The 72,089-nt window shown below is 35.5% G+C and overlaps 1 protein-coding gene across 1 annotated transcript; it reads left to right on the forward strand.

The window, feature by feature from the left end:
- Nucleotides 1-15,914: 15,914 nt before the first annotated feature.
- On the forward strand, nucleotides 15,915-39,791 carry plpp3 (phospholipid phosphatase 3). The gene is made up of 5 exons (XM_073816567.1): nucleotides 15,915-16,086; nucleotides 19,238-19,518; nucleotides 20,952-21,009; nucleotides 28,899-29,075; nucleotides 37,930-39,791. The coding sequence occupies exons 1-5, from the start codon at nucleotides 15,934-15,936 to the stop codon at nucleotides 38,056-38,058; spliced, it is 798 nt and encodes a 265-aa protein (XP_073672668.1). The 5' UTR covers nucleotides 15,915-15,933; the 3' UTR covers nucleotides 38,059-39,791.
- The last annotated feature ends 32,298 nt before the right edge of the window (nucleotides 39,792-72,089 follow it).

Raw genomic sequence — 72,089 nt, forward strand, 5'->3', positions numbered from 1 at the left:
TATAAAAATATATTTAAATAGAAAATGGATGCTTTAAAATGTAACAATATTGAACAATTTATATTTTCACTGTATTGTTATCAAATAAATGCAGCCTCAGTGAGTAAGAGACTTTTTATAAATTAATAAAAAAAAAAAAAAAATGAATTACCAACCCAAAGTTTTGAACAGTGTTATTAAAAAAATCTAGCTTTTTCATATTGGTGGTCCCTGGTTTGACAGACATCGGAAACTCACATGAGCAGGGCTTGAACTCTAGTTGTCTGAAAGAGCACCGTAGCTTAACATATTAGAGGCTGCTACAATAGCAACCTGAAGTAATAAGCTGCAAGATTAGATCTGGATAGAAAAGTCGACATTTAGTGAGACTTATTGCAGACAACCTTCTGCAGATCAGTCCTCTGTGGCTTTTTCCAGCAACTTTATATCAAGGAATGACAAAAGAAATCACCCTTTCTGCATATTACATAATGGCATAGTGACATATTAGATGATAAAATAACACCCACTTTGCCATTAACCTAAAATCAAGCTGGGTTCTGCGAAACATAAAACAGAATTTCAGAAGTCATTCCTCTGAATCAGAAGCTGCCACAGATCTTTGGAAAGCGATGTTAGGAGTCTCCGGAGGGAGCTGTATTTTGTAATAGTCAGCATTAAGGTTGGAAGGTTACAGTGCGATGTTAGGAATGGTTTCCATATGAGTGCACTTGGAGTACAGTAAGTCATCTGGGCCTCAGATGGAGTCACAGACTGCCTTGCCTCGGCTTCACCGCTGGTAATGACGCTGTCAAAACATAGTGCCCACGCTCTGTATTTGTGTATGTCTAAGTGCACATGTGCAATACTACGTGTTCGACTGTTTGTACAAGAACCTGCGAGGGTGTTTGTGTGCGTCTGAGAGAGCCTGGTTTTTGAGGTCACTGCCATGTGGTTTAATTACATGCTTGTAGAGTTTATGCGACGAAGTGGGCTGCCGTAGGTAGCAATTAGACAGGCAGACATGAGCACGAGTGACCATCAGCTGGCTGTTTAGACTGTGTGTGTGGTTAGACAGTCGGGTACAACTTTATCACATCTTGGAGGGCATACTCGTGATAACACACTCTTTGGGTTTGTTACGGTCACTAAATTCCTCGCTGTTCTTTGTGATCTGCGGCTGCATATCTTTAGCGATTTATGGCTCTCTGGTTGCGCTCAGAACAATAGCGTAAGATCTTCAGGAGAGTGGAAGCAAGTATTGGGAGCCCCTGCTGGTTACGAGGTAAACACACAAATGATTTGTTTATTTATTCTCAGTCGAATTGTAGTCTGTTTCCTCTCGCTAGTCTATATTGTATCCTGTCAGCTATTGTTTTAGCAAATGAGGCTTTTGTGTGTGTACGAGTCTGTGGGATGCATCAGCTGTAGCTGTCAGCGAGGAACAATCGTCCTCAGTTCGCTCCGCTTGATTGTAATTCCAGGGTGTTGGAATTTTTCTGGAGTGTGTGCATGTGTTTTCTGGAATGGGATTTCTTCAAATCCAGTGTGGGCATCTCTTCTAGCACCGAAAGGCCAAGGGTGACCTCTGCAGCCTTCACACGACAAGCGCTCTTTCACTTTTTCTGGGTCATATGGATTAAGTCCAGGGTGCGCAGCATTCCTGAGTGTAAGCCTAGCTGGCCCCTAAAGGGCAGTCACCCTGCGCGCGCATTCATATGCTAATGAGACCTGCGTCACCGAGGGTAATATTTTAATGTGATGGATAATGCGCAAACAAATGATGTTGCTCAAATGTAGATGTTGGTTTCAGTTTCTAACCCCATTAGAGAAGGAATCCTCTTATGAGTTACAACTTAGTAGTGTGTAATATTTTGAAAAGGTATGGTGAGAAGAGGAAGGAAATGATGGAAATCAACTCTGCATATTAAATCCGTTTCAGCAGATGACTCAAGTGTCAGCGCGTTTATATATAGCAGTGTTGTTATTGTTAACCGAAACAATTATAAAAGTAGTTTTCATTATTGGAAATAAAGCCTAAATATTTTATTATATTACATGAAAAATGTTAACTTAACTTAACAATCAAAACTCATAAGTTTATAGTCACATTTTATTTTAAGGTCAAATTCTCACTATTAACAAAACATTAAATATGACTTTTGGGTCAATAATCTTCTAATTAGCTGCTTATTTGTAGATATTTAAGTAGTTGTTAAGTTTAGGTATTGAGTAAGAATTAATAATGTAGAACTAGTAGTAACTAGTAGTGACAATTGGTCCCTATATTAAAGTTTTACCAAGTTTACTAGTATAAAGTGACAAAAGTACATGACAAAATACTTGTTCTGTTTTTGAAATTGGAAAACCAGTCGTTTAATTTGTTTGTTTGTTTATATATATATTTTTATTAGTTTGCAGTAGTCATAGTAGTACTATTACTACTATTATTAAGATCATTGTTATTGAAATTTAGCTTTTTTGTTAAATGTTGCTAAAATTATTTTAATTTAGTTCATTCCAACAGTGATGCCGGAGCTGTGGCATAGTGGTTAGTACATTCAGTTGTGGGGCTCAAATGGGAAATATAAGCTTGAGTCTGGCTTGCAACATTTCCTTATCCTATTCTCCCTATAATTTATTTTTTTCTGTGAGTTAAACACGTCATGTGTATATACACATACATGTGACAAAACCAGTTATAAGGGTCAGTTTTTCAAAATCGAGATTTGTGACCCTGGACCACAAAACCAGTCTTAAGTCGCTGGGGTATATTTGTAGCAATAGCCAAAAATACTAGGGCTGTAACGTCCCAGTCGATTAGTCGATTAATTGGTCGATACGGTCTGGTTCGACCAAAATTCTGATTGGTCGATTTTTTGCCGCGCTCATTTCATCAGTTTGGCCGTGCTTATTTCATCAGGTGGAAAGCACTAATTGCTAATGGGGGTGTTTCCAGAGCACCCCTGTTTCACAGGGAACAGTCTGTTTTCAGAACACCCCCATTGTTTTCACTTTTTTGGATTAGCCCAACTCACTGGAGAAGAGAGACAGATAAGTAGGCTTTTGGGGCCGTTCACATTTCAATGTAGATGCGCGTCTTGCGCGCGCATTATGGAAGCGACGCGCTCGCGGTGCGACGCGCTCGTTTTTTCCGCTTCATCAGCTTCCTCACGTTTTTCCGTTACATTGAAACCTCAGCAGAAACAGCTCATCATTGTGGTCCAAGGATTTTCTGAACTTTATGATTTGTCAAGCCTCCATTATTTTGACGCTAATAGAAGCAACAATGCATGAGACGCATATAGGCTGGCTTGGAGCTAGAGCGCAGCTGATGGTTGCTTAGAAACGGCAGACGCTTCCGGAGAGCAAGCGCCCGAGCGCTTTGTTGACAAGGAAGAAAGCATCGCGCCTAGCGTTTTCCACGTGTTTTTAGGCGCGACATGTGAACGGCCCCTCATCCAAACGGAAAAATAATATCACGGAAGGAATTGTTAAGTCTATTCGTGTCTCAGCCGCGTAGCTGAGCTCTAATGTTCAGCCTCGCTCTGTGCGAGCTGCGCAGAGCGGCTGAAATGATAGTGTCTGACAGTTATACTTATAACATGACAAAAATAATTTTCTAAATTATGTTGCACATTCCTCAAAAGTTCTTGTGATATCACTAGTTGACAACATAGTACTGTTTTCAGAAATCACAGGCTATGATATTGCGCAGGTGCACGTGATGCACCGCTGTCAGAGACGACAGATTCGCGTGTCAGACTAATTTCAGTGCAAAATAATTAGGTCAAAAACGATTAAATATACTGCAAAAAGCCTATAAGTTTTTTATGTTTATTTATAATTAATTTAGGCAGACAACAAGGCTACCAAGTACTGAGCACAGTACGTATCTAATTAATGTAATGTACGTTTTTTTTTTCCTCCACAACGTCATTTTTAGTCGATTTTTAGTCGAAAGTTTCTGGACTTCAGTCGACCAAGATTTTCTTTGGTTGATTACAGCCCTAAAAAATACATTGTATGGGTCAAAATTATTGAACATTTTCTTTTATGCCAAAAATCATAAGGAAATTAAGTAAAGATCATGTTCCATAAAGATATTTTGTAAAATGCCTACTATAAATATATCAAAATGTAATTTTTGATTAGTAATATGCATTGTTAAGAACTTAATTTGGGGAACTTTAAAGGTGATTTTCTCAGTATTTAGATTTTTTTGCACCCTCAGATTCCAGATTTTCAAATAGATGTATCTCGGCCAAATATTGTCCTATCCTAACAAACCATATATCAATAGAAAGCTTATTTATTGAGCTTTCATATGATGTGTACAGTGGTTAGGACAGGACAATATTTGCCCAAGATACAACTATTTGAAAATCTGGAATCTGAGGATGCAAAAAAATCTAAATATTGAGAAAATCGCCTTTTGAAGGCGTAAAAAATTACGTTTTGATTTATTTACGGCAGGAAATATAAAAAATATCTTCATGGAACACGATCTTTACCTAATGTCCTAATGATTTTTGGCTTAAAAGAAAAATCGATAATTTTGATCCATACAATTTATTTTTGGCTATTGCTACAAATATACCTGTGCTACTTAAGACATGTTTTGTGTTCCAGGGTCACATATGTTATATGTATCACTGCGTCGGTTGAGCATGTGAACACAATGGCAAATACTTAAAAAGTTAGCTGGGAATGCTGCTGTTGTCACATTTTAAGTATTTCAGTGCCGACGTCGTTAGTTCAGACAACACTACTTTATAGGAGTTGTGTCTTTCTTTTTCTCCGGATGTTTCCTGGTGGGTGGAGTAGGAGCAGGAGAACAATACTGTGATCGTTTACACCTTCACTGTTATTGTAACCGTTTCATTGCAGGAGCACACACCCACAATAAGAAGTGCTGCTTACACAAACTTGTCAATATACATAAACTCATAGACATAATAAACACATTTAAACAGTGCCATTTCCATGATCTCATTCTCATACACACCACACCAAACGCTTAAATGCAGCTCTCACACTCTAGTAGAGCGTAGATTGCTATTTTCAGATGATATGGTCGTAGTGTTAAGTCTGTGGCAGGTCTTTCTCTTGAGCTCCAGGGCAGGGTGGAAGATGGGAGCAGTTCCTGGGCTCTATCCAAATGAAGATGCTCACAGCAAGCTGTGGTGGCCTAGGCTAACCCCTAAATGCACACACCTCCACAATCATAACACACCACTGGCTCTAGGGTCTGTGAAGTGGCCGAAAGGGATGAAAGGATTGATGGAGGGGAAAAAAGGATACGCCAGTCCAAAGAAGCCACTTCTCCTGAGCGACAAGTGTTTATTACGTTATTTTATGACCTTGGTAAAGAAATGCAAAAAAAGAGGCAGAGAGACAGTTGGTGTTCATTTGTTTAATTACACTTTACTGTGAGAAGAAAAAGGCTGGGTTTGACCTTTGACCTAGGGAGACTGGCCAGCAGTTGTACATTTCCTCACCTAAAGGCAAAGTAAACAGACCTTCCAAAGAATGTGACACACTTGGCACAGTGACTTTTTTAGGGGAACCTTTGCCTTGCTTCATTTAGTGGAATCGCCGGACTTTTATTATGACATGCTTGGCCTATTTACAGCATGATTTAAATAAACACAGAAACACTTATTTTTTTAGAAGAAACCACTGTAAATGCTATTTGCGTCCTCGTGTCTTCTGTTAGTTAAATATATTTGGTTTGCTGGTCTCCTCTAGGGGCTGTTTGTGGGTGGGGAGGAGATCAAAAAGGTTAAATAACAGAGCGGCTTCGACACGTTTCCATTACACCCCCGCCCACTGTGATTTTACTCTGAATGGGTGATATGTTTATATATTTATGATTTTAATAAACATCTCATTTGGGAGTGTTTGTTAAACACAGACAGTTTGACTCGAAGCTCTGCTAATAATTCTCCTCTAGTAAACACTTTTGACATGTTTAGGAATTGGAGGACTTTTGTATTGTTGCAGATCATCCTAAATAGAATGCAAAATAAGAATTACTGCATCAGTATGTTGATGCAAGTAAGCTAAATGGGCCTCAATGATATACTTTATTTAGTACATGTTCTTTTTTAGATGTACTACCCACAACCTTTTGCAAGTCAAGTAGACTTCCCTTAAACTCAAGTGCAGAGGAATGCCAGGTTGAAGCTGCCCCAACATTTTTTTTTTTAATATGCATTCACCTGAAAGTAAAGAAACACAAGTACACCTATTGATTCTAGATATAGCCTAGGGTTGTGTTTCATCACCTATACTCTCCTACATATAATCTCCTACATTTGTTCACTAATACAGTCCACTTGAAATAGTGTCTGGATTTGCTCACTCGTTTTCATTTACTGAGTTTCCCAGAAGGGCTAGGGATGCCGCCAGCTGGAAGACGCAAGAATTTATTTGGCAGGACACTCACATTACCTAGCCGTTGTGTACATCAGTTGTACACTCTTTATTATAATGCATTGTGGGATTAAATGAGTGCATTCGAAAATGTCCACTACGGTCACCAGTACAAATGGGTGTCTCTTTAAAGAGTGCACTATGGTTATGGGGGGTGATTTTGGACATGACTCTAGGCTTTTGCACACAGTGGTATCAGCCCCCTTGCAAGGCTGCCCACTCAGATGCCCGTGTGAAAAGCCACGACCCTGGCTTCGATTTCCGTGAGTTAAAATTGCTGTGCGTAAGCACATGTTTTGAGCTGGGCCCCAGCCCCAGAGCCTATCTAATGTATTGAGAGAGTGAGAAAGGTAGGATTGCCAATGTGCACGGCTTTGCTGACCACAGCAGCTTGCATAGACAAAGCTAACGGAGCAACACTGGTGCATGTGAGAGAGCAGAGAACAGTGACAGCAGGGGTCCCTCTCACATACAGTACTTAAAAACACAGTGAGGTTTGGTCATGAACCAAACAAACATTTCCAAATCAATTTTTCTTCTAAATTGCACACTGTGTCCTAACCAGGCATGATGCTCCTGCAACAAGTTGAGAACCAAGGTTCGGACCAGTACTGTTGGCATTGTGCTTTTGGAGACAACAAAATATGTGATGCACAAAAAGTTGCCTGGTGGTATGCACAACAAGTGTGGCAGTATTTCGAATTAGTCGAACTGAGAGACACAGATATAATTAGTATTGATTAGTTGACCCTGGTAGGTCAGATGGAAATGGGGTTAGTAGATCTGAGTTTGCCCACATTGATCTGTATTGGACTCTTTGTCAGAAATAGTCTCTTTCTGACATGGATATTTGTAAGTGATGGGTCACGGGTATGGCTTTAGTGTTCGGGTCAGTGCTTCTGTACCGTAGTAGGGGCAAAGGAGAGAAAAACATGCAGGGTGCTACTGAGACCACACATTCCAGAGGTCAGGGTGCATAGGTCAAAGGTGACAGAGAACGTTAATCTCTTTGTGTGTACTTCTGTGTGTGTTTTAGTGTTTAGTCTAGGTGGGAGCTAGAATGGATCTGTGTGTGTTTCGGAAATGTCAATCAAGTTTGAAATGCACCTCTGACTTCTGAAGAATCCCACACAGGGCGTTCTCATTCCAGTGAGCAAGTGCAGAAACTTGGTATGTCCTCACCAAAGGGTCAAGGTCTGACTGGTTAGCAAGGGTATGCTATATACATACCAAGTTATACTAAGGCCCTGTTCCAAATGGTGCACTTGATCGGTCGATTACAGACTTGCATTTCTTGGAATGCCTGTGAGGGGCGTAGGGTGTCCCATTTCTTGCTTTGTGCCTTGATGCACAAGTTTAGACTTGGATGAGCCCCGCAAAGTTTTAGGGTGCCATTTGGGATGGGGTGTAACTCAGAATAGTCACTAGTGAAGGGTTTGGCCCTGTGCATGTTCTTGTGGTGACATCATCCAATCAGAATTGTCATGACATCATTCCGCCTCACAAAGCATTTTATGTCACAGGTGATTGGGTCATAACCAATTGCATCCAGAAACTTCAAATCAAGGTCTTCTTGAAGGATCCTGTGCCAGCAGAGCAATTGGCGTTGAGATGAATGGGAATGCTGGCATGGCTTTCTCTAGGTATTATAGACCTCTGTCTATAATACCACACAAACTTTGTTCTAAATATACCTTATGCTTCCTGTTTTGGCATTGCATTAGATTTCAGTGGCCTTCCTCTCGCTCTGTCGCCCTCCCTCCATTTACCTTTCTCCCAGTAATTAATGAAGCCTTCCTCTTACGTTTCCCTTGTTCCCAGCAGGGGTGGCTTTCTCTTTTGTGTTCGGCTTCAGTCTTTCAGTCAGTGAGAGTCTCATGAGAGTTGGCAGTGAGCCACTCATTCTCAACAGATTCCCACAGGGGTTACCATGCCCGTTCTCCCTCACTCTGCATCCTCCACAGGCTCTCGCATTGTGTGAAGGCCCTGGCCACAGGCCCTGTGCAGATCACTGATGATAAAGCCATCAATGGAGCTAAACAACAAACCCTCATGTCACCCCTCAGTGGCCTCAGAGGACATGCTTGTATCTAAAATGATTCTATTCTTGCACACTGTCATCTGTGCATTGTTTCCACAAGGTGTAGTCCTGATTGCTGCTATTGTAGATTGAAAATGGTTGGAAAGGTCTTTCCTCATATCAGGTTTGTTATGAATCACGTTCACCCCAGACTCATTGTGTCCAATTGGGAGTCAGGTTGCAGGAGCTGCACGCTCATGTTCTCCAGCCAAGAACCTGAGAAGAAAGTTCTGGCCAAGGAGGTCTTTTTAGTACCTGGAGAAAGAAGCCTGTTAGCAGTCCTATTCAGCTCAATGGCAGTTAAGTTGGCTAATAATGGGACTGTTAACCAGCCAAATCTTGAAACCTTAGTTCTAGCATAAAGAATCACATTCACCCCAGACTCATTGTGTCCAATTGGGTCTCAGGTTTAAGGAATTTGCATGCTCATGGGTCGGTGACCAATATGTTCTCCAGACAAGAACCTGAAGTGCGAAACAACATTTCCATCCAGCTCAATAGTAGTTGAGTTGGCTAATAATGGCTCTATTAACCAGCCAAATCTTGACACCTTAGTTCTGGCACAAGGTGCAACCTATGAGTGAAGTGAATCACCAGAAGTAAGCATTCATGGATCAACTTCCTGTACACGTTATCTAAAACCACTTCCTTTATTGAATCATTTACTAATGTAGGTTATTGTGTAATCAAAGGTGTGTCATTGGGCAATTTATCTTGTAGTATTAACAATTCCTTTCTCTTAGCGTGTTTTAGCATGTTTCTGACTTATGACACTCATCATGTGGTATCTTTGCACACTAGCAACAGGAAGACTTGATATGCATGACTCAACGAGGGCCACATAATGAAGAGATAGGCTGGAATATCTGTTGTGGTAATTGTGGTTTCTATTTCGGAGAATCTTTGTTTCTGTGTGTGTATTTCTTCTGCCACATTTTAAATACGTACTTGTGCTAGCTTACCTCAGGTCTCCTGCACACAGACGTAGTCACGCTAACTTGCATCCGTGTTAGCACCTTGGTGCTGTGTGCATCTAAGGGAACCTTAGACGTAAATGTGTTTCATAATGTTTATGCTTATGCACAATATGTTGTTCTCTCAGTGCAGTCATTGTTCGAGGGCAGAAGGTCCCCATCGAGAGAAGGCCTTTCTTGCATACGCATCTCTTCACAAAGCCTTCTTCCCTCTTCATTCCTATTCAGCAATGCATCTTTGTCCTAACAATGACAGATCGGCCTTTAATAGTCATTCAGGGCTTCTGCTTCACAGTGCAGTTCACTTTCACTCCATCACACAGTCAATACCGCTACTTCCTTTAGAGCGAGAAGCTTTCAGAAGATTTGAAGGAAAGGTCAAACATTTCACATATTCTGACTGCAGTATTGTTAAGTCCTAATGGTTTAGGATTCTGAACAGATGTCTAATAAATAGAGTAGCCTTTAAATTTTGCGCTATTAGAAAATAGTTTGAACATCCCAAAGAGCCTGACCCAGCAATAGTGATTCTGTCAGATTGCATTACTTCCAGTGGCTTTTTCTAGTGGATGTGACCCAGTTGGACAACATGAACACTTAAAGTCAATCAAAGCTGATTATGCCACAATCTTTTACACATTTACACAACTTCACATAAGATTTGTCAATGCAATCTCGGCGGCAGACACACAAAAACGTTTTCCCTCCAGGGTTCAGCCAGCCTCCAATAGTCGATAGTGTCCGATAAGAATCGTCCCATTTCTTATATAAACATTGATTTCTACAACTGATTTCCGTTCTGGCCTATCAACAACTGCGGCTGTGAAGTGCCGGCTCAGTGGTTGCTCATAGCGACTGACTGGCGTCTAGCCGTTCCCCTTCTGAGAGCATAAAGACTGCATGTCCACATCTGATAACGCAAATATAAAAATTTCCTCCACAATGCACCACTCTGCCACCCACTTATAATTGTTTTGTGAGTGTGTCTGGTATATGCGTGGTGCTTGAGGTCCCAATAGATTTTGGCCCTATTGTTTTTCATTAAGCTCATATTGAGCGTTAAGTCAGAGACTCAGTTGAGAGTTCATACACAGTAAACCTAGTGATCCAGAGCTATCATATGATGAACTCTCTGACTAGGGTTTTGGATGGGGGCGTATGTTCAGCTTAATTTTTTACTTGTTTAATATGTAAAACCATCATATTTTTAAAAACAATGAGAAATATTGATTGCGTCATTGTACAATTTGCACCTTGACTTTGATCATTGTAAATTGGTTACATCTTCGCGTCAAGTAAATACGTCTTGTCAAGGACACTGTTCTGTTTGACATCAGTTAAGCTTTTAATATTTTTCACATGGCTCCCTTGACACGAGGATGCGATAAGAGCTGTTTAACTTGGACAGCTCCCTCTTTGTGTCTGTAGGTCACCACTCAACACTCTTTATTTGTGGCCATGGGTTCATTGTGAATCCGCCTGAATTTATTTCTATTTAATTAACTTTGCACAGACCTCAGGCTTGTGGTTTCCTCCCTTCCTTCTTTCGAAGTTACTGAGCCACATAGTTACTATTGTACCAGGAAGGTTAAGTAGAGAGAGTTATAGTAGATATAAAACACCAACAAATCACATCTGATCTAGTCCCATCCTCAGATTCTTGGTGGTGTTAAACCTTTGGAAGACCTTCTGAGTTAACTAGATGAGAGATGAGATGAATTCTAAATTTTATTTTTTCTCTAAGCACCTAAGCATAAGTACCATGGCTTAATGTTAACTGCTAGTGTTTTGAGTAAAGTTGCTCTTTAGATTGTGGCAAGAATATTATTGCTGATGAGTGGGAAAGAAAGCTAAAGATGATTGAGGAGAGTCTCAACATACCAATCGTTTCTCATGGTGATGGCATGGGTGGCAGAACAACGGCATGCTGGCATGATGCGGGCTTTCAGCCAACATTATTGGGCACAAACAGAAGGCTTTTCACAAACACATGGAAGTAATGTGGAGGTCTTCATACACAAACACATTTTAGAACTATTTAGGTTTTATGGCTGCTTAGTGCTCCTTTTTCAGTTGTGCTAAGTTTATACTATAGTGACCACAAAAATGATGCCCTGCAACTAGGGCTGGGCGATTCTTTCGATTATTTTTTTTTTTTCCGATTAATTCGAATTTACGTTTTAAGACGATTTAATTTTTTATTAAATCGAGGTATCGCGACATATATATATATATATATATATGTATATGTGTATGTATTCAGAACGGAAAACAACGCGTTCTGGTAAAATAACGCGAGTCACTAAGGGGACATGATTAGCTGCTTGTTAGCAAGTTAGCCTGTTACATTACAGCACATACAATTTCACTTACCACATAAACAGAGTAGAGAGATGATTGAAGACAATGGCGAATTATTTGCATATCAGGGCTCTAGAGTGCGACCTAATTTCTCAATGGTGCGACCCGCCGTTCAAGGGCAAAAAGAAACTACTACGTGCGACTATGAAAAAATATTTAGGAGCACTATGTGCGACTGACCCGACCAGCATATTTGTGTTTGCGCTGAGTGGAGCTTCAAAGGTTTCTATGTGTTTTGCACGTTGACTAATGTATCTCAAGTGTAGAGAGAGTGTAAATAAGAGTCTGAATGGGCAGTAGCTTCGTTTATTATAATAGAGCTTTGTGAGATTGCGAACTAAGATGAGGGACAGCTTTTAATCATCTTTAAGGGAGTTTGTAAACAAGATATACTGATTTATTACAACAGATAAACAAGAAGTTATTATTAAGTGACTTACATTGTCTGACTATAACACTATTGCCTGATTTTGCTCTATTTCGTCGTCAAAAGTAATCTGAAACAAGTCACATCTGAGCCGCTGCGCATCTCCACTCAAACACAGCGGTGTTTCGTTTATGAATGAACGTGCGTTTTTAAACGAATCTAGTGAAATGATTCAATTCCCCATTCATAAAGAGTCACTTGCTTTATTCTTGAATGAACCATCTGTTCAAACGAATCAAATGGATGAAATGATTCAGTAATTAAATCAGTGTCTTACCACCACCTGCTGGCAGATCGTTTCAGTTTTTTAAATCATTTAATATTTCTGTGTTCAAAATTGTATATTTTTGTATACGATATAAGTGCAAGAGAAAAGCATGGCAATATATATTTTCCTCCCGTCTCATATTTATTTGTCTTACAAACATTTACTGTGTCTGGTATGATAAGAATGGGGCCTGGTGGAAAGTGATCACTGATGCAGTTGCAATGTATATTGCAAAATATATGGTGCCCATATATATTGTGGAAAAGCTGGGGTTTCTTTACATGCTAAAAGAAGTAGGGGGGAAAAAATCGATTTAAATCGTAAATCGGATTTTTTGTGAAAAAATCGGGGATTTTATTTTTAGGCCATATCGCCCAGCCCTACCTGCAACATATTTAAACCCCCCCAATACTACAATAGATCATTTTATAAATTTCTATTTTTGCTGTCTTTCCCACTAAAAATGCATTGTACTCTAGCTTTGAGGATCAGATCACTCATCTAACAAACGTGTGCAGATATATACACACCCTAACAGAAATGTATATGGTTTGTGTTGTCTGTACACTTGGTTTTTCCAGACACTCTAAGCAAATTTGACCTTGTGGTCAGAACAGATCTGAAAACGTCACAAGCGGTGCCAAGGAGGAATGTGCGTCCATGTCTGCATGTGTATTCCCTCCACCCAGTTTCATACTCTGAGGTTGAATTAGCTAAGTCAAGTTTCTTTGAGCGTCCCCAACTCAAGCACCCGTGATAACACTTTATACAAACCCCTGTGGCTCGAAGCACTATATTTTTGCAGGTGTGGAAAGTGTCTACTTCCTTAATTCTGGTAATGCCCATCTGTTTAAAAAGTAGAGAGCGAGGGAATAGAAGAAAGACTGAGGTGTTTGACCGCATGTAGATGAAGTAGCTTATGTTATGCATGACCTTATGTCAAAAAGCCACAACTTCATGTTCCTTTGAATATTATTCACTTAAGAACGTCGTCATGAAGTTTTTGGAGGTTGAGGAGAAGAAGTGAAAAGAAGCAAAGAGGCCTGAGGGTAGTTGTTTTTCAGAACGTTCTGATTCCCAGCGCTAGTATGATCTTACATCTTAAAGGTTTGGTTTATTGTATGTATACATTTGTGTGTTAGAAAGGATCAGTCACCACGGCTGCAGCCTCCCCTCTCTCCAACCACAAAAAGCCCAAACGCCCCCTTCTCTCTTTCGCTCCAAACACCGTTCCAGACGTTTGGGTGGTCGGCGTAAGCTAAGCTTTGTTTTTCTTGCTATTCACACATTTTACAATCCTTCAAGGGGAACGTTTCAAAGCTCCCACCACAACTTTGAGTCTGATGTTTAGTTTGCTTTGATTCGAAAATATGTATTTATTTTTCCCGCCTTTGGCTGGATGATGACAGCTGACGTGTGTTTTGCAGGACGTGTGACATTTTAATGAGTCGGCCATTTTGGGCTGAGGTCCCAGCCTGGCACCTTACAGAAAAAAATACACTGGTTTAGACGCATGCCAAATAATGTGCATGTAGTTTGTTGTTCATTTCTATACCAAGGGAAACCCTCCACGACATAAGTCTTTGGGTTTTTGCTTTTAACCACAAAAAGTGCTTCCATCATTGTTCCCTCGTAAAACAGATGGACATAAACTAAACTGCTGTGAAAATGTTGTAGCAAAACCACAAATGAACCTGAAGAATCCATAACCTGTCCAGAGCCAGGGCATTTTTCAGTATAACTCCGATTGTATTCATCTGAAAGAAGAAAGTCATATACACTTGAGGGTGGATAAATCATGAAGTAATTTTCATAGCTCATGAGGTGAACTATCACTTTAAGATTTAACCCTTAGGTTTTGGAACAAGACTTCACCAAAGGTGTCACTAAACAGGCACGTCACCCTTGTTTTTATTAATACCTTACAAATAAGTTTGAATTACTCAGCGTAACTATAAAACCAAACAAGGACTTTGATGGGTTTGGTGTTCATTATAAGGTCTTATCTGTGTTGAATTACTTCTGTGAAGCTCTCCATACAGTATTGTTTGCCGAAAAGCTTTGCTTAATGCCATTAGGCTGCATTGTCTTTATCTCTAAGCTACTTTGCACTGACAATAGCCCTAAACCCAAGCCAAAAGGACGGGAAGCTTCTCTCGCTATTGTGTCGCTTTGCGCAAATTACTTAATTAGCAAACGCGCAAACTGTTACTTCAAGACAATGTGTATTGGATACACAGCACATTATGTGCGCTCTCTGAGGGTTTGTGTACACAGCTCTTGTAGTAGCAACACTTTGAGCTAGTGCTTTGTTCCGGAGATTAGATAAAGGCTACAAGAACTTCCTAGTTTGCCTACTGGTGTCGGTTTTAATACATTTCCTATGACAGTTGCTTTAATTTTCAATGCCATTTGCTCAGTTTTAAGGGAGAAGTTCACTTCCAGAACAAAAATGTACAGATAATGTCTTGTCGTCCAAGATGTTTATGTCTTCCTTTCTTCAGTCCTAAAGAAATTGTTTTTGAGGAAAACATTTCAGGATTTTTGTCTATATAGTGGACTACTATGGTGCCCCGAGTTTGAACTTCCAAAATTAAGTTTAAATGCAGCTTTAAACAGTCCCAGATGAGGAAGAAGTTCTTATTTAGCGAAAGATGATTTTTGAAGTTAAGAAAATGAGATGGATGAGAGTTTTTCGACATACCCTAACTGTCATGAACCGGAAAAAACTTCAGTTCAGGCAGAGCAAGACTAGTGTTTGAGGTTAAAAAGTATATAAATTGTAATAAAAAAATAATAAAAAAAATACATGATTGTTTCGCTAGATAAGACCCTTCCTTGGCTGGGATAATTTACAACCGCATTTGGGATCTTACAAGCCGCATTTAAACTGCATTTTGGAAGTTCAATCTCGGGGCACCATAGAAGTCCACTATATGGAGAAAAATCTTGAAACTTTTTCCTCAAAAAACAATTTTTTTACAACTGAAGAAAGAAAGACATGGATCTTGGATGACAAGGGGGTGAGTATGTTATTTGTAAATTTTTATTCTGGAAGTGAACTTCTCCTTTAATGCTTTTTGCACTCGATTTTCATGCTTTTTACACTGAAATCAGTATTTTTCAGTATGTTGTTCTCTAATAAAAATGTCTTGTTTTTAAAGAATACATTTTAAAAGCAGTTTATTTTTTTCCTATGAAGCATAAATCTTAATTTTAAGGCAAAAATAATTATACGAAATGCTTTAAAGCAAGAAAAAAAAGCCAAAATACTGATTTTGCAGTGTGTTTTTCATTATAAATTACGCTTTATGAATGTAAGTCATGTGAAACATCCCTGTCGTCTCAGGTAAGTGTGTATCATGACACGCCCCACGGGGTCTGTGTGTGTGTCTTTTGCGTAGTTATGCTGCCCTCGATGGTGTTGCATAAATCGACAGTGCAGCCGTACCAGCGTGGGTTCTACTGCGCGGACGACAGTATCCGCTACGCCTATAAAAGCAGCACTGTGCCCTCTTCTGTGCTGACAGCCGTGGGCCTCCTCCTGCCCATTGCCAGCGTAAGTGCCCCATAGAGGGGCCTCAGACAGGGGACATGGGGCCAGGCGAGTGGGGCGTCTGCATGGGAAATCAAGTCTTCTGAGAGAGTTATTATAGTTTATAGCCTTTATATAGGAGAAACTGTGCTAAACCTTAGCTATATGTAGCCGTTCACTCTCTCAGAAGCCGAGCTACCATGTCAGACCCTCCTTCCCTGCCTGGTATTTCCCATAATCCTCGGCTGCCGTGTGCTGTGCTGTGCTGTGCCGCTACCTGCGTGTGTCTTTCTGTGACTGACCTGAAATCTCTCTCTCTTTTTCTCTCTCTCTCCCCCTCTCTCTTTTTATGTGTGTGCGTGTGTGTGTTTCGCTGTAGCTGGCCTGCCTTTCCTGATAATTGAAACTAGCACAATCAAGCCGTACCATCGCGGGTTTTACTGCAGTGACCAGTCCATCCAGTACCCGTATAAAAACGGGGACACCATAAGCGATGCCGTGCTCTGTGCCGCAGGCATTCTAATTGCCATCCTTGCTGTAAGTTCCTCTCTTATGTATATATATATATATATATTCATATAAATATACCACTGATTCATATAAACATCCCATCTACATCCCTCACCCCCTATTAGACCAGTAGAATAACCGTAGAAATAAATGGTGACTTCTAGCAGAGAATTCTACCCATAATTCTTTTAAAATCTATTAACCAATCCTCCCCATCCCATCTTTTCATTTAAAATATTTGAATAACTCAACATCAAGAGATTGACCATGGTCAGGGCTATCGCTGTCCCTCTTCTTCTTTCTGTCTCGATCTTATTCTCTCTTTTCTGTTTCTGTTCTGTCTTCTTTTGTCTGCATGTGTTTTGTTATATTGCTATTTTTGTGTTTTTACTTTTTTGAAAAAAAGTAATTCTCAAAAACAGCAATGCTGATTGTTTAAAATTGTAAAAAAAAAAAAATTTTTAAATGGATAATATGATAGAAAACTTCAGGATACTTTTAAATATACTTTTAGAGAATATACTTAGTGCCATGTATTTAAACATTTGTAAATATATATTTCTAATGATGCATTTGCGATGGATGTAGTGCAGTAAAGATATTCAGTTAAAATGTAATATTAATTAACATGCTATGGTTAAAATTAAAATCAAAGTTTACCTGTTCTTTGGTATATTAAGAAAGTGTACTTTAAGTTCAAAAGATTAGTGAATTAATTAGTGGAATTCACAATTTTAATTACAAAACCATTACAAAATGAGTAATTTGAAATATATTTTAATTTCAAGAAAACATTTAGGGATTTTTAGCTTTTTTTAAACTGAGAATTTGGGTGGAAATATCACTTCCACCCTAATAACTTCATTTCATGAAAATAATATCAAAGTGCTAAATAAAAAAAACCCTAATGGTCCAAAATATGATTTCCTAAATTTTTCATATTTATGTTATTTTGTATTTATAGTTTCTATTTTCTTTTGGATTTTGACAGATTTTGTGAGATTTACTACAATTTACAAATTAGTTCTGTCAAGCGAATAATCACGATGAATCACATCTAAAAGAAAAGTTTTTATGTAACGTGTGTGTGTGTGTTGTGTATATTTATTATGTATCTGTAAATACACACACATGCATGTATATATTTAAGAAAAGTGTTATGTTTATATATTAAATATAACTATATATAATATAAATTAAATTAATATAAATATACGCATGTAAATATATATAAACAAACAAATGTTTTTTAATCTTGATTTATCATTTGACAGCACTAAAATAAATAAAAAAACACCCTAACTAAAAGCCTCCCAAAATTCAATTTAAGTGCAGATAAATCTGGACAAGAGATTAAACTGCCTCACAGCTGCTGAGGTGTTGAATTAGTGGACATTCACAGCCTTTCTGACAGCTGTCAAAGGGTTAACCTCTTACAAATGAACCCAGTCACCTGGAGAACACATGTTCGACCAAGAACAAGAAAGAATGCAACATCAAACCTACATTTAGCTCTTGTGAAACTCCAAAACAATGTCTGAAAGCAAAAATTCAACATGATGCCAGGCCGAACCCCTTGTGGAATAAAGTGGTGGAGATGAGGGAAGTGGTCTTGCAGTAAAAGCCCCTGTAAACTGGCACCACACCAAACCATGACTCCATGGAGATCCCATAAGGAGACATGCGTGCCTCACTGTCTGGAGTAGACATGTTCCCATGCTCAGCAATTCTCCTGATTAAAACAAGGACTGTGTGTGCATATATATGTATATACGTGTGTGTGTGTGTGTGTGTGTGTGTGTGTGTGTGTGTGTGTGTGTGTTGGCACCCCTCACACAGCTGTAGTTAATTAGCAGTGTCTCCAGTCCTAGTTTGGTTAGGCCTCAGGGAAAGCAGTCCCTCTCTTCACTACCACCACAACAGCGTTCCTCTACAGTTTGAAGAGAGAAAAGAAAAAAGAGAGCAAGAGATAGTAAATATCTCATTAAGGCATGGTTTATGTACTTCATAACCCTTGCCTCTCTGCTCAAATTTACGTCCCGCTGGTTTCAAAACCCATACTCTAACTGCTCATGAAAGCCGTAACCTTTAGAAGCATAATACGTTCCATATCATTAAAATATCACCAGCAATGGGCAGGCCATGCTCAGTCATAACTCAGGTTACTCATTTTCTCTCATTTCTTTCACTTGTTTATTTTTGCTTTTTTTGATTCATGTGCTTTTCTAACTGGTACTTCATTTGCATGTTGTCTAACTCCACCCTGCATGCCCTACCTGACCACTGAAATCTTGTGATTATTATACAATGACACATTAATGTCTGTGGTACCACTTCACAAATTCACCGTCACTTTGTAATCTTATTGACATTTAGCTCTGTTCCAAAACCTAGTGAGCTGCCTTGTTTACTAAGGCCTGTATAGGCAGCTGCCTACATAGGCATCCTTAACTACCATTGAACTTGATAAGTGAGACATCTGGAACACTATGTAGGCAGCAGTTCCGAGCATTGCACAAATTGGTTAGAGTTGACGCATTTGAATTTTTGAATTGGCTTTTTCTTAGGATTTCGCTAGGTTTTGGAACAGAGCCTATGTGGAATATTAATCTCAGCTATCAGTGATTTATTTATTTTTTTCTATTGCAAATGAATCGTTCTCTAGATTGTGATTGGAGAATGCTACAGGATCCATTACCTGAACCAGGGCTCCAAGTCGTTTGTGGGAAACCCTTATGTCTCCGCCCTTTACAGACAAGTGGGCGTGTTCATCTTCGGCTGCGCCGTCAGCCAATCGTTTACAGACATTGCCAAGGTCTCGGTTGGACGGATGAGGCCGCACTTCCTAGACGTTTGTCAGCCTGACTACTCAACCATCAACTGCTCTATGGGATATATTACTCAGTACACATGTATGGGTGATGCCAGCAAAGTACAAGAAGCCAGGTGAGATAAAAAATATTAAGCAGCACAACTGTTTTCAACATTGATAATAATAAGAAATGTGTGTTTGAGCAGCAAATCAGTACAATACAATGAAGGATAATGTGTCATAGGAATAAATTACATTTACGTATTCATTAAAATAGAAAACCGCTATTTTAAATTGTAGTAATTTTATTATTATTATACTATATTATTTTTACTGTATTTTTTTTTATTAAACACAGCTTTGAGCATTCAAATTTTTTAAAAACAAAACGTTTTTAAAAAGTTATATTTTAATCAAATAAACAGCCTTGGTGAGCATTAAAGATTTTAAATTGTAATAATTGTTCACAATATTGTTTTTACTGTATTTCTGATCAAACACAGTCTTGATGAGCATTAAAGACTTTAACAAACAATAAAATGTTTCTAAAAATTGTATTTTCTTACTGTATTTTTAATCAAATAAACACAGCCTTGGTGAACATTAAAGATTTTAAATTGTAATAATTTTTCACAATATTGTTTTTACTGTTTTTTTATTTTATCAAACAGCCTGGGTGAGCCTTAAAGTCTTTTTTTTAAAACATGTTTTTAAAAATGTAAAAAAATAAGAAACTATATTTTTTTAATCGAATAATCGCAGCCTCTGTGAGCATTAATTTGAAATTGTAAAAAAATTCCACAATATTACTGTTTTTGCTGTATTTTTTATGAAACACAGCCTTGGTGAGCATTAAGACTAAGTTTTAAATATAAAAATAAAAGTTTTATTTATTTATTTATTTTTCTTAAATAAATGCATTCTCCGTGAGCATTAAAGATTTTAAATTGTAATAATTTTTCACAATATTACTGTTTTTGCTCTATTTTATTTTTATCAAACGCAGCCTTTTAAAACTTTTTAAAAAATGAAAAAACAATGTTTTTAAAAATGTAAAAAAAAAAAAATCTTTTTTATATTTTCTGTTTATATCAAATAAACAGCTTTGGTAAGCATTAAAGACTTTCAAAAAGTTTATTTTTTTTACTGTATTTTTTTATTTAAAAAAAAAACCTGTCAGCATGTTTTTAAAAATGTAAAATATTTATTTAAATTTTTTTTATAAATCAAATAAATGCAGCTTTGCTGAGCACTGATTTTAAATTGTAGTCATTTTTCACAATGTTATGGTTTTTACTGTATTTTTTATCAAACGCAGACTTGGTCCTTGGTGAGCATTAAAATTATTAGTAGTATTAGTATTTATTTTTTTATTATTATTATTTTTATCAAATAAACAGCGTGAGCATTAAAGACTTTCAAAAACATTAAAATATAACTAAACTAAAATGTTTACTTAAAAATCTATTTTTATATTTCATCATAGAAACTTGACAAATAAATAAATAAATACATTTTTGTGCATTTAATAACAAAGCATTAAATGTTCTTTTGTTTCTCCCTACAGGAAATCCTTCTTTTCTGGACATGCTTCATTTTCGATGTACACCATGCTGTATCTTGCAGTAAGTACACACACTGCATGGTGCTCTCACACTGTCACGGTTCTGTTATTTATCTAAAGAGCTGTTCATTCATGGCTGTTATGTCTAGTATGAAACAGAGACCCTCTATCGCCCCTTCACCCTCCTCTGTGGGTCTCCGAAATGTGGGTCACTCTTATTTTCCTTGTTCATCTCCCGGATGGACGCACTTCACCTGTTTTTATTTGTGCAGCTGTATAGACTTCCCTCCCCTCTGAAGTTGTCCTTCATTTCTCTCTCATTCCTAATGCTTTATTTATTTTCTCTTTTCTCTTACATTCTCTCCTTATGCAGGATCCCTAATATAGCTTTGCATACACACAAAGGCAGATTTCACTCAGCCTCCTGGAGTCTCTCACTGTATGTAAAGCCTCTTTCAAAGGCTTCAAACTTTTCACACGCAAGGTCCCTCCACTCCTCCCTCCTTTTATTCGAATTCCTTTCTTTCTGGATCTAAATCATCAGCATCTCCATGGGCCCCTACACCTTTCAGATGGCAGGAGGTGGAGCCGCTCGGCTAACGGAGGTTGCCAGGTGTTCATTCGCAGTGTTTTGAGAGATTATTTGAGAAAGTTAAGAGGGTGATGGAGAATATGTGTGCTTAAGTGTGTTTGAGGCCACAAACCTGTTCCGTCTCATGCAGGTTTGGTTCTAATGCTCTCAAAACAGCCATTAAAGTAATGTGTGACTTTGACAGCTGGGCCTGACGCCTGAAACACTGACCTGTGCAGCACTTCCTATGCAAGAGGAAGCAGTACGTTAAGAACCAGACCCCTGGCAGGTTCTGTTGAGTGTTTTGTGACTAAAACGATCCGTTTTTACACATAGACCTCGTGTATTTCAAACCATAGTGATTAGCCGCAAGGCAGGAGAGATGTCAGCCAGTGTCACACATCATTATTCATGGAGAAAAGCAAGAATTTGGAAAAACAGGATTCTAAAAAGCAGACATTCAGCATTTTGGGTCTTAATTATCATTTTGGATTTGTCTCTGAGGGGCAAATTGTCAGATGTTATCAGAAATCCTGGCCGGATTTCTCACAGCTGAAGCCAATGTGTAGTCAAAGTCCATTATAAAATGCGAACATGTGAATAGACTATTATGTTAAGATACAAGGTGATTCTCTAAGATTATTTTACCATCTGCTCTTGGCCTTCAGAGTTAAAAACGAGAGGCCAAGAGAGAATGCTCTGAGATATCAAAGCACAACACATGATAAACAGAATTGCAGTGCTGAATAAATCTGGAAAATGGGAAAAACAAGTGCTCTCGATCAAGCAATGCCGTCTTATTGACTGGAGCGTTACCCTTCCCTGGCCTCGCTCCCTGTAATTATCTCAGTCTAGCTGTCATGCTTCATGGGTCAGACGCTGAAGTCATAATGAGAGCTCACACCATTCTTGTGATCCCCTTTTATTTGCACATACGCAGCCCAGGTCAAACTAGACTGGTCTTTGTTCTCACCAAATTTGTGAATGAATCATTCTGGTTTAATTGCTCAACACAGAACTCACACCTGTTTCATGACGCATATTAATTATTATTTTATTTTTTTTGATGTTCCTTGTAAAAACCACAGTGATTACACAGAAACCAAGATTAATTTCCATTAAGTCTGCACCTTTTGTCTTTTTTTTTTTTTTTTTTTTGTAGTTTTAAAATGTGACATGACTGACTTCTTTTTTTTTTTTAATTGTTAGATCAGTATACATTTTCTATAAAATTAAAGTCATCTATCATGAAACTGCATGTTAAAAAATAAAATTATGAAATAAATCTGAAATGTATTTATTAAAATTTTAATTACATACATTATACCATTCAAAAGTTTAGGGTCAGAAGTTTTATTTATTTATTTCACAAAGGATTCATTCATTTGATCAAAAGTGATAGTAAAGTTATTTATAATGTTAAAGACATTTTTATTTGAAATAAATGCTGTTCTTTTAAACAGTGTTAATCAAGGAATATTGAAAAAATATGTAATATAGGATACAGCACTGCAAAAAATGCTTTTCTTACTTAGATTTTTTTTGTCTTGTTTCCAGCCAAAATATCTAAAAATTATTTAAATTCAAATCTAAAAATCTTAAATCAAGAAGGATTTTCTAGCCAAGTAAAAAAAATTGTCTTGTTTTCAGAAAAAAAAAAACAATTTTTTTTAGATATTTTGCCTGGAAACAAGACAAAAAAATCTCAGTAAGAAAAGCATTTTTTGCAGTGAGTGTATTAGAATGATATCTGAAGGATAATGTTAATGTAATGTAATGGCTGCTAAAAATCAACTTTGCCATCACAGAAATAAATACTTTTATTATTTTTATTATAATTATTAATCATTCTTATAATTCTGACTATAAAACTACAATAATTAGAATTATTCAGATGTAAAGTAACAGTTTTACGTATATATACACACTGCCATTCTAAAGTTTGGAATCAGTAAGATTTTTAATGTTTTTAAAGAAGTTAATTATGCTCATCAAGGCTGCGTTTATTTGATCAAAAACACAGAAAAAAATAAAATTGTGATATTACGGTGTAAAATAAAGTTTTTCTATTTTAATATTTATTAAAATTTAATTTCTGTGATGCAAAGCTGAATTTTCAGCATCAGTCTTTAGTGTCACATGATCCTTCAGAAAAGAATTTTGAAAACTGTTGCCAACATTGATGATAAAAGTAAAAAATCAGCATATTAGAATGATTTTAGAAGGATCACGTGACACTGAAGACTGCAGTAATGATGCTGAAAATTCAGCTTTGCATCACATAAATAAATAATATTTTAAAGGATATTAAAATCAGAACTATTATTTTATATTATAATAACATTTTGCAATTTTACAGCTTTTTTATGTATTTTTGATCAAATAAATGCAGCCTTGATGAGCATAAAAACCTTTTTTTTTTTTTTTTTTTTTTTTTTTAACATTACAAATTTTACTGGTTCCAAACTTTTGGAATGTGTGTATACTGGGCACATTTTCATGTTGAAATGGTGCAGTTTGTTTATTTATTTATAAGATATCTCTGCTTCATGTTGATCATAGTCAGGTTAAGATGCTTAAATATAATAAGTTGAGCTCTACCCCCTAGAGTGACTGCTAGACTGCTAGTACTATACATATATGTGGATGAATGGTGTATATCAGGGTCTTAGTGAGCCACAACATCCATGCAGATCAATGCCAGAGTGGCTGTTCACCCTCATGTGCTCATTGAATTGAAACAGCAGTTTCCTAGTTTGTTCTAGGAAGCAAGTGTATGTGGGTATTTCGTGGGCAGCAAACTGGTTATTTCCTAGCTTTTCTATGACCTCCACACTCCATATTCTAATGACTTCTGGTTTGGCTGCTGTGTCACTGCACCTCTCAGACCACATGGTGACACAAGATGCTCTAGTAAGCCGTAGTGACCAGAAAACAGACGGTGAATGATACGAGACCATGGACAGAGTAGAAACAAGCATAAACCACTCCGGCAAATCTTCTACCTGCTGTTTTCAAGCTTATTTCTCTACATTGTGGTCATTAACATGGCTGCGTTGGCTTTGCAGTAATATTTTTGGACCAGAACAGAAAAGCCTTCAGCGGTCAACTTTGACAGTTTTCTACCAGAACTGGCAAGTGCAAATGCACTTCAGAGTGACCCACAAAACCATGCACAGCGCCATGAAAAACCTTTGAAAATATTACGAAATAAGTATCGTTTTCCTCACTCACCTTTTTGGTTAAGCTAATATGATTTATTATACCACATCTCTCTTGCTTTTTCTGTTTCCCGTCCCAAGTTGGCCTTAACACGCCATTTTGTGGCTGCTTCTATGACCTGAACTAGTCAATTCCTGGGGTTAAAGGATTAGTTTATTCACATTTCTCCAAACCTGTATGACTTTCTATTTCAGAATTCAAAAGGATAAACCTTTATTTACATAAAAAGTATCAAATGGGGTCCATATGACTCTGTTCCAAGTAAAACAATAGATTTGCTTGTTGTTTTTGGCTAAAACAAAACTTGAAATGGAAAATGAAGTTTTAAACAACTTAAATGTCAATAAAAAAATGAATCCTTTATTAACCAACCAGGATCTTTTCCATTGTCCCATTTGATACACCATTATCAGTGCTGATGGTACGACCCAGTTCGCCTGCAGGGAGGAACCAGATGGAGAATGTCAGTAGGATGGAGCTTGCTATCTTCACAGGGCGTGTGTATATGTTTGTGTTTTGAGTTCGGATGTCGCTGGAGAATTTAAGACCACACCGTCTGCCATTCCTGCTGCCACCAACTCAAAAAGCAAAGAGATGGGAGAGCCATATACACCCCACACCGTCTGCGTCACGTTTGGCTTATCTGAGCTCTGATAGCAAGATGCTAAGAGGTAGATTTGATGGGCTGTATCTGAGCCCTCAGGGTCTGCTGTTCTTATCAGCTCTTGGATGCCTACGTGTGGAGAGGACCCCACTCTCGCCCTGAGGAACAGAGCCACTTTAAGAGTTTGGAGAAGTCGCAGAGCTCATCTCTACATCTTCAGACTCAGACGTGCTGGCTTACAGCTAAAGAGATCAGCGTCAGTAGGACTCCATGTGTCAGACGTCACCCTTCCATGACCTCTCGCAGTCCCAACATATACCAGAAATCTCTTTTTGCCATTTTAGTGTAGAAAGCCCTTAAAGGTTGTATCAGCGATTTATAGCCTAAAACATAAAGTGTCAAATTCAGCTGACCTTTCATCACGATCCGCTCGCTGCCTGCCCCATAAATTGTCTGTGAAAAAAACGCGTCTCTCTGGTCAGCCTAGGGTCCGAGATATGCCAAAAAAACAATCGACGCTACCAACCTTTCCACACAAAAACAAACAGTGTTCCAACCAATCACCGTCAGGGGTTTGGTGTTGTGGACTTTCGCTCCGCCTCCCTCACGTCCCAGCACCAGTAGGAAAGTCCACAACACCAAACCCCTGACGCTGATTGGTTGGAACACTGTTTGGTTATCTGTGGTGTGTTGATAGTGCCGATTGTTTTTTTGGCATATCTCGGACCATAGGCTGACCAGAGAGACGCGTTTTTTTCACAGACAATTTATGGGGCAGGCAGCGAGCGGATCGTGAAGAAAGGTCAGCTGAAATTGACACTTTATGTTTTAGGCTAGAAATCGCTGATACAACCTTTAAGTTGGGATGCCGTGAGTCCCAATTCAAAAAAAGTAGAAGTAGAAAATGTCTTCGAGAGCTTATGGGTGGATGTTATCCAGAGGCCCTGGTTGTCTTGTTTGTCTTGCGGTCATTTGTTGGTTTTTGAAGTGAAATGACGATAACATTACCCTCATTGTGCAATATTCACTGTTGTGCGAAAAAGAGCATGAGAATGTCACTGCTGCTCTAAAGGTCTCTTTAAAGAATAAATTAACTTCCAGAATTAAGATTTCCTAATACTTTACTCACTCCCATGTCATCCAAGATTGAAAGTCGAAAAAAGAAATTAAGGAAAGGAAAATATTCCAGGATTTTTCTCCATATAGTGGACTTTAATGGAAGCAAAAGGGTTGACGTTCCAAATTGCAGTTTCATAGGGTTCGGTTTAGGGTTAGTGTTAGGGTTTCAATCCCAGCCGAGGAATAAGGGTCTTATCTAGCGAAACGATTGGTCATTTTCTAAAAAAAAAAAAAAAATGTAAAAAATAATATACTTTTAAACCACAAATGCTCGTCTTGCACTAACTGGACTTCACACGTTACATAATCAGGTTGGAAAGGTCATGCGTGACATAGACGGAAGTACCGACCCAGTGTTTACAAAGTTAAGGTGCAAAGAAACTCAAACAACCTTTAGGAAAAAACAATGACGTAAGATGATACTGAAGTTGGAGGAGAAAATGAGATGGAGTTTTTCGACCTAACCGGAGAACACAGACGAAGAAAATGACCAGTCATTTCACTAGATAAGACCATTATTACTCAGCTGGGATTGTGTAGAGCCCTTTAAAGCTGCATTGAAACTGCAGTTTGGACCTTCAACCCGTTGCCTCCAATTGAAGTTCACTATATGGAGAAAAAAAACCTGGAATTTTTTCCTCAAAGTATTTTTGACTTAAGAAAGGGAGACATGAACATTTTGAATGACATGGGGTGAGTAAATTGTCAGGAAATTTTCATTCTGAATGTGAACTAATCCTTTAACTTTGGAAAACCAAACTGCTATTTCTAGCTCTTTATTATTAGGTTGGAAGGTTGGAAAACTCTGAAAGCCTTCATGAATAATCAGAACAGTAAACATAAAATTATTTTGTTCTCAGTTTGTCATCTGTGATGTGAGAAAAAAAAAAAACTCTTAAAAGCCAATAACAAAACAAGAACATAAAGAGGAAGGGAAAACCCCGGGGATTACTCATTCAGTTCATTTTCACAATCCTAATTTATTAATTCACTTTTGTGATTTAATTTGCAGTCACGTCAGTCAGAAATAAGCGGACAGACCTCTGTCTCCATAAGCCACAGATCTGCGGTCGAAGAGCGTTCCGTTGCATTCACATGGCCTGATCAAAGATATTATTGACACGTTTGTTTGTAAGTTCTCCGCTGGAGCTTTTTTCAGCATTGGAATGCCAAGCGTATTAAAGCCTGTGGTCGAAATAGCTACAGATGCTCGGTTAGAAATTTTCTCTTTACTGCCAACACTGAGGCCAAGCTGGACCGAAATGAACATGAGTATGAATTTATTTATTTATCTTTTGCCTCAGATGAACTTTAGCCATATAATCAAGCAAGTATCTCCATTTCAGTCAGTCATCTGTGACATATAACTCTTTTATTTAGCCAGCTGTAAACCCAAGAGCTCATATACAGTAGCGTGAGAGGAAGAAACGTTTGCTGATGCAGGCATTTCAGCATATTTTCAAGGACTTCCTGCTTTGGGCCGCAATGTAAATTGAAATGAGACGGCAGGCCATATGTTGATTCCAATTGGTTTGTGGCACAAGCGCACAGCCGCGCATAAACACCCTTAGATGCTTATCGCTACCATCCTTCCGTTCTGAGGGGTTGTTTTTGAGAGATTAGATCAATTGAAAATGATTGAGGAGCCTCTATTTATCTTCAGTCTTGCTGCCTCTGAGGTGGCGTGAATATTTTTGGCCCATGTTGCGAAGACTCAAAGAGCTGTCAATCTGCTTGTACAGGCACACCCATCCTCGCATCTTCTGAGAATTTCATCCAGTAAGGAAACTCCAACTCCCAAACATCCTCAGGGAGGGATTCCTTCCTCTCTACGTACAACAATGCCTTCGGAGTGAGGAGAGAGCTGTTCAGGAAAGCAGACATGACCTTGTACACACCTTCGTTTGGGAGCTCAAAGCTCAAGATTGTCATTGTTTGTTTTGTCTAACAGATCGTGTGCTAGAGTGTTTATCAGTTAGTGTCTGCGTGTAAGGGTGTGTTCAGAGATTTCTGTTGTCTGCTGTGGTTTGGGCCATAATGGAAGTTTTCCTTCGCGTGTGGTGATGGATGATTACGGGAGGGTGATGAGTACAGGGTCCTTGACTGACCCAGTTTGAAGGGTTTCAGGACTGATGGGCCGCCGGAGCGTCGTCAACAGTTTGTCCTCCTGACCCCCATCCTCCACTCATCTTTGTAACCTTCAACCATTTGTTTTCTTACCCTAATGAGTCTTCCTGTTCACCGAAAGCAAACTCTACAAGGGGTCCTTGGATTTAGTTGACTAGAGAAACCGTTTTTTTTTTTGTTCACTCCTTTCCTTTTCTTTGTTTTTCTCCACCTTGGTTTGTTTTCTATCTAATTTTCTCTAAGCTGTTATGTAATAAAACACAAATGTTGCCATTGTCTAAATTGCTTTCCATCTCTGTTTCTTTAGTTCTACCTGCAGTCTCGGTTCACGTGGCGAGGAGCCCGTCTGCTGAGGCCACTCCTCCAGTTCACTTTGCTAATGATGGCCTTCTACACCGGATTATCACGCGTTTCTGATCACAAGCACCACCCAACTGATGTCTTAGCTGGCTTTGTCCAAGGAGCCCTGGTGGCCTACTGCATAGTAAGTACATCTTTGTATTTGAATCCATTTCAGGCTTCCTTAAATAAGGTTAAATCCTGTCATTAATTACTCGCCCTCATGTCGTTCCAAACCCGTAAGACCTTTGTTCATCTTCGGAACACAAAGTTTTTGATGAAATCCAAGAGCTTTTTGACCCTGCATTTAGAGCAACGCAACTTAAACATTCAAGGCGCAGAAAGGTATTAAGGACATTGTTAAAATAGACAATAGTGGTTCAACCTTAATTTAATGTAGCTACAAGAGTTTTGTTTGTATGCAAAGAAAACAAAACGTCTTTATTTAACAATTTCTTCTCTTCCGTGTCAGCCTCCACCACCATTTATGATAGTATCTTGTTAATGATGTCCTTATTACCTATCTGGGTCTTGAACGTCATAGTTGCATTGTTGTTTATGCAGGGCCAGAAAGCTCTCGGATTTCATCAGAAATATCTTAATTTGTACTCCGAATATAAACAAAGGTCTTAAAGGTTGTATCAGCGATTTCTAGCCTAAAACATAAAGTGTCAATTTCAGCTGACCTTTCTTCACGATCCGCTTGCTGCCTGCCCCATAAATTGTCTGTGAAAAAAACGCGTCTCTCTGATCAGCCTAGGGTCCGAGATATGCCAAAAAAACAATTATTGCACAGATAAACAAACAGTGTTCCAACCAATCAGCGTCAGGGGTTTGGTGTTGTGGACTTTCGCTCCGCCTCCCTCACATCCCTGCACCAGTAGGAAAGTCCACAACACCAAACCCCTGACGCTGATTGGTTGGAACACTGTTTGTTTATCTGTGGAAAGGTTGGTAGTGCCGATTGTTTTTTTTGGCAAATCTCGGACCCTAGGCTGACCAGAGAGACGCGTTTTTTTCACAGACAATTTATGGGGCAGGCAGCGAGCGGATCGTGAAGAAAGGTCAGCTGAAATTGACACTTTATGTTTTAGGCTAGAAATCGCTGATACAACCTTTAAGGGTTGGAAATCAATGACAGAATTTTCATTTTTGGGCGTACTATACTTTAAAGTATCTATTAAGGCAAGAAGCTGTTGTGTATTTGAAGTCAATCTTTGTTGGTTGCAATGTAAACCAATCTGGAAATGTTGTACTTTACAACATTTAATAACCATTGGCTTTGATCTTGTTTTCATCACAACATCTGGACTTTTTTCTAATATTGTTTAACACTGTGTTAACACCAGAAAAACTAATTAAACATTCTTTTCGTAAATATGCTGGCAGTTAACAACCCAACAACAAGTTTGACAATATAGCTTATGTTTTCTCGTTTCCCATGTTTTTCTTTTTCGTCCGTTACAGTCCATGACTATGTTTAAGCTCAACCCGAGGCAGATTTATCAGATAACTTGTCAAAAGAACCATTAAGAACAGACTGTATCTGGTGTCTTTTGAGTTAAGTGAAGACCGCAGGCCATTCGGAGTTTGAGGTCGGAAGGGGATCTGAATATCTGGAACCAGACCACAACATTCTCCAGACCCCACCCTCTCTCTTTTTCACCCCTATCCACAAAATTACTCATCCATCAGAATGAAGCATAATCTTTTTCTTGCTAATGCAGAGCATATTGCCTCAATTGCACCATTACCAACTCTCAAATGAAGAGAGGAGGGAGAGGGTTGTGGAAAAAGGAATTTTACACTTCATAATTGTGGCACATGTCGCTTTTGTTGGTGCCAGACTTTCCCTGCAGTAAGCAAAGCTTCACTTAGTTGGATTGTGTTTGGGGAAAACTGAGTCGAGGGGAACGGACTGAATGTACAAAAAGGCAGAACATTTTCTCTTTAGGAGAAATGACAATGCTAATTATTTATTTGAGAAACAGTTTATCTGCATCGGAAGGAGGGGGGCAGCACTAAGATTTGAAACCCATTTGATAAGAGAACCCATTTGCAAGACACCAAGACCTCTTCCCCAGATATCACTCCATCTACAACATCCGAAAGACAAATATCTAAATTGTTAGTGTTGAAATTGAGATGTTGAGTTGTGTTTCTCAACATTACAATTCCCAGAATGTCCTAGCAGTGTCTTTCTTCACTCTAATTAGCTGTGACAGCGCCACACTTTTTATGGTACACAGATGTTCACCAAACATCTCTCTACTGGTATCATGAACATTTAAACCTCAGTCCTTGAATCTCTTAAACCTGTGTGGTTAGTTTTCAGTTGGCTCTCACTGTTATTTATTGGCTTTCTGATTCTTCCAAAAGCAGTTTAGGCTTTCGCCAACCCTTTAATAACCTCATTAAGTTAAGAAAGACATTTTTAGTGAAACAATCTTGTTTTACTTAAATTATCCATCCACTATCTAACCCCTCAGGTTTAAAGTGTAGGAACTAGTCTTTGACACCTGGAGAAGTTTCCCCCCAGTGTGAGACCAGAAAATAGCAGATAAGTACAAATAAGAGAGGAGAAATGAGATCCTTTCCACTACAGATCAAGGCGCCCATGTACTTGTTTTAACGAGCCTACATTTGGAATCTGTTCTGCTCCCCATCTGTAAACGCTTTAGAGCTCCAATTAAAGTATCTCTAATGACCAAAGCTCAGATGGAGCCTATAGAGGTAATGCAAGGTACGTGTCTTTTAAAAGAAAAGTTATGTCCCCATACATCACGCATCGGTTTCGCACCGTAGGCGGCGGTGCAGCTTATCCAAACTACTCAGCAAGTAGTCTCAGACAGTTCATGGTTGGGAGGTACAGCAGTTCTTCTGGGCTTGGCTGTAGGTGCTGATTTCTGCTTAAGGGGCTTGTGTTTAAAGACGTTTAAAGGTTGTAAGCGCTCTGGGTCGGTGTCCAATTGGCTGGCTTCAAAGAAAACCGTGGAAAGTTACAGGTCTTGGTGAGTTTTGGCCGTACTGCAAAAGCTGATTACAGACTTACTGTATGTTCCATATTAAAGAGGATCAGTTCACATGGCGCTGTTGGACTGCGATGCCTACCGAGAACTGATCTCAGAACAGTCATGCAAGAGAAACTTAAAACGTCGAGCAGCACAATGTTAACTAGGCCATCAGTTTCGTTCAATCTCAAAAGGAGGCTCCTGAAGTCCTACATTCAATACTCGGGCCTGGTTTGTATCAGAAGTTTTGGCAAGATTCGCTACAACGTTACGTTACTGAAGTCAGGCAGCCCTGGCGTATGTTTAAATTCTGATGTCTAAATGTCTAAAGAACCCTTGAGAATCAGACTTCAGAAACCGCATTTTCCTTCTTTGTCTTTTCTGGACTGTTGACTGCGGCCACATCCTCCGGTCCTTCCTGTTAAAGAGTGGCGTGAGCTGTTTGTTCATGTCATCAAACACGGACCACTTTCTAAGCTGCTGACATGGATGGAGAGTGTGAGAGTTTGGCTGCTCGTGAGGCTCGGTTGCAGAGGTGTTTCCTGCAGGACTAGACAAGGGTGGAAACAGCTGGAGGCCAGCTCTCAAACAGCCTTTTCCTCTTCCCACTCTCTCTTTCTCTATCCAGAGCACCCCTCGAGTTCTCACACCGCAACAGTTCCTGGCTAATAGTATCCCACCGTTCCTCAAGAGCACAGAGGGGCATGTTCAACGTTCAATATTCCAGTTCCTCCAACGATAACGGTTCATAGCTAAGTGCTTCTGGTCTGGCTTGGGTTGCAAGATGGTTGTCCCGATATCCTATCGCTCCCTCCCATATGTTAGGCCTGAGCTTGACTCTTTGTTTCCACTGGCTGCCACAGCACTCTCCATGTAGCTATGGTAATGGATGCCGCCTTAAACCGAAAATAGTGCAGTGTAAGAAGAAAGGAAATTTTAACGGTGTTATTAAACTTTGCTAATGTTACGCTGGAGAGTAAAGCAGCCAAAACACAACTTGGTCTCCCCAATTATTATGCCGATGTGGCTCAGTGCCTGAAACTACAATTTAAGACACACGCATAACATAAGCATCACACTCTCACACATAATCATGTGCTGTGTTTGGCACTTTGAGGATCAGGCACACCCAAACCAATGGAAGACCACACACATGTGCGCACACTCAGACATATCATCTATGAACCTGTTCACAGTTCAGTTGAATCCCAGCTCCATGAGTCCACCAGTGAAAAGCGGCAGAAGGTCAGTCAAGCTGATGTAAGTAGCAGAAGTGTGGTTCATTTCAGTGTTTAGATGGAGTCAGTGTGCCCTCCCAGCTCCGGTATCCAAAATAAGTGTACATTATGTTGATCTTTTGACTCTTTGGCACCACTGTCGGATGGTGACAAATTGTTTGGTGTCATTTCCTGTCTGATTAAGTGAATGTGTGTGAGACGGTGCCGGGTGGAGCAGTTAGTTTGCCATGTAGATAATGTCAAACCACTTTAATACGGTGTAATCCAGAGATGGAGGCTAAAATAGTACATGAGGCAACTTGACGCCTTGCTGTTTTTACATATGTGACAATTTAAAGGGGTAGTTAACCCAAAAAAATGAAAATTCTGTCAGTAATTACTCACCCTCATGTCGTTGCAAACCCATAAGACCTTTGTTCATCTTCAGAACACATAGATATTTTTGATAAAAATGCGAGAGCTTTCTGACTTTCCATAGACAGCAAGAGTCCTACCACAGTCAAGGCCCAGAAACGTACCGAGGACATGATTAAAATAGTCCATGTGACAGACTGTCCCAGGAGAGCAGAAATCTTTGAATAAAGTAACTATTTTTGTTTTCTTTGCAAACAAAAAATATTCTCGTAACTTCATAAATTTACGGTTGAACCTGATGTCACATGGACTATTTTAATGTGGTAGTTGCGTTGCTTTTATGCAGGGTCTGAAAGTGGTCAAATTTCATCCAAAGTATCTTTATTTGTGTTCCCGAAGATAAACAAAGGTCTTATGGGATTGGAACGACATGAGGGTGAGTAATTAATAACAGAATTTTCATTTATGGGTGAACTATTCCTTTAATTCTTCCCCTAGTTGGTGAAACCGCAATAAGATCAGCACACACACACAGGCTTAGACAAACACGCAAAACAGCTTCCTGGTGCTGACTGGGCATTCAAACACAATGGAGCGAGTTTGCTGTGGAAGAACACTTTCAGACAGAGGGCCGTGACACAGGAAGCACTCACCCCGTGACAGGTTCATTGGCAGCCTGTGATTGCAAGTCAGAGGTTGTAGTGCATTAAGAAGCCTATTGTGAGAGACAACTCTCGAGTCATGCTGGACAGTACGGCTGAATGCTGACTGCAGCTGATGGCACATGTGATAGCACATTGCACACAATTGCAGATATGGAGACGTTTGGCCATTATCAGATGCTCTATCTTGCGTCAGCCCTGTCAGTTCTTTTAGATCACTGAGTGGCTTTTCTGAAAATATTGCATTGAAAATATTGTTTTGTGTATATTTTATAAGTGCTATAAATGAAGCTCCAGTGGCATAGGCATAAAGCGCGTAATGGTGACTTTTTTTAACACGATTGACCCGAGTTCGAATCCGCTTTTTGTCGATCTCATTCTTCTCGCTTTTCAAATCAGTGGTGTAGGGAGGGCTTTATTGTCCCATGGCAGCATCCATTTAGTAATTTAAATATAAAAATAAGTTACACTCAATACATTATTAGTGCATACTGTTTTATAATGTACTACAGAGGTGCAAATATCTGCCACTTGCACTAAGTAGTATAAATAGCATCTAACTAATATTATTGTTAAAAAACGAACTACAATATATTAAATGTAAATGTAAATATCGGCATTGGCCCGATATAATAATTATGCCGATATGTCTTGCCGATAAGAGGAATAACTCACTTGTGCTTGTAAATTAAAATAATTTTATATATACTGATTTATCATTAATGTGTAATACGTTACTTTTTTTTAACAAATTATGTGCTCTAAAAGATTTTTAGAATTGAACAACGCTTTGCTTTAGACCATCTACTAATGTTAAATGTTAAGATTGAAATTAAATTTATTTATTAATTAATTAAATTTTGGGAACCCCTTTTCGCATATTTGAACCCTTTACAGCAGTGACTATTATTTTGAGATCCATCTTTTCACACACTAAAGACAATTGAGGGACTCAAATGCAACTATTAAAAAAGGTTCAAACATTCACTGATGCTTCGGAAGGAAACACGATGCATTAAGAGCCGTGGGGTGAAAACTTTTGAACAAGACGAAGATGTCCAAATTTTTCTTATTTTATTGAAATATAATTTTTATTTTTCATTTCATTTGCTCCCTTCGGAAGCAACAGAAGATACTTGCGTGTTTCCTAGAAGACAAACCAAGTTCAATTTACCTTGACCTTCAAATTCAAAAGTTTTCACCCCCTGGCTTTTAATGCATCCTGTTTTCTTCCGGAGCATCAAGTGGCATGTATTTTAAAGAAATGTTCTACAAATGCCTTTTTCAAGCTAAACTTTTCACAAACATAAGTATATGAATTATGAAACAATATGTTTTTTGGACTTTGAAAAAAGCTTGTTTAGCTATACTTGCTCTTATAATGAAATCCTTCATAACTGCAAACAGTCAAAGGTTCTGGATCTAGTTTCCTGATGTCATTCGATCGCAATGTGAAGGTCACTCTGGAAATGTCATGATCTTTCTGGCGTACTTTCACTCATACGGGCCGAAGACGGTCACCGGAGGCCCTATAGGATGAACTCATCCGCTGTAACCTTTGGATAAAGCTCTCTTTGTATGGGAGCACAACGGCTTTCACTGAAAGGATATGCAAGAAACAGCTGCTGGAAAGATGATTCCAGAAGTCTTTCTGTTCCCTTTCTGTTCGCTATCTCTTTCCACACACACACTTACAAACCTGTTGATAGTCACAGCTTTACCAAATAGGAAAGTTTTTTTTAAACACTGTGTGCAAGTCTCTATGCGCTTTTTCTTCCCCCTTGGCATCGCCCAAGGGCAGTACGCCGCTCCGGGGTGCCGTGGCTGACAGCAGCTCCTGCAACATGTCAGGACAATTTAGCTGTTAGCTACCCCAAACACTGACCTCTTTTCCTGTCACACACTGGCCCCATACTCTTCACACACTCATAAATAGAGTGTGTTTACGCATTGGCAGGCTTTCTGGAATCGGTGATTCCACGCCGCTGCCGTCCAGCTCAGCTGTTTTGCATGCTTCAGTAACGTTCATGCTGTGTCGACGGCTAAATATCCCTAGGCCTCTCCTATGCCCGCATTACCGTGAAAGCATCCCGTCTTTGGCATGAAAGGCCAGTGACTCAGGCTTGTGTATTTTCAGCTCTTTATAAATCCGTTGGGTGCAAGCCTAGTCTAATGCCAAGGGCACACTTCCTTTCTTCCCCTCCCCGGTTTCCTGTTTTGCCAGTGATGTCATTAGGACGTAAAGAGAGGGTTGTCGGGCATCTTTCCTTGACAACAAAGTTCTTCCCACGCCAAGTGAGACCGTTAATACTGACCTTAGTCTTTCGCAGTCAAGACCGAAACAAAAGAGCTGAGGGGTTTCCTCTTTATCTTTACTACTGACTCAATGTTTTTTAAGGCGTGCGCGTAAGTTGACCGCTCTTATCAGTGTGTGACCTCATATGCATCTGTATGTCACAGACAATGCTTTGCCAGTCTTTATATCATCTCACATGTTACTCATTGTGGCCAGCTAAATATGCAACAATGCTTCTGAATAACTATATTAGGGCAAAGTTTAATAATTTGTTGGTTACTTATTTATCATGTTTTCTCAAACTAGTCACTTTTGCAGTTGCTAATACCCTGCTGGGGCATTTTTAAAGAAGTTTATACTGTTGTCATTGGGATTTCTACCACAGAATTGAACTGAATTCATAAGGCATTTTTTAAATTCCAATTGAGTTTGAATTACGGTAGCAAATGGAGTCTAGAATTGCAATTAGAAATTGAGTTAAATAAAGTAAAATTAATACAATTAAAATAAAAAAAAACAGTGAGTGGAATCAAAAAAGATTCACTTTAAAAAATAACTTTTAAAAAATCAAAAAAAAAAAAGTTCAAAGTATTGAAGTTTAAAGGTTTTGCACCTCTATTGTTAAGTATTAATGTTAAATTATATATATATACATATATATACACTGATATATATTTCATAGTTTTTTTTAATATACGTTACTTTTCAAAAGTTGTCTATATTTTTCCGATTTATTTTTTTCCCCAAAGATGCATTAAATTAATCAAAACTAACAGTAAAAACATTTACATTTGTTATAAAAATGTCTTTCTAAAAATGTTTAATATATAAAATAGTTTACGATATATATATATATATGATTTTACGATCTTACAGACCTATTCATGTAAATAATATTTCTTAGTGTATTAATATGCACTGCTTTTCAAAAGTATGGGTCATTTTTATAAGATTTTTTATTTATTTATTTCTATATTTTGAAAGCGACTCTTACATTCTTAAACTTCTGTTTTATTACTTTTTTTTTTTTTTTTACTATATTTTTATTCAAATAAATACACCCCTGGTGAGCATAACAAACTTCTTTCAAAAAAATTAAAAAATCGAATCGACCCAAGTCTTTTGAATAGTGATAATAGTAAAATACAATTTTATAGACCAGAATAGAAGACAACTCCATTTCTCAAAATGCAATTAGCTGCTATCTTAAAAATAAATCAGTCAGTTCAATTTCCTGTCCTTTTCAAAATTTCAATTCAGTTTCCTGTGATTTATGGCCACTTTGGTTTAAATACATGATTTTAAAACTAATTCTCGTTCAACCCTTTTATCCACTAGAATAATATTCCGTAGCTACTGTGACTTGATTTGCATCCTGGTAAGAGTTTGATTCTCAAATGATCTAATGTTTCTTTCTCTCTCTCTCTCTCTCTTCTAGGCCTTTTATGTATCAGACCTCTTCAAACCCAAAGCCAAGACTGCCACGCCCCCTCCCTCGCCAATCAAGAAAGAGCTCCTCCCCTCGTCTGACATCATAGACCGGAACAACCATCACAACATGGTGTAGGAGGAGGAAACGGGAGGATCCGTTTGCAATCTCCCCATCCCTCACCTCTCCCCGAAATCCCCTGAAGAATCCAGAACAGCCACCTGTGACAGAGGAGCTCCGGCCTAGCTGGCACCTCCTCTCTCTCATCTGACAGTAGAATGTAGGGACAGGACAGAGACAATCCTTTTGACTCTTATTCTAATGACCTCACTATCCTAGAGCCCGATTCGAAAGGCCAAAACAGACAAAAAGCTAACAAAAAAGCGATTTCTCCCTCAAAATACTGGGGAGAATGAATTCAGCTCCACTGACGAAAGCAACACGCAGAATGCGTTAATGAGCGCCAATGAAGAGAGCGAATGTGAGGCTGGTCACGTGACCAGCGCTTCTCTCTTTCTCGTCTCTGTGGCCTTTCAGCAACAGTAATAGGACAACAAATTCCTTATTAATAGGAATGATTGGTTTTACCTGCGATGTAATTAGCACAGATATATTAACAATATAAAGAAGAATAACTTATAGCACTATATCCGAGTTCATTAAACGTCACCACTCGCTATCTGAGAAGAGTAGCTTCGAGAAGCTTGATGAAGATCGTATTTACCCATCAAAGCTGAACTTAGCTACCCAAACAGTGGCCTAACTATTGGAGAATGCATTTTAAAGGGTTTGTAAATGGCGGGTGGGTGGGTTTACACATTTTTTTTTCTTAGATTTAAATAGAGTTTTATTTTAGATACATAGATGATTTCATGATGTTCGCCGCCCATCCCTGCCTGATTCTGGGGGCGTGGCTGAGCCGTGCCGCCTCGCTGGCTTCTGATTGGTCAGGGGGCGGGGTTAGACGTCGGAGAGGTGTGTCTCGTCACCACGGTCGCCGGGATTGACTCCCGATGACCGCACTGGCACATTTTTATTTTGTTTTATTTTTGGAACCGGGAACGAGCTTCTTCCGCTGGCTGGTTTGACCTCTTTCCCTTCCAACTGCATAATCACTCAACTTTAGTTGTGTGTTTTTACCCAGAATGCCACCTGTGCCCAATGCCTGAGTCAAACTGCCCCGAAAAGGGGATGTGGGGTCCCTCGGCAGGACGATCTGTCCCATTTGTGTGTGTTTGTATGTGTGTTTCCGCACCCATGTGAAGAAACTTAAGAAAACTGTGGACTCTTTTTTTTTTTTTTTTTTTTTTGGAAATGCCTTTTCTTAGCCTATCGTGATGATGTCTACTGTCCTCACTAACAGCTGTACAGTACTGCCTGATTATTCCAGAGAACACATCCATACAACACGAGTCAAGCTCCAAATGTGTTGCACATCCCTCCCATTGTATAGTCCGTCCTTCTCATTTCAACGAACCGTTTTATTTCTCTCTCAGAAGTATATAAATAATGTATAGATCACTAAAATTTAACTATGTAAGATATTATTTCTGAACATGTTCAGATATATCCACTATGAATTTAAAAACGCAATGTGTCATGACCTGTGTTATTTACAAAGTGCTGCTTTTATGAGCATTGATTGACAGATTTTTGTATTTAGGTAACTAAACTATTGTAGATTTGTGATAGTACGTTTTTAATAAGCGTTGAATAAAACACATACAATTGTATCAAATTCACTATTAGTATTTTTGTATTGTCTCATTTTGTACAAAAGAAATAATAGCAAAATGTTTTTGTTTTTCTGCTAAATGTACTTAGCTCTAATACATGTGCTTTTAAATAAAAGCTCGTTATAAACAACAAAACAGCGTTTGGTTTCTTAGTCAATGTTTGTTATTGTGTGAAATTGAAAATGTCCTAGTAGTTTGAGTAAAATTGAAAAAATTTTAAACTATCTTTTTGTGCCACTTTGCATGTTACTATTTCTATTCTATTCAGTTTCTATAATTTCTATTTTACAATATTTTTTCTATTTAAACAAATTTCAGCATCATTTCTTAGACAAATGAGAAGCATTTCTTCAGACACATGATTCTTTAGAAATCCTCAAATCTCATGATTCTTCAGAAATTATTCTAATATGGATTTTATTTATTAATTAATTAATTTATTTATTTATTTGTCTATTTACATCTTACAATTCTGATTTTTTTTCACAGAATTATGTGATACAAACTCACAACTGTGAGTTAAGACACAATTGTGAGAAAAAAAGTCAGAATTGCAGGATATGAACTTGCAAGTGCGAGAAATAAAGTTGCAGGATAACTGCAGGATTGCAGAAAAACTTGAAAATTAAGAGAAAATTTTCAAAATTGCGTGATAACCCAACTGCAAGAAATAAAGTCAGAATTGCGAGATATAAACTCACAATTGTGAGTTAAAACAATTGCGAGACAAAAAATTCTGAATTGTGTTGATAACTTGCAGTTGTGAGAAATAAAGACAAAATTGTGGGATAACTTGCAATTTTGAGAAATAAAGTCAGAATTGCAGGATATAAACTCGCCGTTGCAAGCTTTTAAGATAATTGCAAGAAAAAAGTCAGAATTGCAAGATAAGAATTAAACAGAAATAAAGTCAGAATTGTGGGATAAAGCGCGATTGCGAGAAATAAAGTCAGAATTGCAGGATATAAACTCACAATTCCGAATTATTAAAACAGAATTTTGCAAGTTTTTAAAACAGAATTGCAATATAACACAATTGTGCGAAATAAAGTCAGAGTTGCAGGATATAAACTCAGAATTGTGCGAAATAAACACAATTGCAATTTATTAAGACAGAATTGTGGGATAACTCGCAATTGCAAGAAATAAAGTCAGAAATTCGGGATATAAAATCACAGTTGCAAGTTTTTAAGACAGAATTACGAGAAAAATGTCAGAATTTTTGGAGATAATCTCAAAATTGCGAGTTATTACGACGGAATTGTGAGAAATAAAGTAAGAATTGTAGGATATAAACTCACAATTGCAAGTTAAGACAATTGCAGGAAAAAAGTCAGAATTGTGTGATAACTCAGAATTGCGAGAAATAAAGTCAGAATTGCGAGTTGTTAAGATAAAATTGTGGAGTAACTTTGCAATTGCAAGAAATAAAGTAAAACATTTGGGATATAACCTCGCAGTTGCAAGTTTTTAAGACCGAATTGCTATAAAAAAAACTCAGAACTCAGAATTGTGAGAAATAAAGTCAGAATTGTGGGTTATAAACTCACAATTGTGAGTTATTAAGACAGAATTTCAGGATAACTCTCAATTTTGTGAGAAATAAAGTAAGAATTGTGGGACATAAACTCACAATTGCAAGTTAAGACAATTGCAGGAAAAAAGACAAAATTGTGGAATAACTTTGCAATTGCAAGAAATAAAGTAAAACATTTGGGATATAACCTCGCAGTTGCAAGTTTTTAAGACTAAGAATTGCTAAAAAACTCATAACTCAGAATTGTGAGAAATAAAGTCAGAATTGTGGGATATAAACTCGCAATTGCGAGTTATCAAGACAGAATTGCGGGATATAAACTCACAATTATGAGTTAAGACAATTGCGAGACAAAAAATTCTGAATTGTGTTGATAACTTGCAGTTGCGAGAAATAAAGACAAAATTGTGGGATAACTTGCAATTTTGAGAAATAAAGTCAGAATTGCAGCATATAAACTCGCCGTTGCAAGCTTTTAAGATAATTGCAAGAAAAAAGTCAGAATTGCAAGATAAGAATTAAACAGAAATAAAGTCAGAATTGCAAGATAAGAATTAAACAGAAATAAAGTCAGAATTGTGGGATAAAGCGCGATTGCGAGTAATAAAGTCAGAATTGCAGGATATAAACTCGCAGTTGCAAGTTTTTAAGACAATTGCAAGAAAAAAGTCAGGATTGCAAGATAAGAATTAAACAGAAATAAAGTCAGAATTGTGGGATATAAACTCGCAATTGCGAGTTATCAAGACAGAATTGCGGGATAAAGCGCAATTGCGAGAAATAAAGTCAGAATTGCAGGATATAAACTCACAATTCCGAATTATTAAGACAGAATTACTGGACAATTGCGAGAAATAAAGTCAGAAATTTGGGATATAAACTTGCAATTGCAAATTTCTGCAAGACAGAATTGCGTGATAACTCAGAATTGTGAGAAATATCATAATTGTGGGATATAAACTCACAATTGCAAGTTATTAAGACAGAATTGTGGGAAAAAAAAGTCAAGTCAGAATAGTGGGATATAAACACAATTGCGAGTTATTAAGACAGAATTGCAGAATAACTCAAAATTGTGAGAAATAAAGTCAGAATTGCGGGATATAAACCCACAATTGCAAGAAATAAAGTCAGAAATTCGGGATATAAACTCGCAGTTGCAAGTTTTTAAGACAGCTTTGCAAGGTAATACAAATTGCAAGAAATAAAGTCAGAGTTGCAGGATATAAACTCAGAATTGTGAGAAATAAAGTCAGAATTGTGGGACATAAACTCACAATTGCAAGTTAAGACAATTGCAGGAAAAAAGTCAGACTTGTGTGATAACTCAGAATTGCGAGAAATAAAGTCAGAATTGCGAGTTGTTAAGACAAAATTGTGGAATAACTTTGCAATTGCAAGAAATAAAGTAAAACATTTGGGATATAACCTCGCAGTTGCAAGTTTTTAAGACTAAGAATTGCTAAAAAACTCAACTCAGAATTGTGAGAAATAAAGTCAAAATTGTGGGATATAAACTCGCAATTGCGAGTTATCAAGACAGAATTGCGGGATATAAACTCACAATTGTGAGTTAAGACAATTGTGAGACAAAAAATTCTGAATTGTGTTGATAACTTGCAGTTGCGAGAAATAAAGTCAGAATTGCAGCATATAAATTCGCCGTTGCAAGCTTTTAAGATAATTGCAAGAAAAAAGTCAGAATTGCAAGATAAGAATTAAACAGAAATAAAGTCAGAATTGTGGGATAAAGCGCGATTGCGAGAAATAAAGTCAGAATTGCAGGATATAAACTCGCAGTTGCAAGTTTTTAAGACAATTGCAAGAAAAAAGTCAGAATTTCAAGATAAGAATTAAACAGAAATAAAGTCAGAATTGTGGGATATAAACTCGCAATTGCGAGTTATCAAGACAGAATTGCAGGATAAAGCGCAATTGCGAGAAATAAAGTCAGAATTGCAGGATATAAACTCACAATTCCGAATTATTAAAACAGAATTACGGGACAATTGCGAGAAATAAAGTCAGAAATTTGGGATATAAACTTGCAATTGCAAATTGTTGCGAGACAGAATTGCGTGATAACTCAGAATTATGAGAAATAATATCATAATTGTGGGATATAAACTCACAATTGCAAGTTATTAAGACAGAATTGTGGGGAAAAAAGTCAGAACAGCGGGATATAAGCACAATTGCAGGTTATTAAGACAGAATTGCAGAATAACTCAAAATTGTGAGAAATAAAGTCAGAATTGCGGGATATAAACCCACAATTGCAAGAAATAAAGTCAGAAATTCGGGATATAAACTCGCAGTTGCAAGTTTTTAAGACAGCATTGCAAGATAATACAAATTGCAAGAAATAAAGTCAGAGTTGCAGGATATAAACTCAGAATTGTGAGAAATAAAGTAAGAATTGTGGGATATAAACTCACAATTGCGAGTTATTAAGACAGAGTTGCGGGGAAAAAAATTAAGAATTGCAGAATATAAACACAATTGCAAGTTATTAAGACATAATTGTGGGATAACTCGCAATTGCGAGAAATAAAGTCAGAAATTCGGGTAAATAAACTTACAGTTGCATGTTTTTAAGACAGAATTGTGAGAAATAAAGTAAGAATTGTGGGATATAAACTCACAATTGCAAGTTAAGACAACTGCAGGAAAAAAGTCAGAATTGTGTGATAACTCAGAATTGCGAGAAATAAAGTCAGAATTGCGAGTTGTTAAGACAAAATTGTGGAATAACTTTGCAATTGCAAGAAATAAAGTAAAACATTTGGGATATAACCTCGCAGTTGCAAGTTTTTAAGACTAAGAATTGCTAAAAAACTCATAACTCAGAATTGTGAGAAATAAAGTCAGAATTGTGGGATATAAACTCGCAATTGCGAGTTATCAAGACAGAATTGCGGGATATAAACTCACAATTGTGAGTTATCCAGTCAGAATTATGGGACAATTGCGAGAAATAAAGTCAGAAATTTGGGATATAAACTTGCAATTGCAAATTTCTGCAAGACAGAATTGCGATAAAAAGTCAGAATTGCGTGATAACTCAGAATTGTGAAAAAGAAATTCATAATTGTGGGATATAAACTCACAATTGCGAGTTATTAAGACAGAATTGTGGGGAAAAAAGTCAGAATAGCGGGATATAATCACAATTGCGAGTTATTAAGACAGAATTGTGGGGGAAAAAGTCAGAATAGCGGGATATAATCACAATTGCGAGTTATTAAGACAGAATTGTGGGGGAAAAAGTCAGAATAGCGGGATATAATCACAATTGCGAGTTATTAAGACAGAATTGCGGGATAACTCAAAATTGTGAGAAATAAAGTCAGATTTGCGGGTTACAAACCCACAATTGCAAGAAATAAAGTCAGAGTTGCAGGATATAAACTCAGAATTATGAGAAATAAAGTCAAAATTGTGGGATTTAAACTCACAATTGCGAGAAATAAAGTCAGAAATTTAGGATATAAACTTGCAGTTGCAAGTTATTAAAACAGAATTGCGGGGGGGAAAAGTCCTAGTTGCAGGATATAAACACAATTGCGAGTTATCAAGACAAAATTGCGGGATATAAACTCACAATCGCGAGTTATTAAGACAGAATTGTGGGGGAAAAAGTCAGAATAGCGAGATATAATCACAATTGCGTGTTATTAAGACAGAATTGTGGGATAACTCAAAATTGTGAGAAATAAAGTCAGAATTGCGGGTTACAAACCCACAATTGCAAGAAATAAAGTCAGAGTTGCAGGATATAAACTCAGAATTATGAGAAATAAAGTCAAAATTGTGGGATATAAACTCACAATTGCGAGAAATAAAGTCAGAAATTTAGGATATAAACTTGCAGTTGCAAGTTATTAAAACAGAATTGCGGGGGGAAAGTCCTAGTTGCAGGATATAAACACAATTGCGAGTTATTAAGACAGAATTGTGGGATATCTCACAATTGCGAGAAATAAAGTCAGAATTGTGGGATATGAACTCACAATTACAAGTTATTAAGACAGAATTGCGAGAAAAAGTCAGAATTGCAGAATATAAACACAATTGCGAGTTATTAAGACAGAATTATGGGACAACTCGCAATTGCGATAAATAAAGTCAGAAATTCGGGATATAAACTCACAGTTGCAAGTTTTTAAGACAGAATTGCGAGAAAAAAGTCAGAATTGCGTGATAAGACAGAATTGTGAGAAATAAAGTCAGAATTGCAGGATAACTCTCAATTGCAAGAAATAAAGTCAGAAATTTGGGATATAAACTTGTGGTTGCAAGTTTTTAAGACAGAATTACGAGAAAAAAAATCTGAATTGCAAGATAACTCACAATTGTAAGATATAAAGTCAGAATTGTGGGATATAAACTCGCAATTGCCAGTTATTAAGACAGAATTGCGGAATAACACAATTGCGAGAAATAAAGTCAGAATTGCGGGATATAAACTCCCAATTGCAAATTATTTAGACAAAATTGCAGGATAACTTGCAATTGAAAGAAATAAAGTCAGTATTGCGGGATATAAACTGAAAAATAAAACCTCAATTCTGACTTTTCCCAGAAATGCATGTTTGTATCTCGCAATTCTGAGTTTTTTCCTCAGAATTGTGAGATATAAACTCGCAATTGGAAATTTAGAGTTTACATCCCCCAATTCTGACTTTTTAACTCATGATTGTGAATTGCTAGATAAAAAGTGGCAATTACCTTGTTTTCTTTTTTTATTCAGTGGTGGAAATGGGCTTCTATAGTAATATACTTTTTTGGTAACATAAATGTTTTTAATGTGACTTTTGACCAACGCAATGCTGAATAAAAGCAAATTAATTTCTAAAAGCATCATGTTTGCTGAATAAAAGCGAATTAATTCAAATAAATAAATAAATAATCTTACTAACCCCAAACTTGTGTGTTTGGTGTCTTAATGTATGTTTGTTATACGGGTACACACTGTTACCGCAATTGTAAAATTGTCCTAGCGTTTGATGAGTAAACTGCATTAAAGTTTCAAATAGAACATTTTTATGTGGTGTTTTACTTGTTACTCAAGTACCCATCATAAAAAGTTTGAGAAAGAAGCCAAATGAATTGTCTTGGAATGAAATAATACGCTTTTAATACCGTCAGCATGTTTCAATCAGGGCTGGGCGTTCTTGTTTTCCTAGGACTAAAACTGTGACTTCATATTTTGGCTGTGTGCAGATCATCGTTTCTAATGTTGATGGTGGCGCGCTGTCATAGTCTCCACCGTTAAGCCTTGAAACGTCAACGTATAGCTGAAACATCTCTACAAATTACAGTAAAATGTAACTAACCAATCAAATTGAGTTTAATAAGGGAAAATGATGGCGGCACCAGCATTGAATTGAGGGTATGTTACAGTGGGTTGGGTTCAGGGCAGGTTTGTGAGGTCTGATGGATCGTAGGGATGGCATTGAGAGCAGTTCTGGTTCTGTGGTCATGTTTGGCTGTGGGATGAGAGCCGGGAGGCCTGGAGGCAGGATGCCAGTGCTGAAGAAAACCAGTGAGGTTGTGTTACTCTTACTGTCGTGAGCCTCGGCATGGTTGTGGTTTTCGACATTGTATCTCACTGGTTTTGCACTGACATCTTCAGTAAGCCACCAAATTAGTCCTGCCTCACGTTGAAACTTAAATAACCTGAGTTTGTATGTTTGTTTGTATGAGGCAGATTATACAAAATATTGACTGCTGTCAAATGCCGCAATGAAATGCTCCTGCAGATGATTAAATGTAACTTCCATGATCGTCATTAATACGTCATGCAAATGTTTTTTACAAAGAACTTAAATAGGTAACAGGGAAATGGAGCACATTCCTGAATCTAACCTAGAAATGCACAGAAACAATCACAAAGAGGAAAGGAAGAGAGAAAGTAGGGTGGATGTCATCTGTGCAACCAAACAAGGATGTCAAAGTTGAATGCAAGGGTCAAACGTTTTTTTTTTTTTTTTCCCATAAATTTCAGGTTGGGGCAAGTTTTTATTTTAGTACTATTTATAAATTAAATATTTATTAATATACTGTAAACTGTAGTATTTTTTGTAAATTATTTTTATAATTTCAAATATATATATATATATATATTTTTTTAGTTTAGGTTTTTAATAATTTCGATATGTGATTTTGTCTTTTTTTCCCCTGTATTTCTCTTTGGCTATAATTTATTTTAATTTTAAGATTAGTAATTTTAGGCCTGGTTTTACAGACAGGGTTTAGTTTAAACCAGGATTAGGCCATAGTTCAAGTTTTATTTTATTTGATTATTTTATTTGATTGTGTTTTAGTAATTTTGATGTGCGTTTTTTCTATATTTCTTTTTAGCTATGATTTAATTATTTATTTTCAGACTTGGCAATTTTAGTACTTCATCTTAAACTGATTTGTTTTTTGTATTTTTTTGCAAAGACAGCTTTTCTAATTTTTTATGTTTTTCCTGATATGTGCTTTTTATATTTTTTATATATGTATTTATTTGTTTGTTTGTTTCTTTAGTTATTTATTTTCAGATTTAGTCATTATCTCAAACTGATTTATTTTAGTTACTTTTCTAATTTTTGTATAATGTTATTTCATTTATTTATTTATTTATTTTTTATTTATAATAACATTTAATTTTCTTTTATTTTTAGTATTTTTTTAATTAAATTTTTTCCGTCCACTTATTTATTGATGTATGTGATTGTTTTTTTTGTTTGTTTTTTTTTGTTTCGAGATAAGTAATTTTAGTACTTTACCATAAACTGATTTATTTCAATTAGGTGCCAAGACAGCTTTTCTAATTTTTGTATAATGTTATATTTTTTGTTAGTTTTTAATTTAATGTTATTTATTTTTTAGTAATCTTGATATGTGCTTTTGTGATTTTTTTCTATATTTCTATTTATCCATTATTTATTTATTAGTAATCCTAATATGTGCTTTTGACATTTTTTTTCTAGATTTGTATTAAGCTATAATGTATTAATTAATTAAATTATTCATTCATTCATTCATTTTTAGATTTAGCAATTTTAGTACTTCATATTGAACTGATTTATTTTAGTTAGTTGCAAGACAACTTTTCATATTTTTGTTTAATCTTATTAATTTTTAGAATTTTTTAAGTTTGATTTTTATTTTATTTTTAGTTGTTGATGTTGATATGTGCTTTTGTCATTTTTTATTTTTTTTTACCTATATTTATATTTTGCTATAATTTATTTTTATTTCAGTTTTAAAAATTTCAGTACTTCATCTTAAACTGACAGCTTTTTACCTGCTAGAAATTTAATTTAATTTAATTTTTAGTAATAATAATATGTGCTTTTGTCGTTTTAAATTTTTTTCCTATTTATTTATTTGTTTCCAGATTAAGTAATTTTAGTACTTCATCATAAACTGATTTATTTGAGTTAGTTGTCAAGACAGCTTTTTTAAATTTTGTGTAATGCTATTCTTTTTTGTAAGTTTTTTTTTACTATTAATTTATGTAGTTATTTTATTTTATTTATTAGTTATCTTAGTATGTGCTTTTGACTTTTTTTCTGTATTTGTATTGAGCTGTAATGTATTAATTAATGAATTCATTCATTAAACCTTAGACCTTAAACTGATTTATTGCAGTTATTTGCCAAGACAGCTTTTAATTTTTTTAATATGTTATTATTTTTTCAAAGTTTTTTTTTTTTTTTTAAGTTTAAGATTTTATTTATTTATTTATTTATTTATTAAGTTTTATAGTTAAGTTGAAAAAATATTTCTATAGTTTTAGTTTTAATGGCTGTAAATCCAATCTAATATGAAACAATTTTTTTTATAAAAAAAAAAGTTTGTTTGTTTATTCCTTTATAAAGTGCAGTGTACATTTTTAACAATTTAAACTAGTATTGTTGAGCGGTTAAGCGTTTAAATCAGTCCTAGTGACAAATTATCAGACAGTCTCCCATTGTATCTGTATTAACACTAATGCCATATTTAAGGTTATATTCATATACAGTATATAAAGTAGGGTAATATAATTGTATTTTTCCAATGTTATAATTTTCCCGACCACAGTTGCCTCCGTAATGCCTTGCCTACTGTACACTAAGTCAATGGGTTTCCCCTGGGGATGTACACTTGCTAGCCAACAGTGTGTGATCACCATTGAAATCAGCCTACTGTCACCTTTAGCCTGAAATAAAACACCTCCAGACTCATGCAGACGTGATCAAATCAGCCTCAACGCTGAGCAGAAAAAATCCCAAATGACATCCTCTGTCTCTAAGTTTAAGATTTTATTGGTTTGTGCGGCGAGGTTTATGAGTCCTCCGGCGTACGGCCACATGTACTGTATACTTAAAGATTTACTCCAGGTACAAGAAGAGCACTGTGGCCCACGGAGGAGCTGTCCAGCCAGAAGCTGCTGTGGTAGGGATGGGAATCAGGCCGCGTGGAGGGCGGGCACAGCAGGAAGGACGTCCAGGGGCTCTGAGGGTCTTTTCACTCTACGGTCCACCGTGAGGAGGGGCGACAGGGCTGGGCTCCGCTCTCCACTTCCTTTAGGGAAATGGAGCACATTCCTGAATCCAACCTAGAAATGCACAGAAATAAGCACAAAGAGGAAAGGAAGAGAGAAAGGAAGGTGGATGTCATCTGTGCAAGCAATCAAAAAAGTCGAGTTGAATGCAAGGGTCAAAAGTGATGCTTTACAAAAACTACACATTCAGATAAGAGTTAACGGTAAAATAATGGCATATTTTAGCTCAAAGCTTCAGCTAATTTTAGGCTAATTAACAGCTTTTAAAAAATAAATAAATATCATGTTGGGGCAAGTTGTCACAGTGTTAAACTATTATAGTATTTATTAATATCTGAAAATAGATTTTATTTTTTATATAGGTTTCTTTTTTTTTCCATTTTATTTTAGTTTAGGTTTTTGGAATATTTCCATTTAGCTGTAATTTATTTTTATTTCAGTTTTAGTAATTTTAGTACTTAAACTTAGTCGCCAAGACTTTTCAAATTTTTGTATAATATTATAATTTTGTAGGATTTATTATATCAAAGTATTTAAGTTTACATTTTTATTTTTTTTATGTTATATTTATGTTTTAGTGATTTTGATATGTGCTTTTGTCATTTTGTTACTTTATTATTTTATATATTTTTGTTATTATTTTTTTATATAGTTCTGTTATGTTAGCTATAATTTATTTTTGTTTCAGTTTTAGTAATAATTGTAAACTAATTTATTTCAGTTAGTTGCCAAGAAGCTTTTCGATTTTTTGTATGATGATATGATTTTGTAGAATTTATAATATCAAAGTATTTATGTTTATATTTTTTCTTTTCTTTTTTATTTTAGTAATTTTAATATGTGCTGTTGTCACTTTATTACTTTATTTTTCTATTTTTTCAATTTTAATTTAATAATAATAATACTTCTGAATAATAGTTCTATTCTAATTTCAATTTTGGCAAATTTAGTACTTCAACTTAAATTGGTTTAGTTCAGGTGCTAAGACAGCTTTTCAAATGTTTGTTTAATTTTTTTTATTTAATTTGATTTTATATGTTTTAGTGATTTTGATATGTGCTTTTGTAATTTTGTTACTTTATTATTTTATATATTTCTGTTTAGCTATAATTTATTTTTGTTTCAGTTTTAGCAATTTTAGTAACTTAAACTAATTTATTTCAGTTAGTTGCAAAGAAGCTTTTCTAATTTTTGTATGATGACATGATTTTGTAGAAATTATAATATCAAAGTATTTATATTTATATTTTTTATTTTATTATATTATTTTATTTTATTTTATTTTTTATTTTAGATTTTAGTAATTTCGATATGTGCTGTTGTCGCTTAATTACGTTTTTTCTAGTTTAATATAATAATAATAATAATTCTGAATAATAGTTCAATTTTAATTTCAATTTGAGCAATTTTAGTACTTTAACTTAAACTGGTTTAGTTCAGTTAGTTGCCAAGACAGCTTTTAAAGTTTTTGTACAATATTATAATTTTGTAGGATTTATTTATAGAAGTGTTTGTTTATATTTTTTTTATTTTATTTTATTTTAGATTTTAGTAATTTCGATATGTGCTGTTGTCACTTTATTAATTTATTTTTTCTATTTTAATATAATAGTAATAATAATTCTGAATAATAGTTCTATTTTAATTTCAATTTTAGTAATTTTAGAACTTCAACTTAAACTGGTTTAGTTCAGTTAGGCGCCAAGACAGCTTTTAAAATTTTTGTATAATATTATAATTTTGTAGGATTTATTATATCAAAGTATTTAAGTATTTGATTTTTATATGTGCTTTTGTCATTTTGTTACTTTATTATTTTATATATTTCTGTTTAGCTCTAATTTATTTTGGTTTCAGTTTTAGTCATTTTAGTAACTTAAACTAATTTATTTCAGTTAGTTGCCAAGAAGCTTTTCTAATTTTTGTATGATGATATGATTTTGTAGAATTTATAATATCGAAGTTTTTATGTTTATGTTTTTTATTTTATTTTATTATTATTTTATTTTAGATTTTAGTAATTTCTATATGTGCGGTTTTCACCTTATTACTTTATTTCTTTCTATTTTAATATATTAATAATTCTGAATAATTTTCATTTCATTGAGATTTTCATTTCAATTTTAGTAATTTTAGTAGTTCAACTTAAACTGGTTAAGTTCAGTTAGTTGCCAAGACAGCTTTTCTAATTTTCTTTATGTTATAATTTTGTAAAAATGTAAAAAAGCTTAACTTTTATGTTTAACTATTTTTTATTTTATTATTTTATTTTATTTTAGTAATTTTGATATGTGCTTTTGTCGTTTTATTACTTTATTATTTTCTGTATTTATATTTAGATATAATTTATTTTAATTTCAGTTTTAGTAGTTTTAGTACTTCAACTTACACTGGTTTATTTCAGTTGCCAAGACAGCTTTTCACATTTTTGTAGATTATATAATTTTGTAAGATTTATAATATCAAAGTATTTAGGTTTACATTTTTTATTTTATTTTATTTTATCATTTTATTTCATATTTTACATTTTAGTAATTTTGGTATGTGCTGTTGTCATTTTATTGCTTTATTACTTTCTACTTTTTTATTTTTTCTATTTTAATATAATAGTCATAATAATTCTGAATAATAATTATACTTTAATTTCAGTTTTTTTAATAATTTTAGTACTTCAACTTAAACTGGTTTATTTCAGTTAATTCCCAAGACAGTTTTTCTAATTTTTGTATGTTATAATTGTGTACAAATGTAAGAAGTTTAACTTTTGTTTAACTATTTATTTTATTTTATTTTATTCATTTTGATATTTGCTTTTGTCATTTTATTACTTTATTATTTTCTATATTTACATTTACATTTATACATTTAGCAGATGCTTTTACCCATATTATTTCTATTTAGATATAATTTATTTAAATTTCAGTTTTAGTAATTTTAGTACTTCAACTTAAACGGGTTTATTTTAGCTGCCAAGACAGCTTTTTTTTTTCTTTTTTTTGATATAATTTTTGTAGGATTTATATCGAAGTATTTAAGTTTACATTTTTTTGGTCATTTTTTAGTCATTTTGATATGTGCTTTTGTCATTTTATTACTTTATTGTTTTCTATTTTTTTTTCTATTTTAATATAACAATAATAATAAAAATAATAATTATGAATAATAATAATAATAATAATAATTTTAATTTAAGCTTTAGTAATTTTAATAATTCAATTTAAACTAGTTTATTTCAGTTAGTTGCCAAGGCAGCTTTTCAAATTATTGTGTTATAATTTTGTAAATTAATTGTGTACCTTCATTCTGTGCTCAGTGACACAATTTTTGTGTTGAAGTGTACCTTTTTTATTTTATTTTAGTAATTTTTATATGTGCATTTATCATTTTATTATTTTCTATATTTCTGTGTAGCTATAATTTATTTTAATTTAAGTTTTAGTAATTTTAAATGGTTTGTTTCAGTTTTGTGATGTTTAAATTAACCTAAAAAGCCTATAATAGGCTGTTTAATGGCAGGTTCCATTGTGACAACTTACCCTATTGTGTTCAATGAACTTTATTTTATTGATTTAATTAATTCATTCATTGCAGTAATAGTGAATATACACACACACAAGCTAACTTTCAGAAATAAACCTACCCTGAAAAACATTCACAGGACTTAAAAGTCTGACAAGCCCACAAAAAAGATAAAAGGGTTATTTATGGTGATGGAAATGAGTTATCGGTGTTTGACGCACAGCACAATTTTCATGGTAAATCCATTATGAATGGCGGCAACATTTCCAGACACTAATCCACACACAGCAGCATTTACAGTGGATTTTTTTTTCTCTTTCTCTCTTCTTATGAAGGCACATTTGTAGGTGGGTCTCACAGGAATTAATCAAACTCTGATTTCTAAAGGATTATCCTGCAGCTCAATTGAATTTTCTCAGATTTACAGTATTAAAACAATATCCCAGAATTTCCGGTTGGCTTTAAACATAATAATAAAGCAATCCAAAGAACATCCTCTTAATTGTCAAAGACAGGATTGGCCCACTTTTGGCTGCTCTCATTTCTGCCATACAGGGCTACGTTGAGTCTTATTAGGAATTTTGCCGGGAAATTGTGTTTTCTTATCAGATTTCCTTTTAAAATAAACATCTGCAGATAATAAGGATCACATTGCTCAATTACTGTATATGACGAGAGTTATTTTGTAATTAAAGTTAGCATGTTTTGTTTTGTTTTAATTAAAGTTGGTTTATACAGACCTGAAAACACTCAAGATGATTTTCTGACTGCCTGACTAAAGCAAACATGGCCTGTCTGAACTGAGTAAAGAGAAAGTAATATGTCAAATGTAATGGTTCATATCTCACAAATGTTTCATGTAAACATACATTGGACAAATGTTCAGGCCTTTAAGCAGAAACCAATGTGGTAAATGTGTTTGTAAAGTTTTCCCCTTGTTATCTCATGATTATTTTCACCTGTCTCCTGTTACCTTGTGTGTATTTTAGCTCTTGTCTGCATACGAAATCACAGGTAGGTACGTTTTTTTGTTATTTTGTAGAGAATGTAAGGTTTGTTCTATATGTATTTGATACATTGGTCATTATTGTTGTGTAACCTACCTATGTTAGTTGTGTTGCTTCACTGCGATTCACAAATCCTCTCCCTTTGGGTAAAGACTAGAAGGGATACATGATTCGCTTCTGGGCATGCGCACATCAATCTAACGTTTATTTTATCACACTGTACAACAATAATACTGTTTTTTTATTATAGTAAGGGCTAAGTTTAGGGTTGGGGTAGGTGTAGACGTTAAAAAAACACAATCTAATAGGTAGAAAAATTAATTTCATTGTTAGTTTCCGGTCGTAGACGTATCCCTTCTAGCCACAACCCTCCCTTTGCCTCATGGGATAGTAAAGTGTCCATCAGATGCACACTTCAGAATCACTAGAAGATCATCTTGGTACTTATTTCCTACTGTTTTACTGTATGAATACTGTCAATTCAAACATAATACTCACATACTATTCACATACTGTTTTCCCGCCTAATATATAATATGGAAATAGGGGATTTTAGATATCTGTGAGATCCCTTACGAAAATTAACCATGATTTCACTACAAATAAAACCCCAAAATCATGCTTGCTTACTGTAAGGCGCTTTTATACCGCATATAGGAACTCCAAGCCTACTAGCCTCGGGCCGTTTCCTGGTTGCATTCTTGCCGGCAGCAGGAACTCTGACCGCGGCCGACAGCGACGTCTTAATGCGCGGCATTTACAAACGTCAACAATCGTGAATAGAGGACGCATGAACGGAGATTGTGTGTCGAGGGTTTCGTAACAACGGAGATGGAATGTAAACACAATTTACACGATTAAGAGAGCACGAAAATCTGACTAAATCTCCTATGGCAGCTGGCAGTGTTACCATCAAGGCTGAGAAAAGAACACAACGCTGCAGACAACAGGTGGCTAAATGCTGTTATAAAACGGTTAGTTCCATTCCTCAATTCTGATTGGTCAGCAGCTGTGTCGTATTCATGATACGGATAACGGTTTTGTGTATCATTGAACCCCCTTAGCAACCACCCTTAGCAACGTAAACACAGCTGCAGCAGTTAATGATTTTACTTTATGAAAACATACAACTTAATATATATAAATTAATATATATTTTTGATTTTAATATTTTTATTGTGTGGTAACCATTTTATAAAAGCTTCGCGTCGTGCCTAACAACGCCCTTCAGCCGTGATTTATTCACGATACAGCACGGCCTCTTGTACCTTATTGCTTAATTATCTTGTTTTTCATGTTCCTGGAGTAAATATTTTTACACGCCTTTAAAAAAATGCCAGGTAACGTTAGCCGTGCTTCGTATGCGTACACTTAAGTCACTGGTAGTTCCAATAGAACTGTTTTAGACCCTACTCTGAAGTAGTCTAATTTAGTTTTCCTAAACGAAGTTCCTAGAACTAAAACTATTCCTAATTTCTGTGATGCAAACACACCAAAAAGCGGGAACTTCTGGCAAATTGTTCTAGAACATTTTGAAAAGGTTCATCTGGTGTGAAAGTGCCTTTAGTTAAACCATGGTAATCACAAATTAACCATGGTTTTCCTACACTAACTATAGTTCAACCATGGTATTTGTTGTAAAACTGTGGTTACACAAATTGTAATCAAAACTGTTGTTACACTTTTACTACAATAAAACCATGGTTAATTTTTCCTAAATGATATATCATCTACAAGCAAGTTACTTGTTGAATGAAACCATCATGTTTAAAAACATGCTATGCTATCAATCATATCATGTAATAAAATATTTGTTTCAATCTGTATAATCTGTATTAAATTACTATGGGATCTTCAATGCTTTCAGAATGTACATTTTAAAATGATTTTGTTTCTGTATTTTAAAATATTTGTTTTATTTTAACATATTTTAATGACAGTATATTTATTGATAAAAAATATTTTATTTATCAAAATAAGGAGACAATAGTACAAACTTTGGTAAAGTGATTTAGCAGGTGAACAGGTGAACTCCTGTAGGACGGCATTTTAGTGCCACGTTAAAAAATAAAAAAAATCTAGAAGTATGAGATTGAAGTCGTAATATTTTGAGAATAAAGTCGAAATTACGAATTTACGAGAATAAAGTCCATTTGCATGTGCAATAGCTAAGAATATACTCTCAGAATATTATAAATTTAATCTCATTTGCTATGAATTAATTCTCATAATTTTGTCTTTATTCTCAAAATATTTTGACTTTATTCTTAAAAAATTGACTTTACTCTCGAAACACTTTGAGTTTACTCATAATTTTGACTTTCTCATAAATTTGACTATCTCGACTTTATTCGGGAAATATTTTGACTTTATTGTCATAATTTCAACTTTAATGTCATAATTTCGACTTTATTCTCAAAATGTTATGACTTTAATCTCATAATATTAGATTTTTCTATTTTTTTAACGTGGCACTAAAACTGACAGACAGAAAGCTGCTTTAAAGAGAAATAGCCATTTTTAAATGGCTTAATTTAATGTAAATGATATCTCTTACTGACATGTAGTAGAAAACCCAATAAAGAAAATTATAAAAAAAAAATCCACAATATTTTATACATATTTTTGACTATGGGGGGGTGCCATTATTTCGATGACCTGAAATGGTTGCACTCAGTGAGCTACTGACTCTGCCTGTTGCTGTACCATCAATGCACTGAGAAACTCCTTTGCCATGACAAGCGTCAGCATGTTTACATCCTGCCAGGATGGCATCTAGCAGCGATAAGAAGATGAGAAAAGAATGGGAAGATGCCTGTGGATGAATAAAATGTCTTAAAGACTTTAGTCCTGATGCCCTTGAGGCTTTTAGTCGGCCACTGCTACTGAAAGAGCTTACAAATGGACAAGACAAATAATTAACTTTTTTTTTTCATTATTGTAGCTTTTTTATCTCATATTTGTGACACTATTTGACAATTTTGATTTTATTTTTCTTAATTGTAACTTTATATCTCAAAATTGCAACTTTTTTCAGAATTGTAACTTTATTTCTCATATTTCATGATTACATTTAAAAAAATTGTAGCTATATCTCAAAATTGCAACTTTATTCTTCAGAATTGCTACTTTGTTTTTTATACTAGCAATTTCATTTTTCATAATATAATTTTTTTCATTATTGCAGCTTCATATCTCATATTTGTGACTTTATTTGTTACAGTTTTGATTTTATTTTTCTTAATTGTAACTGTATATCTCAAAATTTCAACTTTATTTCTCATACTAGCAGTTTTATTTTTCATAATTTTTTTTTTTTTTTTTGTAGCTTCATATCTCATATTTGTGACTTTATTTGTCATAGTTTGTCATAGTTTGCAATTTATCATAGTTTGTCTTGTCCATTTGTAAGCTCTTTCAGTAGCGGTGGTCGACTAAAAGCCTCAAGGGCATCAGGAGATGTCTTTAAGACGTTTTATTCTTCCACAGGCATCTTCCCATTCTTTTCTCATCTTCTCATCGCTAGTAAAGCAGTTAAGACTTACATTGCTTCTCCTGTTGCGCTTCAACTGTAAATTACAACAAAACGCCGCACAATGTAGCATCGTATCAGTATTTTCTTTTTCAAGTTGTATTGTGGGAAAAAATAACATCAGGTAGCGTTGTTGGAGGGTCTGCTGAAAACTTTTGCTTGTGTATTAGTATTTTTATACAGTGCCCTCCACTAATATTGGCACCCTTATTAAACATGAGCAAAGGTAACTGTGCAAATAAATCTGTATTGTTTATCCTTTAGATCTTTCATTTGAAAAATTCACAAAATTCTAACCTTTCATTGAAGTAAAATGATGGAAAATGGGGGGGATATCTCATTATGAAATAAATGTTTTTCTCTAGTTCACGTTGGCCAGAATTATTGGCACCCCTAAAAATTTGTCTAAGTAAAATATCTCTAAAGAATATTTGAAATTTTTTTTAGCACACCAGGGTGGCTAGGAGTATAAAATTGTCCAGTCATGACTTTCTGTTCCACAGGATTATAAATATGAGGAACACAAAAGCCAAATTCCCTTAATCATCCATCAGAAGTAAAACCAAAGAATGTAGTTCTGATGTGCAGAACAAGTTTGTTGAGCTTCACAAAATAGAAAGTGGCTGTAAGAAAAGAGCTAAAGCATTGGAAATCCCCATTCCCACCATCAGGGCAATAATTAAGAAGTTCCAATCAACTAAAGATGTTACAAATCTGCCTAGAAGAGGACGTGTGTCTATATCATCCTAATGCACGATAAGGAGGAGAGTTTGAGTGGCCAAAGACTCTTCAAGGATCACAGTTGGAGAATTGCAGAGAATTGTTGAGTCTTGGCGTCAGAAAGCCTAAAATAAAATGATCAAACAGCCCCTACATCACCACATGTTGTTCCAGAGGGTTTCCAGAAAAAAATCCTCCTGGCTCACCCAAAAACAAACTCCAGTATATTCAATTGTCAGACATGATTGGAACTTCAAACAGGACTGGCTTCTATGGTCAGATGAAACTAAAAATGAGCTTTTTGGCAGCTAACCCTCCAGATGGTTTTGGTGCAGACAGGGATAAAAAAGTACCCCATGCCCACGGTTAAAAATACTGCTGGGTCTTTAATGTTGTGGACCTATTTTTCTGCCGGAGGTCCTGGACATCTTGTTTAGATACGTGGCTTTATGGATTCTATTAAATACCAGCAGATAAAAAATCTGCCTCTGTTAGAAATCTTATAATGGGCCATGGTTGCATCTTCCAGCAGGACGATGATCCAAAACTAACATCAATCAACACAAAATTGTGTCTCTGAGCACAGAATGAAGCTTCTACCACGGCCGTCCCAGTTCCCTGACCTGAACCCTGTAGAGAAACTGAAGAGAAGCACCACCAACATAAAGCTGGGAACAGAGAGATTCTGGAGAATCTAGAGAGATTCTGTTTGAAGGAATGGCCTCTGATCTCTTGTCAGGTGTTCTCCAAACTCATTAGACATTGTTGGAGAAAACTCAGAACTGTTATCTTGGGAAAAGGATGTTGCAATAATTGGGTGCCAATAATAGTGGCCAACTTGAACTAGAGAAAAAAAATTATTTCATAATGAGATTTCACCCCTAGGTTCTATTGATTTACTTCAATGACATGTTAGAATTTTGTGAATTTTCTGAATGAAAGATCAAAAGGATAAATGCTGCAGATTTATTTTCACATCCACTTTTGCTCATATTTACCAAGGGTGCCAATATTAGTGGAGGGCACTGTATATAATTACATGTTGAATCTTGCCTGAATGTTTGAATCCAGCTGAATCCAAATGTTCTGAATCTAGTTTTCCTCTCTCCCAGGGTCTGACAGGGTCATCATGAGTGCGTTCAGTTCAGCTTTGTGTTTCACTCACTACTCGAGAGCGTCACGCAACAGCATGTTTCTCTGCAGTTTAATTACTGCATTTGAAAACATCCTGTTATCATCCAGTCCGTAAGTAAACCTTGTTTTAATTTGTGGAGCCGATTTCCCAAACGTTGTTCAAGGTTGCCATAGAACATCTGCGCAAGAGTCATTATTGTGCAAGACCACATACTGGAGGTCTAATGCTGGAGTCTGAATAAAACCACACAAAATATGGGAGAGCTGGAATCATTTTTTCACCTCAAAAAACAGATATATCCTCAGATTATGAAATACATGCTTTAATAGTGACAAGTATGGCAAATCAACAAATTTAAACCCACAACCGGCTTCAGTTTGGTAACAGTCTTCGATTGACTGGCTTTTAGTGGTCTCGCTGTTTACGCCACACCATTAGAGATGACAAGATTTACTATAACTCTCTGGATATTACTGCCAATGGCATAACAATGACGTTAATTCTCCTCCAATAAATGTAAACTGAGTTCATTTAGTTGCAGTTGTTGTGTGTCCGTGTCTCCCATGGTTGTGTGCCGCAGGCTCAGGCTCCACATGAGGACTGCAGTCTGAGGCTTTGAAGGCGGGTTTTCCTGTTCTGTATGATCTGTTTGGGTCTGGGGTTTATCTGATCATCAGATGGACACAGCATGCTGAAAGACGCTCTTACATACCTGAGGCCGATTCTGGGACAGATACTGTAGGAACCTCTCAGCTCAAGTCCTTCTCTGTTTGATTAAAGCCAGAAAAGGGAAAACAGACAGAAATGATAGATAAGGATGGAAGGGAATGTTCATCTGATTAAAATGTCAGTCTGTTCATCACACAAAGCTTATTTGGCTTCAGAGGACGTAGATATAGTGCACGAGTTGTATGAACCACTTTTATGATTTGACCTTTTATGGTACTTTTGTGTTTTTTTACTGTATTTAAAAATGCACTACATGTTATGACACGGGTAGGCAACCCTATTCCTGGAGAGGTACCATTCAGCTCCAACCAGGGGCGTCGCTAAACCCTTTTTACTGGGGCACATGCCCCAGTAAAAATCTGCTGTGCCCCTAATCTCAAATTTGAGTTATAATTTACTTTGATAATCCTGAAATAAAGACATTAAACTATATGCAACAGCTGAATTAACGCTTCAAAAAGCAACGCAGTTTAACTGAAGACTATGAACGCAGATATCCATGCCCGCGTGAGCAACTCCCCTGGCTCCAACCTCTTTCAAACACACCTGAACCAGCTAATCAAGGGGTTCAGGGGTACTTGAAAATTTGATAAGGTAGATGTGTTAAAGCAGTAAAAAGTAGCTACCCCTGTCTTACAATTATGACTTTATTTTCATAATTGCAACTTTATATCTCTTAATTACAGCAGTAATTTTCACAATTATTATGTTATTTGTCAAAACTGTGACATTATATCTCAAAACTTTAACTTTGCATTTTTCAACTTTGCATAATTGTAATCGTATTGCTCATAATAGTGATTAGTGATATTTGTGACTTTATTTGTCGCAATTTTGTACTTTATTTCTCATACTAGCAGTTTTATTTTTTCCATTATTGCAGCTTTATATATAATAATTACAACCTAATTTGTCATCATTTTAATTAGATTTTTCTTAATTGTAACTTTATATCTGAAAATTGCAACTATTTTTCAGAATTGTGACTATTTCTTATTCTCTAAAAGTTTATTTGTCACAATTTTTTTTTCTTAATTGTAACTTTATATCGCATACTAGCAATTTTATGTTTCATAGTTTCATATCTTTATTGCAGTTTTATATCTTAGAATTATGATTTTATTTGTCACAATTTTGATTTTATTTTTTCAGAATTGTGACTTTATTTCTCATGCTAGCAATTTTGTTCAATACTTTCATTTCTTTATTGCAGCTTTATATCTCATAATTGCTACTTTATTTGTCACAGTTTGAATTTTATTATGTTAATTGCAACTATATCTCAAAATTGCAGCTATTTTTCAGAATTGTGACTTCATTTCTCATACTAGCAATTTTATTTTTTATTTTTTTGCTGCTTTATATCTCATAATTACTACTTTTTGTCACAGTCTTAATTTTATTTTGTTAATTGTAACTATATCTCAAAATTGCAGCTATTTTTCAGAATTGTGACTTCATTTCTCATACTAGCAATTTTATTTTTTATTTTTTTGCTGCTTTATATCTCATAATTACTACTTTTTGTCACAGTTTTAATTTTATTTTTCTTAATTGTAACTTCATATCTCAAAATTGTGATTTCTCATACTAGCAATTTTATTTTTCATTTTCATTTTCTATTAAAGCAGCTTCATATTTGCGACTTTATTTGCCACAATTTTGATTAGATTTTTCTTAATTGTAACTTTGTCTTAAAATTGGAACTTTATTTTTCAGAATTGTGACTTTATTTCTTATACTAGCTATTTTTTAATCATTTTTTTTATTAAAGCATCCTCATATATTTGTGACTTTCTTTGTCACAATTGTGACTAGATTTTTCTTGATTGTAACCTTATATCTTACAATTGCAACTTTATTTTTTAGAATTGTGACTTTATTTCTCATACTAGCAAATTTATTTTTCATAATTTTTTTTCTATTATTGCAGCTTCATTTCTCATATTTGTGACTTTATTTGACACTGTTTTCAGAATTGTATTTTATTTTCCATGATTGCAGCTTAATATCTCATAATTATGAATTTATTTGTCACAATTTTGATTTTATTTTTCAGAATTGTGACTTCATTTCTCATGCTAGCAATTTTGTTTCATAGGTTAATTTCTTTATTGCAGCTTTATATCTCATAATTGCTACTTTATTTGTCACAGTTTTAATTTTATTTTCTTAATTGTAACTATATCTCAAAATTGCAGCTATTTTTCAGAATTGTGACTTCATTTCTCATACTAGCAAATTTATTTTTCATAAATTATGAAATTTTTTATTTTTTGCAGCTTAATATCTCATAATTATGACTTTTTTGTCACAATTTTTTTTTTCATTATTGCATCTTAATATCTCATAATTATGACTTTTTTGTCAATTTTTTTTTTCATTATTGCATCTTAATATCTCATAATTACAACTTTATTTGTCACAATTTTGATTCGATTTTTCTTGATTGTAACTTTATAGCTCAAAATTGCAACTTCATATTTCAGAATTGTGAAGTTATTTCTCACATTAGCAATTGTATTATTCATAATTTCATCATTTATTGCGGCTTTATGTCATAATTATGACTTTATTCATCACAATTCTGATTAAATTTTCTTAATTGTGACTCATAATTGTGATCTCATAACTGCATCTTTTTTAATTGCAACTGCATTTTTATTGTGACTATTTTTCATAATTGTCTTAATATTCATAACTTGATCTTTATGTCTCATAATTGCATTTTTTTTCATAATAAATATTGTTATTGATTGATTGTCCTAATTGTGACTTTGTCTTAAAATTGCAACTTTATTTTTTTGTAGTTATAGCTGGTGCTCATGATACCAACTTTATGCTTTTTTTATTTTGTACAATTTTACATTTAAACTTTAATTAAACTTAACTGTCTTTAATTTTCAATTTTTTAAATTTTAGTTTTATTAATTGTCATCTCTCAAAATTGCATATTTATTTTTCATCATTTTAATAGTATAGCTCATAATTGCGTCTTTATTTTTTTTTCCAATTGTGAGTATTTTTTATAATTGGCACTTTATTTTGCATAATTCTTAAATTAGATCTTATATTGCAAAAAATGTGAAGAAGGGAGTCTACAGAACAAAAATGGTGTTTCCCAATTAGTGTTTGTTTTATACTTTACATTGTGTCTTTATTTTTTATAACTTTATCTTTATTTTTAATAACTGTTACTATACTGTATATCTCTAAGTTGCAATTTTCTATATTACAATTGTGTTGGGGCTTTATGCTTTCACATAGCATAACTTTATATTTCCCAAAGTAGTTCTTATTGCACAATGTGATCTATTGTATTTTATTTTTAGGTGAACTATCCCTTTAAATCTCATGGGCCCTGAAAGAGCAACCTGTGAGCAGTAACATTTTCCCTAACTCTAGCCCCAAACTAAGCCTCAAGTGTGGATGGATGATGGGAATAGTCTTTAACAAGGATGTAAATCCAGGAGCAAAAGGTAGGCATCAGGATTTCATCACAAGACAAACAACAACAATGTTGGATGTTGCTAATGCTAACAATCAATAAATCCACACATGGAGGCCTTCTCTGCAACTGCAAAATATGTAAGCAGCTTATGTTTGATACTCATTTGGCAGTTTGAAATAGGCTAACGTCTCATTTAGTTTTTCAAACTTCTTTGAGCCTTGAAAGCCATTAGTATAAATGAGTCAAAACGGAGTCAAGCACATGTGGTTTGTTTTAGCCTGGACCTTTTTTTAAATATTCCCGAGTTTGTTTATATGTTGCTCGAAATTTTGCCGGTGCTCAGCTATTTCTTCAGCTTGCTTTGTTTGTTGCAAAATGTCAGTCAGGAGATGTTGCTTCCTCGTGAGGAATGAAATGGCCTTTATCCAGCTGGTCAGAGTCCTCATTCATGCTACATTAGTGGTAATTGTGAGGAGGTCCAAACCCATCTCTGTACTGTGTCTGTTACTGTCATGGACAGAACGTGTCCTGTTTTCCAGTAATGAGATGAAGCATGTTTGGAATCTGTGACTAATGATGGCGTAAGGATGAGTCTTTGCGTGATGTGCTCGACTTAACGCAAAAATACACGCTGGCGGACACCTGTGTCCTGTCTCATGTAGTCCGAATCACGCAGAGATGATCTGGAACGCATCAACGGCAGACGATTAGGGAGGTTTTCCCTCCCCTGTCTCGTTTGCGTTTTCCCCGAAACGGCATATTTTGATGTCAAAAGAGACAAATGGTCTGTTTGGCTATATCTAGCTGTCACTAGCAAAATTACACCAAGGTGAGGTCATGTAGAATTGTGTGCCAAATATGTGCATTATAAATTCATGTTCACCATGCGGTTCAGACGTCTGAGATAGGCTTTTTTTCTTTTTACAGACCTTAATCATTTATATATCAACCAATTTGATCTTTACATACATAATCAAATGTGGCAGCTACATTTGAATTTCTTGTAAATTTATTTAACAATTATACAATGTCAAAAAATTAATATAATACTTTAGTAGTAGTAATATTTATACATTTATGTTTCCTACTGATATTTATATATTTATTTATCTAAACTGATATGTATTTTTATTTCAATGAACAAATGAATAAATACATTTATGAATAAATTGTATTAAAATTGAAATAAAATTTCCCTTTTGGATCATGCAATTATTTTTTGGGTAATATACATATTTATTTATCTATATGTATGTACAGTCGTGGCCAAAAGTTTTCAAAATGACACAAATATTAGTTTTCACAAAGTTTGCTGCTAAACTGCTTTTAGATCTTTGTTTCAGTTGTTTCTGTGATGTACTGAAATATAATTACAAGTACTTCATATGTTTCAAAGGCTTTTATCGACAATTACATGACATTTATGCAAAGAGTCAGTATTTGCAGTGTTGGCCCTTCTTTTTCAGGACCTCTGCAATTCGACTGGGCATGCTCTCAATCATATATATATATATATATATATATATATATATATATATATATATTACCCAAAAAATAATTATATGACCCAATAGGGAACTTATATTTTAATTTTTATACAATATACAATGTATCCATAAATATATTTATTCATTCATTTAATTAAAAGGAAATATCAGTAGGAAACAAACCAATTACAAAATAATTAAACAAAATAATTACATCATCCAACAGTTAATTTGTACTTTAATTTTGATACAATGAATTATTATTATTACTTTTTATTATTATTATTTAAATAAGAGAAAAGGAGAAAAGGAAATAACAGTAGGAAACAAACAAACAAATGAATAAATAAGATACAATTTCTCTGTTGGATCATTTAATTATTTTTTGGGTAAATTAACAAATAAATAAATACATTTATTAATAATTGTGTCAAAATTAAAAAACAATTTCTTTATTGGATCATGTAATTATTTTTGGGTAATATACATTTTCTCTCTCTCTATATATAGCAATTGTATTTATTTATTTGTTTGTTTGTTTCCTACTGATATTTCCTTCCATTTAAATGAACAAACAAATAAATAAATAAATGAATAAATTGTATCAAAATTAAAACACAGTTTCCCTATTGGATCATGTAATTATTTTTTGGGTAATATACGTATTTATTTATCTAAATATCAATTTTATTTATTTGTTCCCTACTGATATTTCCTCCTATTTAAATGAAAAATTAATAAATACATTTATGGACAAATTGAAACAATCCTTTCAAACTTGATCCTTTTGGATCATGTAATTATTGTTAGGTAATATGTGTATTTATATATATACATTTTGTTTGTTTATTTGTTTTCTACTGAAATAAAAAAATGAACAAATAAATAAATACATTAAATTGTGTCAAAATTAAACTACAATTTCCCTATTGGATCATGCAATTATTTTTTAGATAATACACATATCTATATATCAGTTATATTTATTTATTTATTTATTTATTTATTTGTTCGTTTTTCAGTTTTGGTCCTCTAGTATTGTCCCTAGATACAGTATCTTTTACATATTTTTTATTATATTTTATTTAAATATATATATATATTTTGTATTTATCTCATAATCTCATAATATAAGTGAGAAAATGTGCATTATTGATTATGTAAACGGCACAAAATAAATAAATACATAAATAATCCATTGAGGAAACTGTATTGCAATTTTTATATACATTTATTTAATAATAAAAAAAAAACATTATTAGTAACTATTTGAGATGTTTAAATGATCTGTAAATGTAATAACTATATATTAAATGTATATTTTAACATTTTGTTTTTCAATTTAATTAATTCACTTTTTGAATTTACGTTATGAATCTCAGAATCCACAGTATGCGCAGACATGCGTGCATATGGCTATGAATCGGTAAGTAACTGCTGTGTGGAAGTTTCTATTGAAAAACACAGTGCTGGATTTATCAGAATGAACACATGTTGATGGTATTACAGGTCAGATGGCATCAGAGAAGCTGAACTCCTCACTGACACTCACATTCACGCTCTTCCCTCCGGGTGTTATTCTGTCACTCCTCATTTGCGCTTTCTCTCGCCCTCTGAGACCTGCAGCATTGCTCTTCTGGCCTCTCTCTCGCACATTATCTCTTGTCAAGCCACTCCCCAGATTTATCTGTCAGTCACCTTTTTCATCATCATACTGTCTGTCAGGAGTAGAAAAAAAAGGAGTAAAAAAGCTCAATTCTAAACCCTATCCACACTGTTATGAAGCGGAGTTTCTCTCTTCATATCAGTGCAAAACTTCAATTCTCATAAATGATTGTGCTGTTATGTAAATAAAGATAACTGCTACTCATCATAATGCTACTAATGTATACATACAGTAGAGCCTTTCCACGTATAGACCATATTCATTTCACAAAGTGTTTATGTTGCCTTTTGGATGTTGCCAAACAGATTGATGGTTGTTACCCTTTGAATCATGATAAGTATAAGTTTATCTGAAACTTCTGAGTAGGTAGTTTCTCACTTAGATAAAGCTAAAACCCATGATCTCCCACACTGGCGTCAGATGTATTTTCTTTCACAAAATGCACAGACAAATAAAGATTTTTGCATATAAGCGTTGTTCTGTCGCTGGTAAGGGAAAAAAATGATACGAGAGCTTTTACCACTCGTCATTTTATCTTGTCTTGTCTAGTTAGGATGCTGTCAGAACCAATGCATGTTTTGTTTCCTGTGTATCTCAGTTGTCTACAACACCGTCCAACTGATGTAATGGTTCAGTGAAGAGCTATCAATCTGAAATTCAGTGACTCACTTAAGTTTCTCTCTGTGGTTCAAGCTGGCCAAAGTTGATCTCATTGTTCTGGCTGGATTTAGATGTGAATAAATCAAACCCATGCCATTTCGAATGAAAAAAGCTGTAGGACAGCTAAATATTCTGTCAAAACATTTTCAGCGAGAAAGATTTGCTGGATACCGTAGTTTCGATTCTGGTGTTAATTTTGTTGAGCAAGGCGATGGATGAAACAGATCAGTCACGGCAGATCCGTTTACAGGAAACATAGTCCCACTTGACCAAAACCATCCTCCTGAAGATTATTTGAAAGCTTGTGTGTGTTCATTTGTAGTGCAGATCCATTACAGACTGCTGCAAATGCTATTTTCTCTGGCCACAAAGCATTGAAAATTGCTGAGTCATCTGGCGTTGTTCACTATTCAACTCTAAAGTATGTCAACCAGTTACCAGATGTGCACAAAGGTGTAAGTCACTGACTGAATCCCAATTCACTTGTCCATCCTGTGGGACTAGTGAATCCCAAATCATATATATTTTTTATATTTCTGTTTTGCTTTCTTTTTCGTTTTAGTCATTGTAGGACTTAAAGTGGTCATCGGATTCCCATTTTACACAAGTTGATATGATTTTTTAGGGTCTTAATTAGAAGTCTATAACATACTTTGGTTAACATTTCTCAATGGTAATGTAAAAAACTGTCTTTTTACCAGGTCGAAATCAGCCCTTTTTAGAGCAAACTATTCTGTTGCATGTTCCTTTAAATGCTAATGAGATATTACTTTTTAAAGACGAAAAAAATACCACTGGGTGGATTTTTATCATGTGTACACAAACTGCCAACACACATTAAAGGTTGTATCAGCGATTTCTAGCCTAAAACATAAAGTGTCAATTTCAGCTGACCTTTCTTCACGATCCGCTCGCTGCCTGCTCCATAAATTGTCTGTGAAAAAACCGCGTCTCTCTGGTCAGCCTAGGGTCCGAGATATGCCAAAAAAACAATCAGCACTACCTTTGGTGTTGTGGACTTTCCTACTGGTGCAGGGATGTGAGGGAGGCGGAGCGAAAGTCCACAACACCAAACCCCTGACGCTGATTGGTTGGAACACTGTTTGTTTATCTGTGGAAAGGTTGGTAGTGCCGATTGTTTTTTTGGCATATCTCGGACTCTAGGCTGACCAGAGAGACGCGTTTTTTTTCACAGACAATTTATGGGGCAGGCAGCGAGCGGATCGTGAAGAAAGCTCAGCTGAATTTGACACTTTATTTTTCAGGCTAGAAATCGCTGATACAACCTTTAATGTTCAAACAACGTGTAAAAGTGAGTTTTTCCTGCGATGACCCCTTTAAAGGGAACCCCAGATAAATGTCTCTTACTGAAATCCGTAGTAGAAAACACATGATAGATTTATGTCATTTAAAAAAAATCCACATCGTTTTATACATATTTGGATTATGGGGGCAACATTATTTCTATGACGTGAAATATGTGCACTCTGTGAGCTACTGGCGCTTCACAGCGATGCCATAGAAGAACCATTTTTCAGCCAAAGGTTCTTTAAAGAACTATCTCTTTCTTACCTTTTTATAGTCTGAAGAACCTTCTTTCACCACAAAGAACCTTTTGTGAAACAAAGATTCTTCAGATGTTAAAGGTTTTTTATGGAACCATTTAGACAAAAGGGGTTCTTCTATGGCATCGTGAAGCACCTTTAGTTTTTCTGTGTACATGTTATTTTTAAGCATCAACATGTTTTCATCCTGTCAGGATGTCATCTAGCATGTCTTGTCTCTGCCATTTGTAAGCTCTTTTAGTAGCTGTGGTCTACTAAAAGCCTCAACACATCAGGGCTAAAGTGGAGAGAACAAAGACGCTGGTCTTTAGGAGGTTTTATTCATTCACACATTCTGCACTACACCTAAACCCACCCCATAGTATGAACAAAAGTGAATGTGACGTAAAAACGCAATCGCAAGCATGCCATTTTAGCTTGTTTTTTGATATCTCAACTTTAAGGTCTTTCATCATGAGTCATGTTTTTGACAGGATTCATACCCAAAGGTTTCCACATCCTAAGTCCAATTCCATGCTGGCTGAGCTACTGGGCAAGCCTGTAAGCGAAGCATATGAAGCTGTAATCATAACTGTGTACAAAAAACGATTACAAGTGCTTGCTGTTTTACCACCTCTAGTGGACATTTCTATTGGAAACTGCAGTGATTCGTATTTATTATTGCATATTTCGCGTTTTGCGAAAACGTTCCTACAGGTAAGTTCGAATGTCTGAAAGTATAGTCCAAAATATGTATAAAACATATTTTTTATTTTTTTTTAAAGGGGTTTTCTACTACATATTTCAGTAAGAGATATCATTTAGGTCAACATGTTTACATCCTGCCTGGATGACATCTAGCGTTTCTTGTCTCTGCCATTTGTAAGCTAATTCAATAGCTTTGGTCTACTAAAAGCCTCAAAAACATCAGGGCAGTGAAGAGAACAAAGACATGGGTCTAGGAAAGCAGTAAAGACTTGCATCGCTTCTGTTGTTGCTCTTCGACTGAAAATAGTCAAAATCTGCACAATGTGACATCGTATCCAACCTGGTCTCATGACAAAAACGTAATTGTGAGAATGTTACGTCATATTAAGCCATACAATAAAAAAAAAAAAATTGAATTGAACTGAATAAATGAAAATAATTGAAATCTTGCCTTGTAAAGTTTTTCATCCTATATATTTATATTTCAGTTACCCAGGTAAGTTCTAGTTTTACTAACATTTATAACCCTGGTTTCAATATGCTACCTCCATTCAAATTTAATTCAAATTATGGAATTTAATTTGCATTATAAAAGCATTTAATTCATTTCTCAAACCTGGTGCTATTACATTTTGATTTCAACTTTGTGATATTTTGTCCAAAAGAAACTCATTCAACTGAATTGAGGGTTGATCTGGCTGTATATAATAACTATTAAGCACCACTAAACCGTTCAGTCATGCTTAGCTGCTTCTCAAAGTTAGTTAGTAGAAGTTTGAGCCCCATGTTAGATTTCAGTTCACACACATTGGTTGTATATATATCCTGTGGTGAGGACGTTAACTTGACATTGTGTAAGTGTCATCTGGCCTCTCTGTTTGATAGTGAGTGAGTCATTATGGACTATGGAGGGTTGCCCGTACTGTTCACACTAAATTTCACGGCTATTTTCGGGGTGGCCCAGAACAAAACACATTTTCTGCTTGCAAAATTTCCCAGCAGTCACACTGCTTCAGCTCACCACCTCATAAGAGAGGAAAAGTCACCCTGTTTTGCCAAGCCACATTCTCTCATCTTCCCACACACAAAAAGGACCTCACACCTTTTTTTATCACACAAATAAGAACAAATAAAAGACGAAATGATATGACATGTCAGTTGATTCTTTTTTTGAGATCCATTTTGGGTAACAAAGATGAAGGACGTTCTCATGGGCTCTGAAACGCTCTGTAGCAGCTCAGACTCTTTGAGTTGGGTTCAAAATCACATTATTGGATCTAATGCTGCTAGATTATCCTAATATATGATAATGACTGCAAAAGCTCAAGACCACACAAGTAGAATATTTGCTTGAAAGTTTATACGTATTGCAGCCACTGACCTTGAAAAGTACATAATGAGAATCATCTCCAGTAAACAATAATCTTGGAACTTGTGTTGTGAACTTGACCTTTCCTGTATTTGACACTGTTCACAGCTGCACACGTAAACAGAGGAGGAAGTCATCCAAGGTTGACCAAAAAACACAAAGCACAATTATATTGTCTGACCACTACTAGACCAGGACCAAACCACCATCAACCAGAGGTTTTTAGATGACCTGAAGTGCATTTCCCTTAAGCATTATTGGCTAAGTATGGTCCCAAGTTCCATTAAACTCTATTGGTAACGACGGAACTTGCAACCATAGTTGCTTTTGGGAAATAAACCCCTGATCAGACAATTACGGCCTGGGATTTGTCCCAGTTCTTGCGTCACATGCTGAGAGCTGTGGAGAAGTGATGCTCAGCTAGCACAGCTTTATGATGTAGTCTGCAGGGTTTTCTTTATGTCAAAGTGTGATTGGGAAGTCTGGTCTCACATGGACGTCATGTTTCTCCAGCTCGCGTATACAAACATCTGCTTCTCATCTCATTGTCATCTCACTCACGCAAACACAAGAGTCCGGTCCTTCTCCCAGCCTCCCTGCTCTCATATCCAGCTGAACGTTTGTTCACCTCATTCCTCGTGATTCATAAGAAAGACATGTCCCATTAGCAGTGCTTTTACAAAGTGTTTTGTGTTAGTCATAGCTTTTTTACAGAGTTTTCCTTGAGCTTTAGTCAATCTGCAGATTTAAGTTGTAATATTAAAGGTGACATATCATGAAAATCTGACCTTTCTGTGTTTGAGTGCCGTAATCGGTCCCCGGTACAT

This window comes from Garra rufa, chromosome 13, assembly GCF_049309525.1.
Source record: "Garra rufa chromosome 13, GarRuf1.0, whole genome shotgun sequence".
Classification (NCBI taxonomy): Eukaryota; Metazoa; Chordata; class Actinopteri; order Cypriniformes; family Cyprinidae; genus Garra; species Garra rufa.

Excerpts from the sequence above, each read along its gene's own strand:
- plpp3 (XM_073816567.1), top strand. The coding sequence starts at position 15,934 with ATGCTGCCCTCGATGGTGTTGCATAAATCGACAGTGCAGCCGTACCAG. Across the intron at positions 16,087-19,237 it reads TCCTCCTGCCCATTGCCAGC|ATTGTGATTGGAGAATGCTA; the intron begins GTAAGTGCCCCA and ends ATCGTTCTCTAG. Across the intron at positions 21,010-28,898 it reads ACACCATGCTGTATCTTGCA|TTCTACCTGCAGTCTCGGTT; the intron begins GTAAGTACACAC and ends CTGTTTCTTTAG.